This window comes from Quercus robur, chromosome 1, assembly GCF_932294415.1.
Source record: "Quercus robur chromosome 1, dhQueRobu3.1, whole genome shotgun sequence".
Classification (NCBI taxonomy): domain Eukaryota; kingdom Viridiplantae; phylum Streptophyta; class Magnoliopsida; order Fagales; family Fagaceae; genus Quercus; species Quercus robur.
Genome location: NC_065534.1, coordinates 31,323,740 through 31,395,828, shown reverse-complemented (window position 1 = coordinate 31,395,828; position 72,089 = coordinate 31,323,740). Strand labels below are relative to the sequence as shown.

The following is a 72,089-nucleotide window of genomic DNA, read 5'->3' as shown; positions in this document are numbered from 1 at the left end:
ATTTGATTGTTGGATTTAGCTACTCTCGAGTGGTTTTGACAACCGGAGGGGATACGATACTCATATGTGTTCTTAAAATGGATATGTATCGTTTCTTGTCTTGTGCTCTTGTCCACAATTGGGAAGTCTCACCCTAAATTATTTGATGCTAATTTAGTTATATGATTATTTTCTATAATCCAATGTTTATTTTTACAAAACTGTAACCCCATATGGGATGTAATTTAGTTCTTTAAAGGAAAGCATCTAATAAGTGTTTGAAAGGGGCATTGGGGGATCCTTTCACATGCTATGTCATGTCACATAATTAGTATGAGAGGGAGAGGGAGATAAAGCTGCGTTCAGATGTGGGGGGCGAAAGTGCATGTGGGGGAGAAGAAAGATAAACATAACCACAAGCAAGTGAGTGGGAGATAACTTGGCAAAGGGGATAACTATATGTGCTCCCCACCAAATATTTAGTTATGTCAGTTAACATCCATCCAAACCAATCCTTATCTATGATCCTTTCCTCCATGTGATCCTCATATATAAAATAAACTCTTGATACATATCATCTGTCTTTGCCAAAATTTGAGGGTATCTTTTATGAATGTGACTTCATGAATACTGTTGAGATAGTAATAAGTTTGTGAAAATGAGGCAAGAGTCTTGTCATTCAACTATTTGATATCTCTTGGTGTTTCAAATAAAAATATTCAAAGTTTGAATCTCCCAACCCCTAATTATTGAATTATTATAAATAAATATAAAGTTCATGAAAAATATTAGACATTAACTTCTTAAAAAGTTTCTTTGTAAGAGATTCATATAACTTGTTGTGATATTATTTAATCCAAAAGCTTAAAACTAATATTTTTGTGTCTAATTATATCACATTAACCACCAGTTGATATAGTTATTATTCAATATGCAACTTTACTACAAAACTAACGTTACCATACACACGGGAATGTTCCAACACTCATAAAATAATATAAAATAAACAAACAAACAAACGTGGCTTTGATCATCGTCAATTTCACCCACCAGCTGATTGGAAATCTTTGGGGGGTCAGTATTAATTAGAACAATTATTGTGGCACACATATTGTGCAGATAAGATGAATTATCGATGACACCAACATGGGAGGTTCTTTCACATTGATACACCCAAAACCACCATTTTGCTGCAAAAGCCTACCTGAGTCTGAGTGATGGATTTTCTGGAATTTAGTCCAACATTGGAAATAAATGGACAGGGAGAACATGGAACTTTAAGCCAGTTTTGTCTAAAGAAGGGGACAATGTCAGCAAAGTGGGTAACTCATTGCTGGCTATTGGAACCTAAGTCCATCATGGAAATTGTTGTTTTCTCCGACATACATCTTCTCAGATCTTGTTTATATGATGGAGCAAGCAATATTGATTTTAAGTTTATAATGAACTTTCTTAGCCTAAAAAATTAATAAATAAATATAAAGAGGATGGGAAACATCCACAGATGATTTGTCATGAAAATCTTAAAAAGTAATGTTACAGATTACTTTATTCTGAGCTGAGTATTGAAAATCTTACATACTGAGGTGAGTATTTTTCACTGGACCAATCATCTATGTCGGTACCTTGGTATCTATCATGATAAAAATATATATATATATATATACACACACATATATATATATATATATATATATCTATAAAAATCATGTCAATCAAGTGTATATTTTGTTAGCTTATTTGCTTAAAGTGAGGAAGAAAATCTAACGGCTTGTTTTGACTATACAGACCTCATAGCGATTATGTGTTATAAAAATTATAGGCACAAATAATGAGTGTTTGGATAATCAATGGTAAATAAATAACATCCAAAGATGGACAAAGTAGCAAGGGGAATAGAAAATTTTTCGTACGGTGTTAATTAAAAGACATTAGTGCTTACGGAGCAAGTTGGATATTTTTGAAAAATTTTGGTAGTACCTGGTATTAGCCAAAATCTCAAAAGTAGTTTTTGTATTTTACCCTTTTTCTGATTATTTATTATAAATTATTTTGCCATGATCAACTTTTTAGAATGGGTGCACTATGATTTTAAAGGAGGCATTTCTACTGCGTAAAATCATAGGAGTAATTGCTCAGCCCCCTGCAGCCCATGACTAGTTATAGAGTTCACACAATGGTTGCATTGCATGGAGGATGTCATATTCATTCTAGAAAAAGTTCATAACTGTATTCATAATTTCATATGCCTCCACGTTTTCATCCCAAAAAAGTAAATATCCTATCAATTGTCGAGTTGAAGGTTTTCAAAAAGAGTAATGCTAGAAATATAATGGTAATATTTTTTCGTAATCCTATAATTGATATCATTTTTATTATATATCAATCACAATATATCATATTACCAATGCTTGAAAGGTAAAAATTTCGTGTAAAAAAAAAAATTGTATTAGAAAATGGTAAGTTGCTAGAGAAAGACATGACCACTATAAAACCTAATTTATCTTTGCATAGTGCTACAGATACTACAATTTTTATTACAATAAAGACTTACAGACTGATGTGTCACTAGCTATAAAGAAACAACTCAAATATTCAATTATGATGTGATTAAAGTCCACCAATCACATTCATTGCCACATTAGTTTGCAAGTCTTATGTAGTAAAACTTGTAATACTTTTAGTATTTTTCTTTACTTATTTCTTAAATAAATAAGATTATAAGGTAAGTCCATTTAATAATCAAGAGAATAAAAGCAGATGTCAAACAACATTTTTTTTTTTTCTGTGTTAGGTCAATTCCCATTCATGCGACTGAAAAATTAGAAAATAAACTCTCAATAAGTCTGACCTAAAACAATAATGATCTTCTTTCTTCTATGATAATAAGTAGTGTGCAGAAGTTGGCATGCCTGCAATAATTAAAAAACCATGCCGGGTCTTTATCAAACCCATTGGTTGAACCGTAGGGACCATTTTACCAAAACATGAATAATCCTTATTACTTTGATTAATGAAACTCTTGCATGCCTGTTTCGACTTTTACGCAATCTCATCGTAAAAAGGTTTTCCAAGTTTCTCAAGCAAGCAAATTGGCATCATATAATACATATACATATCTAAGAAACTTTCTTTGTTTTAAAAGCACTCCCCCAACACCATCACTACACTACAATAAATCTGTACTGAATTTAATTGTGTTGTGCCTTTCCTTTCGTCTTCTTCTTCTTCACAAAGGCCAAGGCATAAGTACTACGTAATACGTACCTGAATTTCTTCTTCTTAGCTATATTCGGACTCAAAGCCTTGTTAGCTAGAGACCAACTACACCAACAACCGAATTAACTACCTTCCCAAGAACCCAAAAAAGGGCAAAAGATTATAGGTCCAAAAGCAAAGTGAGAGACTTCGTAAGTTTGAAAGGAAAGTACCCTAGCAAGGTACAATATGGGGGAGGGGTGTAGTTGTAAAATTAATTGATGGAGAGAGAGAGAGAGAGATATCAGTCATCAATGTGCAAGTGCAACCACATCACATGCATGCAAAAGACAATTCCTTTGCCTCGGGCCAACCCACCATCGATCCATCTGTACCTTCATTGATAGCTCCTATACATTTGGAAAATTGATGAACAATTATTAAAATTCGTGTCTTCACCAAACATACCAAGTGGCTGTCCATAAAATTATTTATACTGCTCCAATTTTTTTTTTTTGAAACGCTCCAAATTATTAATAAAGACACATACCTTAAAGAGAACGTATTTTTTAGTCATTTTATATTAAAGCATGTAACAACTCACAATCTATGTGAATTTACAGGGAAGGAACAAAAAATTTCACCTATAAAGGTAGTAGGAGTACAATTAATACTATGAATTTAGAGTTAGGGGGGGTCATTGAATACACATATAATTTTAGAGCTTACCTTAAGAATTTTTAAAAATCATTCTAACGTTCTTATTTGTAAAGACCAAAAACCAATTGCTCACTTTTGTTAGAGCTTTTTTGAGAGTTCATAACCTCCATAAGGCACAAGGTAGTTTAACCCTTTTTATGGAATTTAAACTTTGAACTAGGGTTCGTTTGTTGAAACCGTCTAGTCCTTCACCTATGTGGGTTAAAGAGAAATATATCATTCAGTCATGGATTTTTATAAGGTATATAGTGGAGAAAGAGAGGAGACTTGGAATAAAAAATATGGGTAACTACAAAAAATGTTATTATCACTAGACTATCACTTGATAGTCTAGTGATAATCCTTGCAACATATTCTTTGTCTTATAAGACCTCTTTTATAAATAATAAAAATAATAAATTAAAGGAAAGAAAGAAGACTACCTGGCACTTCTTGGTATTTATAATGAAAATAACCAGGATTTAAATCTCCTCTTCTCTAACTAGTTATTTAAAGAAAATTATATTTATTTTTAATTTGATAGTAAAAAGGATATTTAAACCTTAAATGTTTCTGTTAAAAATAATAAAAAGTACTAGATAAGTGATATAGCTCTTGACAACTATTAATATTTAGAACTTAGTAACATCTTATAAAAATTCACTCTCTTTGGAGATTATTCCCAATTTTCTTGACTAAAATGTTATACTATTGTATTGACAAGAGGAAATTGCCAGTTTGTCTCCATTTCTACATTTCCTTTGCTTTTTTTTTTTTTTTTTTTTTTTTCTTGGGTAGAAAGAGAGCTTCATTAAAAACTAAGGAACATGATTACAAAATGGGACATAGTGCTTATAAGACACACCTATTGAGTCCAACCTCAAAAGTAAGGACACCTCCATTAGAGGGTTTAAGAAAACTACAAAATCCTGTGGGAGTAAGGCTCCCTTTCTAGCAAGGGCATCAGCACACTTGTTGGCCTCACGATAGCAATGCTGAATTTGGACTATTGGGATCTCCTTCAGCCTTGCTTTACAATCACTAAGGCACCTATAGAGTTTGGCTGACCATCCTCCTTTTGAAGCAACTCTACAATGAGTTTCACATCAAGTTCAAATATCACAGTAGGGAGTTTTAATGCGATACACAATCTGATACCGTCCCTTAGTGGCCACAACTCTGCCACCACACTAGTTATGCTTCCGATGGCTCTAACATAGCCTCTAATCCATTCTTCCTTGTCATTACGAATCAGACCTACACCTCCTGCCCGCCCAGGATTACCAAGGGACAAGCTATCTGAATTAACTTTGCACCAATTTAGAGGCGGTTTACTCCAATTGACAGAAATTCTCTGTTGGGACTGGGCCATCTTCCCATTTACGCCAACGTATGCAAATTCAGTGGCTTTTGAAATAGTTTCCATTCTCACATTCAAATTGGGCCTCTCATCTCGAAACATTATACCGTTCCGGCACAACCAAAGGCTCCAAACCCCGAATGAAAAAACAACACCCCAGTTAAGGTTTATAGTGGAGTGTCTCTTCATGCTGCAATAGTTCAATCTAAGCCAGTCAATAAGATTTGTGCCATAGAATAAAGTAGCAGAGAAAGGAGGGGGAAACGAATTCCAGAAGCTTCGGGCAGCTCGGCAGTTTCTAAGGACATGTACCATAGTCTCAGGGCCACCTCCACAAATCTGGCACAAAGCTAGAACATCCATTCCTCGAGCAGAAAGGATAGATCAATCTAGGATGCTATTGTAATAGCATTGCCAGAGGAAACACTTAATTTTTTGGGATGGTTGGAGCCTTCCAAATCCAATCACCACCAAACTGACAAAGATTACTACCTGTCTCCTCTATGCTAGCTAGTTTATAAACTTCCTTAAGTTCAAAGATCCCACTTGGGGAGGAAGACCAGGTGATCCAATCTATGTTTAAAGCAAAAAAAGAAATGGGCATCGCCTTTATCTCCATTAGAAGTTGTTCAGGAAAGGAAAATGAACATATTTACCAGTTCCATCCCGAGAAGTTTATCACATCTCTCAATCGGATTTCCTCTTCTCCACGAGTTAGAGGGCCTTCTATCATGCTTCTGAGAAAGCCCTTATCCATCCATTTATCATACCATAGAGATAGTTGACTCTCTCTACCAACAATCCATTTGGACCCTTTCTTGAAAACAGACTCTCCCTTTTGAATGGCTGACCAAGTGGTTGAACAAGTCCTAAAAGAAGTGAGAGGGTTGGAAACTCTCCGGGGAGTGCGATATTTTTGAGTCAGCACTTTAGCCCATAAGGAGGTGGGCTCCGAAGCGAGGCGCCAATTTAATTTGGCAAGGAGTGCAATACTCTTGGCTTTGGCAGTTTGAATGCCCAAACCACCCTCCTTTTTGGGCTTTGTAATCTTGTTCCAACTGACCAAGTGAAGCTTTTTCTTGTTCTTTGATGATCCCCAAAGGAAGTCGCAACTAAGCCTGTCCATGTTGGTGAGTGTGAGAGTGCTTTTTTCTTTAGCACACAGGCCCAAGGATCCTGGGCCAAATAGTTGTATTTTGGTGGACTGGGCTTGGTTCACTGCAGCTAAATGGGGGCTGATTACGAACCAAGTTGTGCCCAAGTCACATAAATCTCCTCAAGGCAAAAATGCAATTCCTCCCCGAGCGTACTGTCGTGGGATCCCGGGACGTACTGTCGTGGGATCCCGGGGCGTATTAGGCCTGTAAGAACCCAGAATCTCTGGTTCTCTGCACTATACAATCTTTCTCCATGCTTGTTATGCAATGGAGTTTTGTCCTTTCTTTTTACCTCTATAGGTCCTACACAAGAACAACTATACAAGGCACATATCTTCAAATAATTGTTAGTTTCTTAGATTAGAATATATATATATATATATATTAATACATATACATATATGTAAATGAATTTTATGAGAATGATTCAGCCACGAGGATCCTGGCCCCAATTCTCACAGACTTAGTGCTTTTGCACAAGACTTGTGGGATTTGGAACTCAAGTCTGAGTGGCTTTACTTGGGCAAAAGACTCAGCTTTACAAGCAAGAATATATGTATTGAGCAGCAAGAAGCAGTAAAGGAAGATAATATAATAAAGAAATATGCAAAGTAAATGTTAGAAATTCTCAAATCAATATGAGATATTTCACTATTTTTCTTGATTGTGGATTACAAGTGTGCTCACTAAGACGTGATACAAGGTTCAAATAAGCTCAAAAATTACAGACTTTGATGGCTATTCAAGCCTCTAAGACTTGCAAAATTTGAATCCTTTTGAATCCAAGTATGTGCTATAGTGGCTGTTTCTGGGATACCGGGAGACATTCCTCTGTTTTTCTTAAATTTTACAGAGTTCTAATGACTCTGTTTTGATATTCTTCCTACTGAAAATCCTCCCCCTTTTCAACATGGGTTTTCTCTTCCTTTTATAGTGTGTTTTCTAGGGCTCCATGGTACTAGTGATTTCTCTCTTTTGCCCCTCAGAGCTCGTGCTGTGTCATTTTCTTAGGAGCTGGTCTCTTCCCTTTTTTCTCATGGTTTTCATCTTTTAATACTGTTTCTCTAAAAGTCACTTGCTGACTTTCCATTCCGGGGCGTCCTAGCCTTCAATCTCTCTTCCTTCAAGATTTCTCACTTTTCAAACTTAGCTGTCGGTGTTATTTACTTGTTGTCATTATTCCCAAATAATTGGAATCTTTTACTGCTGGGTTGAAAGTTCTCTTCCAGTTGCTTCTACGTATGATTTTCTCATTCTTGGTTCCTTGTGGTACAGCTCCTTTGTTCATGAATGTTTGCTTTATACTTTATGATTCTTTGCTGCACCAATGGGTACTTGAGAAGGACATCTCTGTTCTTCATTTCTTGTATTTGGTGGCACCTTTCTTGAGTTGTCTCAATCCTACAGTAGCTGTCCTGCATTACCTGAGGATCCCGGGCGTCTGGCAACCTCTGGGAATCCCGGCCCTCTGGCAGCCTCTGGGTATCCCGGCCCAGTTCTTTCACTGAATTTTGTTGGACTTTTTGATGACCTTTTTGCTGTAAATCTGAACATAAATTGGGCCTTAATGTTGATTCTTCTTGCTGCTTGAATTGGGCCTTCTTTATTTTTCATGGAATTGGCTTTTTGTGAAATTTTGGCCTTCAACAGTGAGCACCTTAGCAGGTAAAGCAATACACTGCATAGCATAATTTGGAATAGTGGATGTCACGTCCTGGGTGAGAACGAGCCTCCCAACAAAGGAGAGCAGGTTGGCTTTCCACCTAGCAAGTCTCCCTTACACCCGCTCCAAGATGAATCCAAAATCCTAAGGTCTACCCTAGAGTTTGATTAGGAAACCCAGATACTTCCCAAGAAAAGGAGTTGACCGAAAGCCTAGAATATCGCACAGGTCAAACCTATTATCAGCTGAAACATTGGGGGGAAAAGAAAATCTAGGATTTATCCTGACTGCCTTTTGTCCAAAGGAAGTCGCAACTAAGCCTGTCCACGTTGGTGAGCACCTTAACAGGTAAAGCAATACACTGCATAGCATAATTTGGAATAGTGGATGTCACGTCCTGGGTGAGAACGAGCCTCCCAACAAAGGAGAGCAGGTTGGCTTTCCACCCAGCAAGTCTCCTTTGCACCCGCTCCAAGATGAATCCAAAATCCTAAGGTCTACCCTAGAGTTTAATTAGGAAACCCAGATACTTCCCAAGCAAAGGAGTTGACCAAAAGCCTAGAATATCACACAGGTCAGACCTATTATTAGCTGAAACATTAGGGGGAAAAGAAAATCCAGGATTTATCCTGACTGCCTTTTGTCCAAAGGAAGTCGCAACTAAGCCTGTCCACGTTGGTGAGCACCTTAACAGGTAAAGCAATACACTGCATAGCATAATTTGGAATAGTGGATGTCACGTCCTGGGTGAGAACGAGCCTCCCAACAAAGGAGAGCAGGTTGGCTTTCCACCCAGCAAGTCTCCCTTGCACCCGCTCCAAGATGAATCCAAAATCCTAAGGTCTACCCTAGAGTTTAATTAGGAAACCCAGATACTTCCCAAGCAAAGGAGTTGACCAAAAGCCTAGAATATCACACAGGTCAGACCTATTATTAGCTGAAACATTAGGGGGAAAAGAAAATCCAGGATTTATCCTGACTGCCTTTTGTCCTAAGAGACTACGAAAGGAATCTAACACCTCCCTGACAGCCACACAATTTTTGCGATCCGCCCTCGCAAACAAAACAAGGTCATCTACGAAGAACAAATGGGAGAAAGCCAATCCTCCTTGTGATGCCTTAATTGGGTTCTAGAGTTTGGAATTACATTTTTCGGAAATAAAAGTGCCCAAAACTTCCATGCACAGTATGAAAAGATAAGGGGACAGAGAGTCCCCTTGTCTAATGCCTTTGGATGGGAGAAAAGGCTCAAGGGCACCTCCATTGAATAGAATGGAGATTAAGGATGAAGATACACAACTCATTATAAGAGAGATCAGCTGACTTGGAAACTTAAAAAGAGTAAGTGTAACTCTAATAAAACTCCATTCCATTTGATCATAAGCTTTCTCAAAGTCTATCTTGATTGTCATATACCCACTTCTTCCCCTCTTTTTAGACATGGAGTGGATAATTTCCTGGACTATTATCACATTGTCAATTCCTTTTCAGCCAGGGACAAAGGCTATTTGGAGTGGAGAAACCAGATTTGCAAGCAGAGGCCTTATCCGAGCAACTATGATCTTGGACACAATCTTGTAAACCGTATTACACAAATTGATGGGGTGGTAGTGGTTAAAAGATTCCGGATTACCACACTTAGGAATGAAGGTAATGATAGTCTAGTTAAGGTATTCAGGAATCCTACCATTAATAAAAATCTAGTTCACTTCATTCCTGACTAAGTCCCCCACTAATAACCAAAAGTGTTGGAAAAATCCGACGAAGAGGCCATTTGGACCCAGGGCCTTAAAAGCCTTTAGGGACCATAGGCCAACTGAGATGTCTTCATTTGAGACTAGGCATGTCAGGTTAACCATATCCTCTTCTTTAAAGCAAGCTTGCCAGAAAGGAGAATCCCAATTTGCTAGAATAGAATAGCTGTGACTGGAAGAGAACAACTCGACGTAACCATTTCTGATGAATTCGACTATCTCCTTATCTCCTTGAATCCAATTCCTAGCTCAGTTTTTCATACAGGTGATTCAGTTTCTTCTTCTACGAACCAACGTTGAGGTATGATGAAAACTAGGGATAATTACACATAACCCACCTATGGTTAGGGCGAAAATCACTTTGCCTACCCGTGGTTTGAAAAGTATCACTTAACCCACCTATGGTATGTTTCCGTCAATCTCCGTAACCCACCTCAAGCCCAATCGTTACAAAAACACCTCTTAACACCAAAACACAACATAACGTGAATCAAAACACCCAAAACTCAAAAACTTTTCAAGAGAGAGACTTGTGGTGAGATCAACGTGTTCTTCATGGTTTTTATATCTCTTTTTCAGCATCACTCACCCGCAAATCCCTACTCTCTTTCAGTTTCATGGGGTTTTCTCGCAGACCCATTTCGCATTCCACCCGAATTCCCACAAACCCAGTTTAGATTAGTGGGTTTCGTACTTGTTTTTCGTGCCACTCTTACTCTCACCCGTTGAGTTCTAGCCATGGAGCCAAGTTTAAGAATTTGGGCCGTTCTGAAATGTGATTTGGGCAACTGGGTTTTGATCATTTTCTAGTTTCTACAGTTTCGAATGGTGGGTCGGGTGGCTATGGAGGTTCTGGTGGCTATGGGCAACTGGGTTTTTTTTTTTTTTTTTTTTTTTTTTTTTTTTTTTTTTTTTTTTTTTTTAATTCGAGGAGTTAGCCAAAGGGTTAAGGGAGGCAATGGGGAAAACTTCTATCTTTCTTTTCTCTCTATTGTGAACCCATAACCACTGGCCACCGTGATTTCTGCAAAAAAATAATAATAATAATAAAGCACACCCAAATGCAAAAACCAACAAAACCCACAAATTGTGACACAAAACCACCAAATGGAAAGCCACAACTCATTAATGGCGAGAAAATTTGTAACCATTTATGGAGAGCCAAAACCATCGTGATGAGATGAAACCATCGAGCCAGGACAGGCTGAAAAAGAGATATAAAAACCACGAAGAACACGTTGATCTCATCACAAGTCTCTCTCTTGAAAAGTTTATGAGTTTTGGGTGTTTTGATTCGCGTTATGTTGTGTTTTGGTGTTAAGAGGTGTTTTTGTAACGGCTGGGCTTGAGGTGGGTTACGGAGATTGACGGAAACATACCACAGGTGGATTAAGTGATACTTTTCAAACCACGGGTAGGCAAAGTGATTTTCGCCCTAACCACAGGTGGGTTATGTGTAATTATCCCTAAAAACTATTATCCCTATCAACCTCAACCAGCCAGGTAATCCAGAATTTCATGGCCCAGAACTCCTCCTCGAGTTTTGATATTTCCATGAATTCAGCTTTCAATGTCCTATCAAGATCCACTAGGAAACTACTAGGATTGGTAGAGAGTTCAGTTTGGACACCCTTAAGTCTAGCAACAATTCTCTTTTTGCAGTGGAAAAGGTTCCCAAAAACCTCCTTATTCCAAACTTTAGCTTTGTCCACAAATTTTGCCACTACATTGGACATGACTGCAGGGCTGGTCCAGGCATCACGAATGACCTCCGGAAACTCAGGGTGAGACAACCACATAGGATGAAATCTAAAAGGCTGCTGAAGCCTGAACTGCTGATTCTGATCAAGGCATACCATGATGGGACAGTGGTTAGACTGAACCCTTTCAAGGTGCTTAACATGAGCTTCAGAGTAAATACTATTCCACTCAGCATTAACAAAGACTTTATCGATCCTTTCTTGGATTAAGTCTATCAACGGCCTGTGATTTAACTAGGTGTATCAAGGTCCAGAGAACCCAATACTTATCAGCGGCAAGTGTCAAGGCATTCTTGAAAGCGAAGAGCTTGGCTAATATTCACTGGCCGACCCCCGTACTCATCCTCCCTCATAAGAACTTCATTGAAGTCGCCTGCTACTACCCAAAGTAAGGAATGAAGTCCAAATACCAAGATCAAGTTTTCCCAGAGGAGACGCCTGTCTGCGAACCGCGAACTAGAGTAAACCCCAGAGAATAACCACAAACCGTCTTGATGGTTTGGAGTAACCACCGCATGGATTTCCTGCTCCATTAACGATAATTCAACTACTACTACCTGGGAGGAATCCCAAAGCAACCATAAGCTACCACTCAACCCAATTGTATTTGCAAAGATTGCCCCATCAAAGGGAGCCTATCAGCGATCCCTTTTGCTCTATCACCACAAGCCTTAGTCTTGATTAAGATCATGATCGCTGGGGAATGGGTGCGAACTAAATCAGAAACATTGTTACAAAAGGTAGGCTTGAGAGCCCCATGATAATTCTATATAAGCAAATCCATATTTACAATATATACAAAGGAAGTAACAACTAAGAAGGGAGGGGAACATCACCTCCCACATCATCCTTCATATCTGCATCTGGAGGGTCGGGTTCCCCCAACTGACCATTACCAGGTTCCTCTTCACAGTCTGGAATCTCTTCATCCACCTGGTTCGCATGCCTCAATCGGAGATTTAGGTTGATTCGTTTCAACGGGCAGTTGGCTATGTTAGCCGAATTAATCTCTAATCCTGATCCCCAGTCCCTATCCGAGGCTCGTTGGTTTGATATTTCCATGAGGGGGATACACGGCGGGTCTAGACTAGGAAGGGACGCCGTCCCTTCCTTACTCCCCCCCCCCCTTTCAATTATCAACTCTCTAACCAAATCCCCTTGGTTGGTTCCACCTATCCTTTTTGCCTCCTCCTTCTTTAGGCTAGGTCCAGCTTCAACCACCTTCGTGTTTATAGAACCACTTGCCTTGAACTCCCTAATCTCTAACATTGGGAAGTTTGGATAACCTTGATTGTTCAGACCATAAGGGTTCATGCCCACTTCCTTCCAAACTAAGGGAGACTTTTTATTATTACCTTTCCGAGTAGGAAGTTCTCGGCCCTTCTTTCTTGTCTTCAGACTCTGTGCTAGGGATTTGTCATTTAGCGTTGACAGAACAGGTTTGAGCTTCTCACTTGACATGGGCTCAGTAGTGAGATCTGCTCGAATCGCATTACTATTGGGGATAGTGATGAACTTTCGCTTTCCCTCCTTGCTACTTGTCCCAGCTTTTGTTGGGCCCGATATAGAAATAAAAGGATTGGTATCATAGGATTCCCTTAGGCCTATGTCAGGAGAGCCTAAACGAGTAGCCTGGGCTTTATCTTTCCCTTGTTTCAAATATGGTTGTCTTTTCCGTATAACTGGGACCCATGGTCCAAAGCATCTTCCTCCTTAGAAGCAGGTTGACTTTGAACTTCTACCTTCTTTCCCACGTCTTCGACCCCGCCATCTCTCACCGGAGCTCTAACCTTGTAAGGACATTTCTCCGCCCTGTGACCCACTTGACCACAAGCAAAACATAAGGAGTTGATACCTTCATATTGGACTGGTTGGTCTATCCCCCCCATCTTGAGTAGCTTCGTAATTGACTAGTCAAGGTTAACTTGAACGCATAACCTGGCAAACCTCCCTCAGGTTTCGGCTGTAGTATGAGTATCAATTCTCAGCACAAGGCCAATGGCTTCACCAATCTCCCTTAAAACCAATGGTTCATAGTATTCAACAGGCAACTCGAGTAGTTGTATCTAAACTACTACTTACAATAGGTTGGCTGTAGATGACTTGAAGTTAGGCTCCCAGGCCCTAATAGACAGGTAGTGACCTCCAACGAACCATGGTCCCTCCTTAAGGACCCAGGCATGATCCTCTCTATTTTGGAATCTTACAAGGAAGAAGTTGTTCCCAAGATCGACACAGTCCATTCTCCCTACTCCACTTCCATCTCCATGTTGAATCCAAAGTCGAATGCTTGCTCAAAGGCTCTAGGGATTTCTCCAAGTAGCTTCTCTTTGTATGACTTACTCCCTCCCTCAGAGGAAGGACCAAGAGTGTTATGACGTGTTCCCAAGCTATGGTTTTCTTTGACCTTTTTTGTGCTTCGTTGTAGCTCTTCATCTTCTTCTCTTGACCTTACTGCAGCCTCACTCATTCTCTCTCCCATCAGGGATCCTACATTTCCTTTGCTCTACATGGTACCTACGTCTTTTCAAAGATTATTCATGTTCTTAAATAGTAGTTGTTCTTTTGGAAAATACACAAATATCAAGAAAATAATATAATTTTTTTTTTTTACCTATCTTAACATTTTTTATTTTCTAACATTGAAAAAAGTGTGGATTTCCTTTTAAATCAATTGTACCTTGTATAATAAACAAAATTGATAAAGACTTTCATGAAAAGTGTAAAGATTGTTCTTACTTTTTTTTAAGGCAATAACCAAATATTTTGAACCAACAACAAAAGACAAAGAAAATATAAATTTTTTTAAGGATAAATGAGATATTCCAATTAAGAGCCTTATAATTTAATGAAATTTTTTAGTCTTCTTTATAGGAAAGTACCAAAAACCAAGGTTTGAGAATGGATTGTTCAGCGTTCTAACATCTACCTTGATTTTTAGGTTGTTTTATTAGATCGTAAAATAACGAAAGGACGTCTTCATGTACTATTCATGTACTCGATTATAAAAATTGAAAAAGAGTTTTTTTAAAAGTACTTTTTTTTATAGGTTAAAAAAAAAAAAAAAAAAGGTACTCTTCATTTACTCATGACATCTTCCTCACACTTTCCTAGTTCACCCCCCACCCCCAAAAAAAAAGACAAAAACAAAAAAGAAAGAAATCATAATATATAGTTTTTTTTTTTTTTTTTTTTTCACCCAAACAATCTTTTTCTCTCTTCTTCCCTTAATGCATTGCAAACTTTGATAACACATGGATTCTAACGGAATAATGCGAAAATATATGTTGAGATCATAAGCCCTTCATCAACTAACAGAAGATGATTGGTGGACGACCTGAATTCTACTCTCTTTTTTTCTTTTTAAAACAAATAGAGCAATTTCATTGACTAAGCAACCCAACAAAATAGGACTAAGGAAACAAAAGGATGCTGAAGTAGCCTCTCTCCTCACCACAGCCCAAAGAGAGGAGGGACTTGGAGAGGAAGCCAATCTACAATCAAATTTTGAAGGGCCCATTTTCCTAGCAGATGGGAAACTCTATCATATAATCTAGGGGCTTAAGAAAAATAAACAAGACACCAAGTCCTTTGCTAACAACAAACATTCATCAATAACATCCGTAATAATCAAACAATGTGAATTAGAGTTTTGCAAAGGAGCTTCAAAACAACTGAGACAGTCACCTTCAATCAACACCTTTGTAGTTACTATGGACTTAGCAACCTATAGTGTGCCTTTAAAGGCATTAGCCTCTGTTAGCATTGGGGTAGTGGATTCAATTCTTGACATTGCTGCAGTTGTAACCTCCACAGCATTATGTAGGCGACTAACAGCATTAGCATCAAAATGTGTAAAATTTCATGTTTATTTTAGTATAAGAACCTACTTTTTTCTATTTTACATTATCACTTTTACAAAACACCCACGTCAGACTATCTATTATACACTCATTTTTATTTAAATAATCATTTTCATTCATTTTTCATTATTTTATCTTTTTATTTTTTGTCCTTATCTCTCTATCTTCTTTTTTTTTTTTTTTTTCCCTATCTCTTTAATCTCTCAAACTCAAATTCTCAATCAAACATTTCTCTCTGTCTCTCACGCTCTCTCTATCTCATGAACAAATTTCCTTCCTTATCATAAGCACCGATCTCCTCCACAAGCACTAATCCACCGATCCAATCAACCCAACTTCTTCTTCTTCACTAATCCAATCGACACAACTTCTTCTTCTTCTTTTTCGCCGTCGTTGCTACTGGTGCTTCTTCTTTTGTGCAATATGGATTTGATGATTCATATATATATATATATATATTTTTTTTTTTGGTATATGGGTTTGATGATGATGATGATGATATATATATATATATAATGGATATAATGATTCATATATGTTTGATGAGTTTGGGATCTGAATTTCTGTATATGGGTTTAATGAGTTTAGATCTAAATTTAGGATGATTTTGATGAATTTGTAGAGATGCTAGGATTCATGAGGAGATAGAGAATAGTTAAGAGGAAGAGAGAGAATATGATGAAAGAGGGGAGAGAGAATATAATTAAAAAATTAAAATACAAGCTACAGTAACCGTGTATATTTACACAGTTGCTATATCTAGCTTGCATTTTTACCCAATACATGATTACTGTAGCTAGCTTACATTTTTACACAGCAATACATAGTCTGATGCGGGTGAGTTTTGAGCAATATTGTGTAAATTTCACCACTTTTTCTATTATGCACCCACTAATATGAGTACTCTAAGCACTGAGCAGTAAGAGCATCCACAGCAGATATGTCAAATGTGCCAAATGCCAAATATTTGGCATACCAAACGCCAAAAATGAAGTATTATCAAATGTGTTAAATGTGTCAAATTTTTGCAACATGCTATAGTACTGTCTCAAATTTGAAACGGTACGGACAACAATTGCAAAATATATATTGTTATTTTATTCCTGTTTTCTCTCTCCTCATCACAGATGCCTCTCTTTCAGTCTTCTCACCTCTATCTTCTCTATTCGTCTTCCACAGCATGCCAATCTCCAAAGGCCACCACTCGACGCCGCTGATCATCTGTCTTCTCTATTCCGCTTCGGGTTCTTCTTCTTCTTCTTTTTTCCTATTTTCTTTTTTCCGTTCACGTTTTTTGGCTGTGGGTTGGGTAATTGGTGGGTTCAAATGGGCAAATCAATAGTGGGTGGGTTCGAGTTGTGGGTTATGGCGGTGGGTGAGTTGAGATGGTGATGGGTGGATCAGTGGTGGTGGGTGGGTCAGCTGGTGATAGGCAAATTGGTGGTTGCGGTTTTTTTTTTTTTTTTTTTTTTTAATGATTATGGCTGCAACAATTTTTCTGGTTGTTGTTGTAGTTGTTGTGGTTGATGATGATGATGATGGGGGAGGAATTTAATATATTATTTTAATGTGTTGTAAATATTATTTTAATGTATAGAATTGAAGAATAAAAACATCTGATAAATAGAATATTGTAAAATGATGTGATAAAATAATAAAGTAAACTTTTGGTGTGTTAAAATAACATTTTTTATAAGACAGCTGCTACGAATGCTCTAATATGCATATCATGAAAACAAAAAACAAAAAACAAAAAAACAAAACAAAAACAAAAACAAAAAAAACAAAAAAACAAAAAACCAGTATTCACCCAATGACTAGTGACTACCACCCTGTTTAGAGTAGAAGACAACCCAAGTTCCCCAATTGGCTGGAGTGCCATCATGATTTTTGATTGTTGAATTTTGCAGCAAAACGATTCAAAGATCTGTAAACACAGCATTTCTGGGGCCTTTACGGTAATCATGCTAGAATGCATTTAAGCAATTAGATTATTTTGGTAGATGGACTGCAATTAGTAGCTAGTTTATGAGTACGTGAAGATGCCTCCAGAAGGAACTACAACCCAGGTTTGTAAATACCATCCTCTCTAGTTGCATGCATCTTCCAAATGAAGTCATTTTCCGTCCTCTGACAGAACAAAAACTTGAAGCAGGGACAATAACACGGGAATAAAAAAGGAAGAGAACAGCTAACATCAAAGACCAAACATATGAGGGGGGAACAAGATTAAGAACTCCAAAGCAAAATATTCTCGGCCTCACTAAGACCAGAGAACACAATAGTAATATGTCAGATTAAGCACGAGGCGCCAAACTGAAAATACCAGGTTAATTATTTGGAAATGATCGAGCAGACAACTCTCTAACAGTTTGGAGTCTTTTTAAAAGTTCATTTTGGAACTGCCAAAGCCACTTCAGAATAATTATTGCTTTGCAGAAATTCGTGCATTAGATAAACTATAAACAACTGAAATGTGAACTACAAGTCTTCCCAGTTCTTGAGACTGATCTAGTAGCGATGCAGGGGTGGAAGGGGATGGTATTCAGGTAAGAGGCCGGGGGGAGGATGGGGATGGTATTCACGGAGAGGGTCTGTGGGTGTACGGAACTCATGCAGTGGTTGAGGGCCTGTCAGAGGTCGATACTCAATATGTGGTTCTGCAAAACGGTACTCAGGTAGTGCACCTGTAGAATACAACAGATCACGGTACAAAGGACGCTCCCTGTACAAAAGGAAGGGATCCCGATTTAAAACATAGGGATCGCGATATTCAATCCCATCTCGGTGCCTCAGTTCCAGATCTGAAAGCCGTCGATCATGATGCTCACTGAGTGGTTCCTGTCTGTAAGTACCCAACTCTGAGGCCCTCTCATAAACATATGATGGCAAAGGATGCGCAGGTCCCAAAGGTTGAGGTAAAGGTGGGGGTAGAGTCGCATGCACTAGGGAAGATGCAAATGCCTCCCTTTCATAAACAGGCCTCTCACCATACAGGCGGCCTCCACCATAAGCATAGTGCCTCTCTTGCTCCCGATTGTGCCCCCTCTCTCGCTCCCGACTATGTTGCCTAGTTCTTTTTCGGTCTCCAGAAGTGTGAGTTTCTGCCTTGTGCCGCCTGGCTCTTTTTCGGTTTCCATAAGTGCGAGTTTCTGCCCTGGGACTTCTGCCAATCCCTTTGGACTCCGTAACTTTATGAGCAGATCGGAAAAGATTGCACAGGTTCTTCACCTATAACCAGTATATGATACAATCACTATCAACTAGCATAAAATGCAGAGAATGAGACCCAATCCATACTAGCATGATGCCACATAATTTTCTGTTCACACATCTTCCATAATTTGAAAACAAAATCAAACCTGTTCAGAAGTCAATTGACCATCGAATTTGTTCTTAGTGTAATAATTATCCTTGATGACCTTTTTAAACTTTTCCTCTGCCAGCGGCAAGCAATCCTCCAAAACAGTGAAGCGCACCTACCAGAAACAAATCTCAAACTTTCACACATTATTATTTCCTTAAAACTTTCTACTATTATTCAAAACTAGGTATACTCATACCTAATGAGAATCTTAATATCACTGCAATAAAAAAATATAAATAAAATAAAAGTCATAATTTCACTCCAATTTATATGAATGGATAATCAATATGCTATCCCATAAAACAAGACGATATGATGGAATACCTCCGATCATACAATATCATGACCACTATGGAAGGTATTGCAATACTATCCTAGGAGAAGTTCAATTAAATTGCAAGGCAAGAAAATAAAATCCCTCTCATTCAAACCCTCCAAGAAAAGCAATAGGCAATATTTTTGTTTTTTTTTTTTTTTTTTTTTTTTTATAAGTGAAAAAAAAAAAAAGGCAATTCACTTTATTTGTTTCGATGGAAAACCTTATGTAAAAATAGTTTTTCATCTTTTCTAGCATTTGGTAGCATAAGATAAATGAGTTAAAGGAAAACTATCTTTGGTCAACAAAAAAAGTATGGCTTATTTTTTTAGATTGTTTTCCATTAAAGTTTTTTGGAAAACAACTATATTTCACAGCAAGCTAAATAAAGGAAGTTAGGAGATTGTTTTTTAACTCATTAAAGGTTGCTACTAAACATAGGAAAATTAGATAGTTTTATAGAAAATACTTTTTGAAAAATGAAACAAACAGAGCATCTGAGGAAAACACATACAAAATATTAAGAAAAAGAACACCTTCACTAAGGCTGCTTCATAAATCCAACTTAGTTCAAAAGGTAAGTGTTTTTGCTACTACTTATTTCAATTCAGTTCAACCAAACCTTATTCCCAATTGATTAAGGTCGCTCCCTAAACCCCATACTACGTAGCATCTGACTAAGTTTGCATCAGCCGTATATGGATTTATGGCATGATACCCTAAAAATCAAGGTATGTTATATATATTTTGAGAAGTTGTATGCTACAATATATTAATATATCACCATAAATATGTAGACCACTACCGTAGTTTTTTTATAGCATTGACTATCATGGTTTTAGGGTTACCATACTAAACCTAATATATTATTACATCGCCCCCAAGTTTTCCTCCAAATGCACAGGAGGTGTTCAAGCATGATGCATATTCATCAAGTCCAACCAATGTTGAAACTTGACCTCATTCACTACCACAAGAAAAGTAATTAGAACCCTTCTTTTCAGTGTTTTTTTTTTTCCCCTTTTTTTTTCCTGGTATTTTTTTCCCCTTCAATGACTATCCCAGCCCAATGATTACTATAATACTAACTATGCTCTATGGTACCATAAAATAAAATAAAAAATGGTTAGGCTTAGGTCCAATGCATCCAGTGCACTAGACTCGCTGAGATGGTGACACGTATCCAAAAGTGGACATGTGTCATTATCTCAATGGGTCTAGTGCAATTGGGCACTAGACCCAAACCTCATCCCAAAAAACAAAACTATGCTCTATGGTACTAAATGTTGGGCTATTAAGAATCAACATAGTCATGAATATAACTAGAAATGAGAATATTAAAATGAATAAGTGGAAATACAGAAATATAGGATTCAAAATTAAGAAATCCGTTTAAAAATAGGGGTGGAACCTATTGATGAAAAGATAAGGTCGAGTGACTTGAGATGGTTTGGTCATGTTCAGAGAAGAGCAATTAATGCTCCAGTAAGAAAACATGAGTTGATGTAAGTTAAGGGAACGAATAAAAAAAGGGTAGAAGAAGACAAAATAACAATAATAAAAGTAGTTAAAAACGACATGTCAATTAAGTAATAGAAACCATGACTTTAGATAAAATAGAATGTAAGAAAAGAATACATGTGGCTGACCCTAACTAATTTGTTGACCATCTATAGCCACAGCCAACCCAAAACAATTTGGGATCAAGGTTTATTGTTGTTGTTGTAACAATGTCAATCAGCTTAGCTAGTAAAGTCTATTGATCAAATCAAATCTTGACTATCTTAATGCTCCATTTGTTTCAACAAAAAATGTTTTCCTCATTTTCCAATATTTAGTGCAATAAAAAATCTTGGTTAATAAAAGCATTTTCTAAAGTCAACGAAAACAAGTGAAATTTTTTTTTTGGATTTATTCCCTCAATTTCTTTGTGTTGCCATTGTCGCCACCACCACCCAACACTGTTGCCACTACTAATGCACCTACCAACACCACAGGCCCCTCTACACCACCACCCCACTTAAATAAAATATTAATGATATTCCGTGCAAGCCAAACTCTATAAATGTTTTCAAAAGCATTTTTAGGGTTACAATCAAACACAGAAAAACAAACAAAGCTTAAATAAAGAATGAGTGGCTCGAGGGATAAAAGAGAGGTATGTAGCCCCCAGAGTGGCCTTTCTTACATAACAAGAATTACTAAACCCTTCCAAGTGAACATACAAGAAGGAAAATTGTGAATTCCATTTACTTAGAAGCACTTTTTCTGTAAATTTAGAGTGAGGAACCAAAAGCAATAGCCTTCATATTCATGAAATATCAATCTTTTATCAATTAGACAAATTTTATATTAAGAAATTTACTTTGTTTGATTGCTAACCTGAGCCGGGAATGCAGACTTGAAAGCCCTAGGCTCAATGTTATAACCCCCGGGTCCTGCGGCTTTGTAGACCCCATACATCAATCTCAAATCAAAATCATACAAGAACAACCTCATGCCTTCATAAATCTTTAGTACGATATCTTTCTTGTTTTCGGGCAACCCTAAGACCTTGTAGCGATAGCAATCCTTCTTTGTCTTTGAACTACACATGAATATCATTCCCATACTCTTCACCTTTTCCGTCGTCGTCTTTTTTGACGATTTTTGCTTGCCAATATCCTTAGTGACCTCTTCATTAGAACCATTCAAAGCCATCTTCCCCTTCTTGGTCTTCTTGTCAGATGATTCCAACTCGTTTGCACCTTTAGTGGTCAATGCATTGGTAACTCTAGCCATCCTTTTCCTTTTGCGATTTGTGTTTAAAGATTTTGGTTGCTTAGAATCACCAACGGCCACTTTATTAGAACCACTCGGAACCATATTCTTCCTTTCACTAATTTTGTCCAAAGAGTCTTCTAGTTTCTTGTCATCCTTGGCCATCATTGCATTGATATTCCTCGAAGCCATTTTCTTCCTTCTGTTCCTTTTCTTCGGCTTTTTAATCTTTTCCTTAGAATCCCTTTCAATATCATCCTCATTCTTTACTTCCTTATCCATTTCTTCTTCATTCCTTACCTTTTCTTCATTATTTTCCTTTGTTACCATGTGTTCTTCCTTCTTTTCACCCTTCGCCTTCGTCAATTCCTTGTCATTCAATGTCACCTCCTCATTCCTTACTTCCTTATTCATTTCTTCTTTGTTTCTTACCTTTTCTCTTGTATTTTCATCATCATTTGTCTTTTCGACTATATGTTCTTCCTTATCTTCGTCCCCATGCCTAGTAACAATCATGGATTCTTCATCATTCATCTTCATTGGTTCACATCGAACCATCGTGCCCTCATTCCCAATTGCAATGACGGATTCTTCACCATTGATCTTAGCAAGCTCACGTACGACTACGTTAGTCTCAGCGCTTTTGGTCTTATCGAGCTTTTCAGTTTTTGATTCGGGGGTTAGAACACTCTGACCATTAGTGTCATCCATGACCGCCCTGTATGATCACAAAGAAGGTATAATCATTGTTTTGGATATTGGACTATTGAATGAACCGATTAAAGTGAGAGGATCAAGTTTTAGAGGTCCGATCAAGGGTACGACCAAAGGTTGGACAATAGCGTCATAAATATTTTTTTAAAAATTTATTCATAAGTAAAATTATAGTTATACAATTGAAGCAATAAGGACAAGAGAAGCTTTGGTCAAATGATTAGAGTTTTACTAAAATGATTATTAAGCTTAAGTTCAAATTGTATCATATATAAATTTGATTATAAAGCAATTGAAGGGGGTACACCGGACCAGAAGACATGCCAGCTATCAAACCAATCCTACTCATTTGCCAATTCCCAAAACAATTTATATAATCACGTAACACTTTAAAGTGCCAGAAATAAATTTTGTCCTCCACAATAGCCTAATTATTAAAGGCATTGAGTATTCTGAGTCCAACTAGCAACTTCAGAAGTGCCTAATGGGCCTCTAGTCGGAATCATGTTACTTGGAACAATGGTGGCCATATGATTGACCAAATCAATTGTATCGATACTTCCCTAGTTTTTTTTTTTTTTTTTTTTTTTGCTTGGAGGAGGAGAGGGGGGCATGGGTGAGAAAGGGGAGGTATAAGATAGGCTTATGTAGCTCATATAGAACTTCGACAATGATTATGGCATCCAAAGCCATTTTTAGTAGATTATTAAGGTTGATACATGAAACATATCATTCAATTGCACAAAATTTCACTTTCTACCTGTAATTTAACCAACTATAAGTGTGACACAAATTCTTTGTTTGCCTTGATCTCTTGGCTTGCCATCATTGTTTCCCTCAATAGCATAAAAGCTTCCAAGACGTTAAGTTTATGTTAAACATTGTATCAAAGGGATCCACAATCCCATAATAAAGCAACAACTAATTAAAAATAACACATCATCAAATTGAGGTGTCAAACTTCACAAATAGATTTGACTTCTCCCTTGTGGCCAAACAGCCCCAAATCAATATCATATACCACTACCCTCCATAGCTTCATAGCATTCAATGCCAAATCACCACAAACCCCATTGTGTAACTCACGATCATGTCCTTCACGATTGACGTCCTTCATGGCAAAACAAACCCTCAACAACAACCAAACACCAAACCAATCTGAAACTACCCCCACAAGTCATCAAATCCCCAGTAACCACCAACACACATTCAAGCACACACCACCACCATCAAAATACAAAATTACCCACCCACCCAAACCACTCCAAAACCAGCTTACACCTTCAAATCCAGCCTTGGCCACACCCAAACAATCACTCTTGCCAGCATAAAATGCTGGCAAGCCCATCCACCACTAAAACAAATCAATCCAAAGTCAAAGCCCCACCAAAAGCCCAAGGCACCACCTCCACCGTTGTTCAAACCATTGTGAAGGTCAGCCATGCCAACACCACCAATTAAACCCACAATTGGCCTAAACTCACGACCCACAAAACCCAAGCTCCCAAACCAAGTTTAGGCTCAACATCACCACCACAATTGATGGCATTGAGATTTGGGGGGATGAACTTGGTGGGGATTTTTGTTTTATCATTGGTGGTGGAGGTTGGTGAAGCCAATTTGTGGCTAGATGTCCACAATGGTAGAGGGATGGTGGAGGTTTGGGTTTGTTTGACCACAAGGAATGTGATATCTATTTAGGTTTGTGTTGTTTGACACCTTAGTTTGTGAGTTGGAGTTAATCTGTTATTTTTAATAAGCTGACACTTAATTATAGGACCAACCATTCATATTTCTTGAAGGTGATATGCTTTCTTGTCAAACATAATACTACAACAAGCGTGAAGAATACTAGAATTTCTGACAAGTCTTCTTTCTTATGAAATCAAACCTACGGTTTTAAGTTAAGAAAGAAGAATAAAATGGAAGCCCATTTAGTACAACTCGATCTTCAACAAAGCTAGATAAAGACTAAATTTCAAATCATCAAAAACATACCAAGGGTTTAAACTTACTCAACTCATCATCTTGCACTTATCATGCTCCTAAGCTTCTTGTGATTTACCACTCATAACCCATTTTAACAATATAACCAATATCTTTATATTTAGTCATATTGTGTTTGCTATATGATCTTGATCATCTTATTATCATCTTCTTTGTCATTCCTTAATGTTTTTAGGGATTGAAGTAAGGAGAAGAAAACACCACAAGATATAGGTATGTGAATGGAGGAAGGCATTGATTAAAAAGGTCATACCTTTTAAATACACCCGCCTCCTCCTCTCCTCCAAATCTTAATCTCCCTCGTCGTCTTCCTTGATATTTATGGGAATTGATGGAAGGGAGGGTAATAGAAAGATATGGACTACAAAGGCAGCCCAGGATTTATTCAAACACCCATGAATGTATCCATCACTAATAATTCGATGACACTTATTTCAATGTTCAGCCAACAAAACCAAATGGTATCAAATTACTCCATGATCACAATCCTTCCGCTAGGAGGATATAGATCAACAGACCATAATCCTTTTAACAATGTCAGCAAGTCTTGGAAGGCTACTGTGCCCCAAGCTCTTAACAATGTCAATTTTGCAAACTCATACCAAGGCTACTATAGATAGAAAACTCTATCCCAAGAAATTTTGAAAAACGCAGCTGGTATAACCATCACTATACACCATAATGCGTTTATCTAAAATCAACAGAAACATGGGAAGTGAAAATCCAAACACTAATATATATAGAAGAAAATCAAGCACAAGCCTGAAAATTGCTTAAACAAAGCAAGAGCAACAATAATATGAGCTAATTGGAAAGCAAAACAAAAGAAATCTGAGGATTCACATCTTCTGTTTGGTCGCCGAGAAAGTCAACGAAAAGCACATTTCGTTTGTTTTGACACTATTTTCCCAGCAACCAAACAGACCACAGTTTCATGACTTCATCAGCTAGCAAACTATGAATCAAGCGAAAAACACAGAACAAAAAATCAAAGAGGAACAAAATAGGCTGACCTGATTCCAAAATCGATTAGATGAGAAACCCTAAGCCAGAATCACCAAAAGATTATGCAATAATTTTGGGAGCATTAATCAGTGAGATAAAGAGAACGAGGACTCACTTTACTGGTATGGATGAAAATCGAAAGGCGAACGAGCAGAGAGATTAGGGAAACGATTCAACAAGCTTGAGGAATCAGGGTGGGAGTGTTCGTTGATATATAGTGAAAGACCTTGACTTGTTAAGGCGATTGTAGCCCCTAAATGGCTCAAGCTGAATTTTTCAGTGTGAAATAGTTGTTATGGCGACTGTTAGGTTTTTTAAGGCGATTGGTATAGACCGTATAGAATTCGTAAAGCTGAGATACACGACTTTACTTTTTAGACTCTACCAAAAGCAATGAGACAAATAATTTTGACTCATTACTATTACCGGTTATAATCTGGTATTAGTTAATATTTTTTATTAAAAAATATTATGAACCTTGCATTTCTCATAAAGGAATGAGTAATGCTATATTTATAACATTTTAACAACAAATTTCATGTGATAAGTTGTTATTAGTTATAATTTAGATCCACCACTAATATCACTTTTTTATCCACCAGTAATAATTCGCCATTTAACATAATTGACACACAACACAACTTTTTCACTTTTTTAAATTTTTTTCAAAGTACAAATATATTATAGCACACTTTATGTAAAAAGAATAAGCTAATGTCAAACGCATACTTGGAGCTGAAAAAATATGTAGTGTTAATTGTGAGTCCATATAAAAGTGATTACCAATCACAAATTACCTCCTCAAGCAGATTGTGAAAAAAATTTGTGTCTATAACAAATTTACATTTGGCTATTCATAAGTCAAAATAAGGAGTCCTTTAATACAAAATCTTTTGTATAGCATCTCTAACCATAACAGAGTCCATGAGTTGGATCAAGTTGGATTTGTGCTCAACTAGATCACATCAGGTGGAGGAGAACAAAGCTCAATGTCAACCGTTATGGGTTCTTGTTTTGGATGGTACCCTAGCCCAATGATGACAAAGGATCCTAGGCCTCCAAATATGGATGATTGATTGTTGGTTGGACTGGGTTTGATTCTCTGCGATCTATTGGAGTCCTTATATGAACCAATTTGTGCGCAAGTCACATAGAGCTCCACAAGGCAAAAAATGCGATTTTCTCCTAAGCAATAAAATATCAATGTAAGTGTTTTAATGTCGTAAAATGACATTTTACACTTACAAAATGAGTAAAATAATTATTCATGATGTTCACAATGATAAAGAGATGAGTAAAAGAATTATTCATAATTTTCATAATGAGAAAGAGATTAAAACAGGATATTTAAGGCTTATCTTTTATTATGTGAACATTTAAAAAGAGTTTCCTCATTTGGTTCCTCCATGATAATTCCTTGGGAAAGATGTTGCAGTGGTTCCTCCACCAGTGGTTCCCAAGACGTGGGTTCATGGTTCCTAGAACCATGGGGCCTTTAATTTGGGAATTCGAAATGCTGGTTCCTTGAACTATAGGATCTTTATCCATGCTTACTATGCAACAAATTTTTGTCCTTTCCCTTTACCTCTGTAGGTTCTGCATAAAAACAACTATACAATACAAATATCCTTAAATAATTGTTAGTTCCTCAGGTTAGGATATACATTCTAAAGCATATACATATATGTAAATGAATTTCATATAAATGAGTCAACCACAAGGTCCTTGACCCCAATTCTCACAGACTTAGTGCTTTTGCACAAGACTTGTGAGATTTGGAACTCAAGCCCAAGTAGCTTTGCTTGGACATTTCCTTCCAAGCCAATCAAGTGAGGAGAATTTTGTGGGAGAGAGTGACATTTGATGTGTGCATGTTTTTGTATAACTTTCTTTAGAGTCTAAGTGATATTTTTGAAGGATTTCAAGGATATGGGACAAAGTCCTCCTCCTTGGCTCTCTTGTTTTATTCTTTCTTTCTTCCCTCTCCCTTACTAAACTCTTATAATTCTTAGAAATCTCCCCTGAACCCCCCTCCCTTTCATTTTGCTTTGGTGTTTCTTTTATAGTGAACATGGTTTGGGACCCCTAGGCGAGGATGTCCTTGGTCTACTAGGTAAAACCATGTCCTTTGACAGGAATCTAAAAGAGTTCCTTGGGCAGAGTTTTAGCTTAGTTTGGAAATTATAACTCAAAAGAGTATTTGGATTTAGTTACAAATGGAAGATGCCTTCCTAGAAAGTCAAAGGAATAGGTGAGATATTTAATGTAATGGGTGACAGTTTTGATTGATAAGGACAACTAAGAAGAAGTTGTGGGGAGATGCCATGCACATGAAGGAATTGAGTTAGGCCTTCAGTTCATGCATTCCAAGAAAATATATTAACCAAAGGAAAACTTCAAGATCCTCCTTTCACTAGAAATCACTCCCCTATCGACCAAACCACTTCTCCCTTACTACAAATTCGAGATCCCATAGGCTACAAAGATGATACCTAGTTTGCTGGGTACTTAATGGCTTTTGCTAGGGATCTGAACATACTCCTTGGCCTTCCCATGTGTCAACGAAGGTCGTCTTCTCAAGACTTTAAAATGACACATCAAGGTCTTGGTGCCTTGATGTTGACTCTTCTTAGTTTGGCATTTTTACATAAATAGCATAGATTCCTCCTTGCAATGGGTGAGCTTGGAAAGCCTTTGACCATCCTCCCCATTGCTCCATGTCCACTGCCTTGACCAAGATCCCTCGATTCCTACGTTAGGTACTAAACCTGAAGACACCACTTATCCCTTTCACTTCTCTCTGCCTCTTGATTTCAACAGGACATCTAATGAATCTTTCCTTCTTTCAAGGATACATGTGAGTAGCTTGTTCCCATACTATCTTCTGGGTCACCCACATCCTTCTTAGGATCTTCTAGACTATCCACATACTTCTCAAGATCTTCTAGGCTTTCTCTCAAAGGATCCACTTCCTGGATGATGGAGATCCTGCTCGTGGCCTAAGTCTGGGTCCTCTTCTTCTTCTTTTTTTTACCTTTTTCTTTCTTTTTCCTTCTTTTTGGACCTTTGGGCCTTCATGGTGCTTCTTAACTTCATGAGTCAGGCCTTCTTTTGTTAAGGCCCATGGTCATTCCTTGCTTTTCATGGAACAAGTTTCCTTATCACATTTTGGTCCTCAACAACTGTTAAGGAATAACGGCTCTATCAGACTAGGTTCTCCACAAGTGGCGGTTAGATTTGGTTGACATTAGCTAATGATGAGGTGTAACACCCCAAATCCATACCAAGGATTTTAATGCACGACCTGTCTTATAAATAATCAACATTTGCTATAATGGAACAAAGTGTAATTAAATATCCACAAATAAGAATCAAACCATCAAGTCTTTCTTATAAAATCCATCAAACTAAAACTTTAACAATAAAGTGTCCAAATACAATCCCAAATAGTTTCAAGAATACTAAACTCATTATCCTAAGAAAACATAATAAAACAATCCATCAACTAACATAGATCCAAACGAAGTCTTCAATCTATGGCTCCAATGATCTACCATCAAAGGAGATTTCACTACTCTAATCTGAAAGGGTGGAGAAAATGGGTAAGCTAAGAAACTACATAACATAAGGATGTCTCTAAAAAAAACAATAGTATCATTGACAAATATAATCTTACAAAACATTTACAAATAGTTTTAACAGTAATATAATATGTTTTGTTAGGACATATGTGATTTACTTGTTAAGAACATATTTCACTATTTTATGTAATTGGCTAATCCTTTGACAAAATGCACTTTACTTGTATTTCGATAGATCTAAGATGTGTTTAATACTTCAAGAAACTTTGTTTCAAATTCAAGTGTTAAAGTCATGCAAGTCTATCCAAGATTCAAGCTAAGAAAATGTCTATCATTAAAGCTCGACAGCTAGCTCAACAGCTAGCCATCTATCGAGTTTGAAGAGCTATTCCAGCCCCGTAGCTTGATAGCAACTCGACAGATAGGGCATCTGTTGAGGTTTATGAAAAACAGAGTTTCAGTTCTGTTTTGACTATAATCCGTGATTGTATGTAGGGGTGTCCAGTGACCCGCATCAACCGACCCACCCGCCCGAACCCACCCTCCCGAACCGAAGGTCTACGAGCGGCTCCGAATCCACTCTACGGTCGGTCACAGATTGGCAAGTGAAAAATCCGAATAGTTCGGTTTGGATCCGGATTTCAAAATATTTCAACCGAAAAACCCAAACTGACCGAATTATTTATAATAAAAAAAAAAAAAAAAGAGGATTTGACATCAGTACATCACATGCCAGAACAGCCCATGCCCAGCAATGCCAGCCCGAGACTCAAAGCAAGATTTTCCTACACACCTTCCCAATATGAATATCAGCTGTTCATCTCAAATTAAAATTTAAAATTAATGGTGTTGATGAGAGTAAAACTAAGCACGATATGATCGGTTACAATGGCACAATAACCCATTCTAAATCAATGGTTATAATCCAAGATGAAGAGCCAATCTAACGGTGAGAATTAAATAGGAAATATCTGATATCTCTCACTTCCTCTCACGAGTCTCTTCACTCTTCAATTTTCACTTCAGAGACAGAGTTCAGGTCATGGACATGGCTTCCCATTCATGCCTCCTCCCCTTTTCACTCTTCCTCACCTCTTCAGTCTTCACTTCTTCAGTCTTAGACTCTTAGTTCTTTACTTGCTCTCTCAAACTCTCACAATCTCACACTCTATAAAGTCTAAACTGTTTCTCCAAATCCAAAGTACTGTTTCTCCAAATCCAAATTCTAAAGTACAAAACCTAGCTGCCTCCAATGCTGTTACCTAGTCCCCTCTCCGCCTCCAATGCCTAGCGTCGCCGCCGCTGTCCACTCCTCTCTCCATAGCTACCGCCGGAGTCCTCACCTCGTGTACTCTTCACTAAGTCAGTAAGGTAATTTTTCATTATTTCTCATCTTTCTTTTTTGTTAGTCTCGTTGGTTTCATTTGTTATGGAAATCAAATATTAAAATCAAATAAACCTAAAGATTCATACTATGAAACCCTAACTAAAAAAAACTTAGAAACCCTAACTATTTTACTTTTGTTCTTTGTTCTTTTCTTTAATCAATTTTGATCCTGTTTTAATTTTATACAAGATTGAAAGCTGACTCCAAGTATCATTATCTGCCCTCAAGTTTGAAACCCATACACCCACGGTTTTCTTCAAGGTATGGTTTTTGCTTTCCTTTGTGTTTAGTAAAAAAAAAAAATGTAGTGACGGTGGTGATTGTTTGATGTTTCTTTTTACAAAAGGGGCAGAGTAATTTAAATGATAAATAGAATGTTAAAAGGGAAACTATTGAATGTAATTTATGAGAGTTGCATTAATGTGGCTTGCAGATGCTTTTGATTTTGCTTTTCTATTAGTTTGTAGCTTTGTATGTTTTGTATTGCCCAAATTAGACAAGGTTTATTTAACATTTTGGTTATAGCATCTTATGGAGGTTTTAGTTTACCTTGCTTTGTTTTTAACACATTTAACACCTGAAAGTTGATTATATGAGAAGATTGTTATGATGTGAACAAGGTTTATTTAACATTTTGGTTATAGCATCTTATGGAAGTTTTAGTTTACTTTGCTTTGTTTTTAACATATTTAACACAAGTTTTAGAACATTTACCTTGCTTTGTATGAGAAGATTGTTATGATGTGATTAGTAGAATGTTGAAAGGGAAACTATTGAATTTAATTCATGAGAGTTGCATTAATGTGGCTTGCAGATGCTTTTGATTTTGCTTTTCTATTAGTTTGTAGCTTTGTATGTTCTGTATTGCCCAAATTAGACAAGGTTTATTTAACATTTTGGTCATAGCATCTTATGGAAGTTTTAGTTTACCTTGCTTTGTTTTTAACACATTTAACACCTGGAAGTTGATTATATGAGAAGATTGTTATGATGTGAACAAGGTTTATTTAACATTTTGGTTATAGCATCTTATGGAAGTTTTAGTTTACTTTGCTTTGTTTTTAACATATGTAACACAAGTTTTATAACATTTACCTTGCTTTGTATGAGAAGATTGTTGTGATGTGATTAGTATGATCATGCAATTTGTCACTGCTAAGAAGAGATCTGTGATCTTGCATGTCCCTAATTAATTTACTTCATTGAGTTATCTATGATCTTGCTAAAAAGAGATCTGTGATCTTTCTTTCTAATAATCTCTTTTGATTATATTTATTAAAATGTGTGGTTCCAAGATATTGGTTTTCCTTTTTGGTGTGTGTGGTTATTATTTATTATTATTATTATTAAAGCTATTAATTATACTTGTTACTCTAGTTTGCTAATATGTATCTTTGTTTTTTTAGGTCATGGAAACCCCCACTAATGAACCCTCTGTCCAAACATCAGCTGCTATAGAAGATGATGGTGCTATTCCCACCCAAGTTGAAGATTCTGCTGCTACCCAAGCTGAAGCAACTGCTACTTCTGAGTTGCCCCTAGTTCCACCATGCCAAGTGAGTATGACAGCTCCTGTTAGTGGTGCTTAGTGGTAGGAAAAAGTCTATTGTTTGGGGTCACTTTGAAAAAGTAAAGATAGGTGAGGGTGATACTAGTAAAACTAAGGCTATTTGTAATTATTGTCAAAAATCTTATAATGCTGATAGTAAGAGTTGTGGTACTAGTAATTTGTTAGCTCATGTGCCAATATGTCCCAAGAACCCTAATCGAGAAGATCTAATTAAAGGGCAGAAAACATTAGCCTTTATATCCAAAAAGGATGGAGAAGACGGATTCCACATTGTGTCAACATCTTTTTCTGTTGAGGCTTCTAGAAAGGCATTGGCTGAAATGGTTATAATTGATGAGTTGCATTTTAGGTATGTCGAGGGGTATGGGTTTAAGAAATATGTAAGTACCTTACAACCTAAGCTTCGATTAAAGGATATCTCATCTCGTCAAACTGTGGCTAGGGATGTGATTGGCATTTATAATAGTGAGAGAGAGAAGCTAAGGAAATCCTTGAAGGGTTGTAGGATATGTCTCACTACGGACACATGGACTTCTATTCAAAATTTAAATTATATGTGTCTGACATGTCATTTTATTGATGATGCTTGGAAATTGCATAAGAGAATTTTAAATTTTTGTCAAGTTGAAGACCACAAGGGGGAGACATTAAGTAGAAAGATTGAGATGTCATTGCGTGAGTGGATTATTGATGGGATATTCACCTTGACAGTGGATAATGCTAGCTCAAATTTAACAACAATTAAATTTTTGCAAAGGGTGACTAAAGATTGGAATGGGGCAGTTTTAAGAAATAAGTACATGCACATGAGATGTTGTGCCCATATCATAAATCTCATTGTGGGGGAGGGTTTGAAAGAGATAGATGCATCTGTTGCTAAGGTGCGTGAAGCTGTGAGGTATGTGAAGTCCTCACCCAATGAAGTCAAACTTTTAGGAGTTTTATGGAGAGGTTTGGTATGGAGTCCAAGAGTCTTCTTAGTCTAGATGTACCTACTAGGTGGAACTCGATCTATATCATGTTAGAAACTGCTGAAAATTTTGAGATAGTGTTCCTTCAAATGGATTTTGAAGATGATGGTTATTCATCGTACTTTAGGACCAAGGAAGATAGTGGTGGTTTGGGGTCTCCGTGTATGACTGATTTCCAAAATTGTAGGGCATTTGTGACTTTCTTAAGGCTGTTTTATAATGCAACAAAGAAATTTTCTAGTTCATTGTATGTTACTTCAAATGCCTTCTATGATGAAATCTTTGTTATTCAGGAAAGTATTTCCAATTTAGTTAAACCCCAAAACACTCTCTTGAAAAGCACAACCACAAACATGCAAACTAAGTTTGAGAAGTATTGGGGGGAAGGGGAGAAAATTAATCCTTTTTTGTATGTGGCTGTGGTCTTTAATCCACGAAAAAAATTGAGGTTTTTGAAGTTTTCTTTTTCTAAAATTTATGGGAATGCAGTTGCAAAAGTGATGGTTGATAAGGTGAAAGATCTTTTGTTTAAGTTGTATAATTTTTGCACTTTTATTCATTCACCAAATGTGCAAGATCAAAGTGGGAGTGAGAGTACAGAATTGGAAAGTGATGCTAGTGATCCATATGTGATGGTTCACTCGCGATATGAACGTTTTTTGCAAGTTGAGAAATCTGTAGGTTATAGTAATGAACTTGAGAGGTATTTGGCTGAAAACTGTGATAGTAGAAAGGATGCAAATTTTGAGATATTAGAATGGTGGAGGGACAATTGTAATAGGTACCAAGTGTTGTCTAAAGTTGTTAAGGATATGCTGGCTGTACCAGTTTCCACTGTTGCATCTGAGTCAGCATTTAGCACTGGAGGTCGAATTGTTGATCCATTTCGAAGTTCACTATCTCCTCTCATGGTTCAAAATCTTGTATGTTCACAAAATTGGCTTCAAGCCACAGTTCCAATTTCTCATCGCCAGTCAAGGGATGATGTAGAGGCATTGGAGGAGGAGTTACTTGACTTAGGTAATATGCTTAAATTCTGAAACTTAGTCTATTAATTTTATTGAATGTCTCATGTATTCAAGCAAAATTTAATCTATTGTGTTTATTTCCTATTCTTTTCTAGTTTTAAATCAACAACCAACAGCAAGCGCAACAGCAAATACCAGCTCAAGTAAAGGTTCCACTTCAGGCAAACGACCTTTGATTAGCATTGATGATTAATCGCTAACTTGGTATGATTCTACCTTTATAGCCCCCTACTATTATAAACTTGGTTTCCTTACTAGTTGGTCTTGTACTTGGTACTAATGTATTGTTTGTTGAATACTTTTTTGTCTATTGTAGGAGGATGGTAATTTATTTTGTAAAGAAGACAGCATTTTAGGAATATTTTGAAAGCTTTTTTGGACATATCGCTTTTCTAACTTATAACAATACTCAACTGTCAATGCTTATAGAAAAGAAATCTTAGTTCATAGGTTTTCTTTTCTATTAGTTATAGACTTATAAACTATAGAGTAGTCATTCAATGCTTTGGAAAAGTTATTTTTTGAAAATACCTATGGTATTTGATTGTTGTAATTAATTATATTGCTTGAAACATTGTATAACTAGCAAGCTTTCTGCCTTATGGGTTACTGCCTAAAAAACTTGCAGTGACTGCCTCTATGTTACTAAGTATATATATCTGTATATATTTGTTGGAATATTGCAGTATAGTATTATCTGTTGTGATTTATTTTATTGCTGGAAATATTATTTGTTATGGTTTGCAGGTTTTATAGGTGTTGACTAGTTTACTGCCTAGGTGCTTATTGTGTTGTTTAACAGATTACATATAATTTTTTGTGTTTATTTTTTGTTGTTAATGTGGGAAAGATTATGTATTTGGATTGATAGATGCTTCTTGTTTCAGATCACAAGCGATTAAAAAATAAGAAAGACATTTTGGTGTGTTGTGTTGATCACAGGTGATAAAAAGAATAGGCCTTATTTGGGCCTTTTTGATTTTTCCGGATTAAAGGCCCAATAGGCCTAGTGTAGTTAAGCTAGAAGCCCTATTTTAAAATAAATTAAGTAAAAAGGCCCAAAAAAATGAATTTTCCGTCATTTTAACTATAGCAAAGAGTACGGCCTAATCTGAGGCCCAGACTCGTCAAACCGATGACTCCGACCTGGACAACCTGATTACCTGAAATGTCAGATCTGACCCGATATTCGGTCGAATATGGATCCGAAATTCAAGAACCCAATGCAAACAGGTCGAGTTCGGTTTGGGCCTAAAACCGACCCGGCCCAACCTGTGGACAGCCCTAATTGTATGTTTGGGCTTTCTTTTCTCACAACCCTAGACATATAAAATGATTATTTTAAGGGCCATCAAAGGTGGAACAAGTTGCACAAGTGTTAAGAAAAGTTTGTTCAAGCAAATTGTGATCGGAGACAGAATTTGCCCTAATTTATTTTTCTTGTGAAAAAGTTGTTGTGTTTGTACACCGTAGGGTTTTATGACCAAGCATCTTCTCGATCTTCATCACGTGATGAACTAAAGAACTTTGCAGCATGCAACTTTCTCTAGTTGGTGATTGAAGTCGCGTACTGGGATCCGTGCAATTAGTTAGTCACGTATTAGGAGTCGTGCATTACAAGGATAGATTGTCACTATAAAACAAGTCTAATTGTGTATTAGGGTAAGGGTTCAACTGTAAGTTGGTATAAGGTACTGGGATTCCTTTACTTGTAACCGCTTATTGTGATAATAGTGAATTCTCGGGAGTGGTAACCTTAAAATCACCTGATGGAGTTTTTGCCGTATTGGTTTTTCCCATTCGTAAACAAATCACTATGTCAATTTAATTTCCGCTACACTTAGTTTAATTGATGATTTGTTTGTACTACCATGCGTTTGCATGTTAATTTGATTAATTAATAAACTTGGTTAATTAATTAATTAATTTATCACAAGGGGTCAATACGTTTTTGGTCTATCAAGTGGTATCAGAGCAGACACACTCTAATTAGGTTTTAATCTTTGTTATGTTGATCCATTGATCCTTGTTTGTCATGGATAGAGGACAGTCTTTAATTATATCTCCTTTATTTGATGGCACTAACTATGCATACTAGAAAGTACGTATGAGAGCTTTCTTGCAGTCTTTAGATGAAAAAGTGTGACGAGCTGTTGAGATAGGCTAGACTAAGCCGAAGGAAGCACCAGCCAATTGGGATAATGCCAAGATTAAGGCGGCAAACTTCAACAACAGGGCATTGAATGCCTTATTCAATGCGGTCACTAATGAGGAGTTTAAGAAGATATCCTTTACTGAAACTGCTAAGGAGGCATGGACCATTCTCCAGACAACCTATGAAGGAACCAAGGCTGTCAAAGATTCAAAGTTTCAGAGGCTCACTACAAGCTTTGAAGAAATCAAGATAGAGGAGGATGAGTCGTTTGATGAGTTCTATGCCAAGCTCAAGGACATAGTGAACTCAGCTTTCAATCTTGGGAAACCATTCCTAAACCCAAGATTATGAGAAAGGTGCTTAGATTTCTACCTGAGAGATTCCATGCCCAAATCACCGCGATCGAGGAATCAAAGGACATCAACAAGATTCCTCTGACAGAGCTAGTTGGTAATCTACAGACCTATAAGTTAGGTTTAACAAGAATTGGCAAGCCGGGTAAGAGCAAAAGCATGGCATTGAAGGCCAAGAGTAGTGATACTAATGAGTCTTCAGACGATGAAGATTCTAAGATGAAGTCCTACATCACCAGGCAATTCAAGAAGTTTATGAAGAATGCAAATGGAAAGGGTTTCGACAAAGACCGTAGGCAATCCAATTCTTCTCAGTTCAAGAGCCAAGATAAAGGGAAGGAGGATGCTAGGGATGGCGGTCAGTACACTGTTCCTTCAGGACCAAAGTGCTATAGGTGTTAAGGCTTTGGTCACATAAAACAGGAGTGCCCCACATATCTCAAGACCATTGGGAAGAGCAAGTCACTTGCTGCTACTTTGAGCGATACTAAGCTTGAGGATGATTCCGACAATGAGGATGATCGAATCCTAAATGCCTTCACTGCCACTGTCAATCCTACTGAGGGGATTGTTGAAGATATGGATGAAGAAGAGGAATTGATGAAGTTCAAGTTTGAGAAGATGGATGAATAAGATGACATCCACACAGCCTATGCAAAGTTGTATAAGGTCTCAGAAAAGCATGAGAAGATGTATAGGTTGGCCTCCAAGAAGCTGAGTGATGTGGAGCTTGAGCAAGAAGAGCTTTCCACAAAGTTTGATGAAAATAATCAGACTATTGGAGTACTGAGATTTGAGAATAATTTCTTGGCTGAGAAGACCAAGAAGCTTGAAGCGAAGCTGTTCCAAGTCAGAGTTCAATTGGAAAAGACTTCAAGTGCTAAGCTCGATGAAATGCTCAGTCTTCAGAAATTTGCTTTTGATCGAATTGGTTTAGGGTATGATCTCTCTTCTCCTAGTATTGCTTCTACTAGTTCCACTGTTTTTGTTCCTCCTGCTAATAATATTGAAATTGAGAACACTAATGTCAAAACTGATTTAGCTAGTAAGAACATAAATAAGGGCAAATCTATCTTAGGAGCACCCCCTAAGCAGGATAAGAAAGAGATTAAAAACCCTAGGGCTAAGAAGGCTAACTCTCAAAAGCCTAAATAGAAGAAGCAACATCTCTATCATCACTATGGAGCAACCGGTCATACTTGACCTAATTGCTATAAGTGGCTAGCCACTCAATAGAGCAACGGCATGATCGCATTGGGAAACCAGAATCAGTTTTCATCCTCTTTTGCTCTTCTTAGAGATCTTCTCAAAGCCCTCATGTTCCTTTCGAACTTGAACAGTTTTAATTCTTCCCCCTCACCGCCGGATCAAGGGTTTGCTAGACGAAAAGGTTTTTCTAAGGTGTGGAAGAAAAAGGGCTCCAAGTGATTCTCTCACTCCATTCTTATTTTTGTTTGCATTACTTGTGTGTTATGCTTTATTGTTTTGAGTCAGTCTAGTTTTTATGTTTTGCTTTGTTTAATATGTTTTTGTTTGTTTTCAATTTTGGTTATTTTGTTTTTCATATAAAAATAAAAAATAAAAATTGAAAAATCAAAAAAATACAAAAATAGTGTGTGTTTTGTGTATATTGGTACTTGTGTACTTTGGATGGCCATTGAAACAATGTTTTCTAAACTTTGCATCATTTGTAGCTTAGATGAGCATCTTTATGCACAACTAAGCAAGTGAACTTTATGGCTCATGTTTGTAATGAGTAAGATTAAGTAATCTCTTATACTTAACACTCTTATCACTCTTTTTGACGAGAATGACTAAAAAAATCCTAAGAAAAAGGCATAAATAACCATCTCACCACTGTTGCCCGCCAATCATAAAATGACATTTGTATGCTTCAGCATAGTAAAAGTGGAATGTCAAAATGCTTAACATCATTGGATATTTCTTTTCTATCTCTTATATGCCTATGCATGATATGCTTATCAAAAGAAAAAAAATATGCAAAGAAAATTAAAAAGCAAAAAGATCAAAGTGCTTTTAAATATGATTGCAAGCTTGTATTCTAGAAGATATAGGAGTTATAGGATGTACCTCGAAAGTGATAATCCCCATCAAACAGTTATGATTATGTGTGAGTTAAAGTGATTTTCTCATATCTCAAATCATCATAACATGTATACACTTATGCAACCTTGCGATGTTTTTCATACACAACACGCAATATTCTTTGCTACTTTGATATATGTGCAGGTATAATGTGATTTGGCCATCATAAGGTTTACATGTGCTAATGCATGCTCACTAAACTGTCTTGACTTGTTTTTGAAATATAAAATTGGTTAGACTTGTTGTGTGTGTGTGTGTGTGTGTTTTTGGGATCTATATGCTTAAAATTTTTTGTTGAAAAATGTTTTTAAGAGTTCCAAAATGTTGTTTAGATCATTGGTTGAGTTGCATGTTTAATTGCATTCATATCTATGTTTTTCGTTTCTTGAAAAACTGTTTTTAAGCAATCTCAACACCTCCTCGACACCTCTCAACACCTGGCTTATCTATCGAGCTCTTCAGTTGATTCTTATTACAATCTTGATACCTCCCGATAGCTAGGTGGATTGATCGAGAAATCTCCTGTCCCTTCGATTCATCGAGCCTGCTTTGCTGTGGACACCTAGACACCTCTCGATAGCTACATCTGTCGAAACTTTTAAAGCTCGACACCTGTCTCGATACCTCTCGACACCTTTATCTGTCAAGATTTACTAAGGTTCTATATATAGGTTCATACACGATTCGGACTTCGTTTTCTCAATCTCTCTCGATCTGTCTGTGGCTGTCCATCTCCCAACACTCACCTCTCTCTCTAAACCTCTTCCTCAAGGATTTTTTGAGCTTAATCAAGTTTTTCCTCACTTGGTAAGTCTCTAATCCCTCTTTTTCATGCATTTCATGTTTTGTAACCTAAGTTTTTGGGATTTTTGCAAAATTTTGGGTTTTTCAAAATCAAAGAGGTTTTTGTAAAATTTTTAGGATGGGTTATGAAGATTTGATTTTAAAAGCTTCATACATTGCATTCCATGTGCATTATAACTATATTTTCATGCATTTAGATGTGTGTTATATATGTTACACTGTTTGTGTGCTAGTAGGTTTGGATTGGGCTGAGCTTATGATGATATTACTGTTGCACGTCACATGCTCATGCATTTTCATGCATACGTACCTTACGTTCAACATATTTGTATATATTTGAACTGTTTGGGACTTTTCTGAGTGTTTTTCTTTCTTCCCCCTTACTCTTTAGTTTACGTTAGTGCGTCAATGACACCTAAACGTAAGTCTGCTCCATCCTGGAACCCTATTCGTTTCGGGGCATCATCGTCTTCTTCTGATCCTACCCTTTCCTCTATTCGATTCTATGATGAGGATGCCAAAAAGGACTTCTAGAAGAACTTTTCTCGACTAGGTGTTCATTCAAAACGTCGAGTCATTTTGTTAGACTTCTCCGACACTGACCTACCCACTGTCATTCACAACCAGGGTTGGGAGTCACTGTGTGATGTCCTGGTCACTTGTCCATCTGTGCTGATCCAGGAGTTTTACTCCAACATGCATGGACTTGATTCTTCAGTACCTCTCTTTCATACTCGCATTCGAGGTACGCGTATAGTTGTCACACCGAAGTTGGTATCTGATGTGCTCTGTGTCCCGAGGGTAGAGCATCCTGACTACCCAGGTTGTAAGGGTCTGAGGATTGTGTCCAAAGACGATATGATCTCTGCTTTCTACGAGTGTCCCTCTGATTGGGGCAATCGTCATTTTACACCATGTTCGACCTTTGCTAAAGGTCCTAGATTCATGAACATAGTGATGACTTTTGTTTTGCACCATCTTTCTCACTATAACCCTATCACAGAGCCTCATGCTTGATTTTTGGTTTCCTTTCTTGAGTATCTCACTATAGATTTTCCTTCACATTTTATTCTTTCTTTTATAGATGTGTATAAGGATACGACGACCCATGATAAGCTTATCTTCCCTTCAGCTATCACGCGGATTTTATGCCATTTTCTATTCCTATTCCCTCTTCCGACCACTTCTCCATTATGTGTGCCATTGACTATGCTACCGTTAAACGGAGCGAGGCACAATTTTGATCAAGGCGATTCAGTACAGCAGCTCCTCCCATTCCTTCTGCTCCATCCATATCCACTCCCTCTTCTACGAGCGAAGTGACACTCAAGGACATTATGGCGAAGTTTCAGTGCATGGATGCTCGCCTCGACACTCTCAATGATGAGTTGTGTCAGGTGAACACCCGTGTTGGCTGCATTGCTCGACGCCAGGCTGAGATGGGCAATTACACCATGCCTTCCACTCTTGTGGCCTCTATTGACAAGAGTGATGACTCCAACAGTGCTGATGATGCTTTTGAGGATGATGCTAATGGAGATGCTAACTCTTCTGATACAGATGAGATGTCTACTTGACACTCTTACTTTTTGTCACTCGTGACAAAAAGGGGACGTAGTTTTGGATATGGAGTAGTCATACTTAGGGGGAGAGTTAGTATAGGACCATTTTGTTAGAGGGAGCGTTGATATTTGAGGGATGTAGTGAGAATTTTATGTATCTTTTTTCTTTTCTTTCTATTTTAGATACATTTATTCTTGTACCTTAGGTCTTGTGACCATTATTGACATACATTGTACTTATTTTCTTTATATGTTGATGTATGTTTTTCTTTCACTTATCTCTCCATGTATTGTTTCTTTTCTTTCTTTATACACATGTTTCTTATACTTGTATGCAATCTATCATTTCTGTTTCACACAAAGATGCCTTAATGTGTTTTGTTTAAAGTGTTTTAGAAATATAGGTTGTCAAAGTCTTCTTGCCATAAACTCTCTTCTTGCAAAGTTTTTCAAGAGTTTGTATTAGGATAGATTTTATTGTACTCAACAAGTGAATATAAGTTGAATGATTTATCACTTCTCTCATATCTCATTTGTTTGTTGTGGTTTTGTCATGGATTGCCAAAGGGAGAGATTGTTAGGACATATGTGATTCACTTATTAGAAACATATGTCACTATTTTATGTAATTGGCTAATCATTTGACAAAACGCACTTTACTTGTATTTGAGTAGATCTAGGATGTATTTAATACTTCAAGAAACCTTGTTTCAAGTTCAAGTGTTAAAACCATGCAAGTCTGTCTAAGATTCAAGCTGAGAAAGTGTCTATCATTAAAGCTCAACAGCTAGCCATCTATCGAGCTTGAAGAGCTGTTCCAGCCCCATCGCTCGACAACAGCTCAACAGATAGGGCATCTGTCGAGATTTATGAAAAACAAAGTTTCAATTCTGTTTTGACTCCAATCCGTGATTGTATGTTTGAGCTTTCTTTTCTCACAACCCTAAACATATAAAATGATTATTTTAAGGGCCGTCAAAGGTGGAACAAGTTGCACAAGTGTTGAGAAAAGTTTGTTCAAGCAAATTGTGACCGAAGACAGAATTTTCCCTAGTTCATCTTTCTTATAAAGAAGTTGTTGTGTTTGTATACTGTAGGGTTTTGTGACCAAGCATCTTCTCGATCTTCATCGCGTGATAAACTAAAGAACTTTGCAGCCAACAACCTTCTCTTGTTAGTAATTGAAGTCGCATACTAGGATCCGCGCAATTGGTTAGTCACGTACTAGGAGCTATGCATTACAAGGAGAGTTTGTCACTATAGAACAAGTCCAATTGTGTATTGGGGTAAGGATTCAACTGTATGTTTGTGTAAGGTACTGGGATTTCTTTACTTGTAACCGCTTGTTATGATAATAGTGAATTCTTGGGAGTGATAACCTTAAAATCACCCGGTGGGCTTTTTGCCGTGTTGGTTTTCCCCATTCGTAAACAAATCACCGTGTCAATTTAATTTTCGCTGCACTTAGTTTAATTGGTGATTTGTTTGTGCTACCATGCGTTTACATGTTAATTTGATTAATTAATAAACTTGGCTAATTAATTTATCACAAAGGGTCAATACGTTTTTGGCCTATCACGTTCTATAAAATTGTCAGAAAGGAAACATTTAACCGTAACACTGAAATCAGTAAATAAAATAGTAACCACTTTAGTTGTCCAAAAATACACTAAATAGGTAGAAACAATAAAATATAGAAATAAATAATTTTTCCACTTATAAAGGCCAACAATAATAAAACAATAGTTAAATATGGAAAACATTAGTCAAACAAAGACATAAACTGTTAAACACTCGGTGGGTGATTCCCATGGGAAACAATAACAATAACCTCAAAGAGGCAACACTGGCCCCAAAGAGCAATGATAACGCTGCACCACACCATAGTAACACTACATCTACCGAAGACCAACACTTAACCCTGTGTTGGCAAAGGTTGCAAACAGTCTAGCTGACCAATTGAAAACATTCTCACTTTATTACCATATTGTGAATGCAAATCATATATCATATAATGAATACCTTTTCAAAAATATAGTTTATGAGTCATTCTTAACATATACAATTTCAAAGAAACTTACAAGAAATAATAAAATTCAGTTATGTATAAAACATTGACAATGATAAAAGATTTTGAAACTTCACTTTTGCAAATATGTATATGTATGTATATGTATGTGTGTGTGTGTGTGTGTGTGTGTGTGTGTGTGTGTGTGTATACATATCTTGAGAGACGTCATGTTCTGAAGTCCTCTTACCTATAGTTGCTAAACCAAACTTCACTTCAATTGTCTGGAATGATGTCAACTAGAACCTAATTAAGGATCAAATAACTCAATAAGGGCAAGTTTCGAACAACCCTAAAAATTCTCTTATAAAACTTTTCCTTAACCACTATGAAGGTTTCGCAATATTAAATCTAACATAGCTTTCTAATATACATCATATCTATTCTAGATTTTATATAATTGTATTATATTCCCTAAAACTAAAATCTATTATACCTATATATATGTGTGTGTACATAGACCATCTGATTACCACCCTAGGACATCTACAAGTGCTTTAACTTATATAGGATGTGATGCTACTCCATGTACATATATTAGGATCTATTTCAAAATCAAATAATGTAATGCATGTCTATAATAACACTTCCATGTATAGGATGTGATGCTACTCCATGTACATATATTAGGATCTGTTTCAAAATCAAATAAAATAATGCATGTCTATAATAACACTTCCATGATAACCTGTACTCCTATGCAACTGTCAGTATAAGTCTAAGACTTCGAAGCAGCCTAGAGACGAAGGTTCCTTAATCAAAGACGTGTTCAAAGATATCAATAAGGCATGCATAATCAGATGTTTACCTCAATACAAATGAATTTGTTGGCTACCTCTAGCAGTGCCACGGTCTTCTATCCTTTCAATTTTGAGAAACCCTAATTCTCTACTCTTAATTTTTTATATGCTAAGAATTAACTCTTTTTTTTTTATTCACTAGTATAAAAGAGGGACCCAACAACTTAAATATGCTTCCATGACTTTAATTCCCAATTAAACTCAAATTAAGGTTTATCTGTTTAGATAGGCTAGAACTCTAAAAGATTTCAATAACACTTAAACTCCTAATCTAAATAGGTTTTAATCTCTTATCATTTTTCCTAACTAATAAGAATGAAGGCTAAAGGTTTAATATGAATTACCCACAAAATAACTCTCCACATTACATCTTCTTTATTTATTTTCTTTGTAGTGATCATAATATAAAATAATATCACCTTCAAAATAAATCAAATAATTCACCAATTCCACTATAGAAGCAATTAAATTAAATTTAAGTGAGGTGAGTGTTACATGAGGAGAAGCAAAAAATTCAAATAAGCGAAGTTCTAGTGGAGATCTCATCCAAATCTCATCAAATTTGGTAGAGCTATGCCAAATTTGGTTTCTTTCATCAATCAAATCAAGATTCATTGGATTTTGAAGAAGGAAACCCACTGTCAATTGCTACAATCATCGACCCAATCAATTTTCAACTTAAGTTTAACTAGATCCTATCAAAATTCCAATTTGGATCCCTTAATGACCAAAAGGAAGGCCTCGAGCACACCATTGTCTCACCATGTTCGACTCCATGTTAATGGAAGGGGGTGACAAGAGAAACAAAAGAATTTATTAAAAAAAATTTAATAGGATGTCTAAGAAAACAAAGGGTGTGATTTTGGGTGTTTTTGAAAAGTAGGTAGCTAAAATATTTTCAGGTGCTTTGATCTGACAAGTAAAATTTTTCAAGCAAACCACCAAAACTGATGACTCAACACCAAAATTGTTACTATCGGAGGTCCAGTGACTGGACCATTAGAAACCAATAGTCAGAGCGGTGGCTTCAACAATCGGACTGTCGACGATCACCATCAAAACGATATATTTGGTGATCAAACTACCAATACCAGTCAACAAAATGGCGTCTTCGATTACTAGTGGTTGCCTAGTCTTTGGCCATTGGATTGCTGACATCAGCATCGATGCAGTGTCTTTGGCCATCGAAATGGCCGCACCGATTACCGGTGAGGTATCTCCTGCTACCAGACCAATGACTAAGCGACCAGGTGGGGAAAGGGAAACCACTATGTGTTTATGGAACATGTTTTACCAAAATTTTAAAGGTAAAACACTTTACAACATTTTATAAAGGATTTTATGGTCAACGGAAAATATTTTACAAGTTTGACTATATTTTACCTGCAAACAAACACATGAAAATGAAAAAACATTTTCCAAAAAATATTTTACATAAAAAAAAGAGCATAAAAGTAGAAAAAAAATTGTTTTTTTCTTCAAAATTTGAAGGAATTTTGCAAAACCAAATGTGAATGTTTTGCTCACAACTATCTGTAACAACTTTAAGACTATTTTAATGTTTGTGTATGCGTGTTCTTTAAAAAAAAATTTATAATAGAAATTATTTATTTGCAAGAAAAATATCAATAAAGAATGACTAAATATGCTCAACTTTTAAAGTAAACATTTTATGTGTCGACTTTAAGTTTATTTCCCCCTCTTTGTTGCTCTCCTTTAAAACAATTGGTTTTTGCTTCTTTTTAAATTAAATTCCTGATTCACAAAGATGAGCTGGAAAAATATTCTAGCAACTACTTGTTTTGGGTTGTATGATGCAAGAGAGCCTCCAAATTTAAGTATTTTAAGTCGTGATTCATTTCACTTATATATATTTTTTGTCTTGCTTGAAAAGAAGAATTTATTAAAGAAAGTCAAACAAAACTCCCCTTGAAATGATTCTCAAAAGAAAAAAGAAAAAAAAAACTCCCCTTGAAATTACAATAAAAATTTTTTGAGAGTCAGACAAAATATCATAAAGGCCATAAAAGGAATTCTTGAGGGACCAGGCAATCAAGCATCCAACACAAGAGGATAATTTTCTTAAGAAATTGGTTGCGTGCTCCTCTTGATGCAAAAAGCCCGTACTTAGTCCAAACTTATATTTTCACTAGACCAAGCACAGTGAGTATCAAGGCATTCTGTGAGTTGCTTACATCTGACATTCAAGGTCCATGAAAAAGGATAACGTTGTTTGCATAGAACATCTTTGGAGCATTGTAGGCAACTTTAACACCTTTTATCACCCCCTAAGCTAATCTTCCTGTTAAAATGCCTCGCTAAAACTTCACTTGCCAAAGGGCTACCTCACACCTTAATTAGAAGGAGAGAAGCTGGAGTAGATACTATTACTACCACTTAATAACAGAGAAAATTAGACAATTGAGATACATTGATGCATCATTTTAACAAATTTCTCACAGAAGCCAAAAGCACTTAGGACTATTAGGATAAAATCTCACTCCAAACTGTCATAAGCATTTTGAAAGTCAAGTTTGATTCCCTAGTAACCTCTCTTCTTCTTTGTGATTTTTGAAGGTATGAACCATTTCTTGTGCAAATACCACATTTTCTGTGATCCACTAGTTTGGCACAAAAGTAAGTTGGGTCGGATCTATCAATTTCCCAAGTAGAGGTTTCAATCTTTGCAACTTTATTTTTGCAATGATCTTATAACACACGTTATATAATCTTATAAATCGGAAGTGATTAAAGAATTTAAAGTTGCAGGTACCTTGCTTCTTAAGGGTGGGAGTGATAAAAGTTTGGGTTTATTTTCTGTAGTAGCCATTCATCCCTAAATACAATAAAATAATAATAATAATAATAATAATAGTAATAATAATAATAATAATATTTTTAAACTTTTTTTTTTATATGAGATTAAAATTCTTTTTTGATACTTACAAAATAAAAATTCTACTCTAACTTAATCTAAGTGTATATGTGTGTGAAGCTCCCTCTTAAAAACTTAAACCCTTTTGGCCTTTCACACCCACAAACACTTATATTTATGAAATGATCACCGCACCAAAAGCACACATTGCTAAAAAAACCTTAATAATGCTGCAATAACTTGGAGGTTTTGAGCAGACTAATCTTCTTCAGCCTTTCTATTTTGTAAGTTAGATAATGTTTGAAACAATTTTAGAAAATAGCATCTCGAGTTTCAAAAAATCGAGATCCACTTAAAAAACTCGACCTTCAAAGACTCGCGTTCTGAGTGGGAAAATGCCACATAGATCTCGAGTCTTTAAGACTCGAGTTTTATGCAAAAAATTTCACCTATAGTGGCGTTTTTAAGCCTTACAGTGACGTTTTAAATCCCTATAGCGGCGTTTTCCTGCAAAAATTTTTGTAAGTACCAGGTTTAGGGTGCCCTATAGTGGCGTTTTTAATCCCTATAGTGACGTTTTAAAACCATATAGCGGCGTTTTTTGCAATTTATGGAAATCGAGTCTCTAAAACTCGATTTTCAGCGCAATTTTTTTTCTCCAAATCGAGACTTAAAAACTCGAGTTCCATCTGGAACTCGAGTTTTAGATACTCGAGATGTTATTTTTAAAAATTGTTTTGAAATATGATAATTAACTAAATTTTTTAATATTTATTGTTATTTTTAAAAAAAATTCCAATAACTTGGTTTTCACAGTTGATCAATAGTGTTTGTAAGATAAGCTTGACATCCCATCACCTTGCATAGCTCCTCATTTTGTCTCTCAGATACATGAGCCAATTAGATTCTCCAGGTTTTAAGGAAATTGGGGCTGATCTGATTGGAATAGTCATCAAATTGATCTATGAAATAATCTCCTATATCCTTCTTATTCTCTAACCAAGCTCCATCTTCTTGTTTGATCTCAGTGATGAAGTTTTCCCTCTTAATTATCATTGCTTCTCTTTCAAGATTAGCTTTTGTGGGCTTTGCAAGCTGTAAATTTCTTTACTTTTCCTTTCTAATTCTTTGATCCTGGATTGCGTCTAGCTAAAACACATTCTATTCCATCTCCTCAATTCATGTTTGGTTTGCCTTAGTTTCCTTAATTGAAGTCATTTAGGCCCTCAACCTGCAGTTTTTGCCATGCATTCTCTACCACTCCTATACTTGCTTCTTCTTTTGCCCACATAGCTTCAAATAGGATCGACCGAGATAAGAAGCAAAATCCATACGTGTATTCAAAAGGATAGGATTTTGACGGCTGAAGCGAAAACTCGCCCCTAGCCACCAAAGAAGCCACTGATGGTGCACATAAAGGCTAAGATAGGCAAAGAAATGTAGACCCACAAAGGGCTAGATGACCTACAAATGAAAAAGGGTGCCCACATGAAATGAGTGGCACATGGCCCACAAAGGGATGTAGATAACCCACGGACGGGCAGAGACAAGCACCTCTCAGAGCAAAGCTTGCGAGATTGGCGGAGAAAAGCTTGAGCGCACGATAGCAAATGGCGCTTATTGTGCACCTAAAGGAAAAGGGTCTTTGTGCAGCCCTAGTAAATAACTTGAAATGGACAAAAGGGAGTTCTAATAAATCTAAATTGATCTCTAACCGATAAGGTTCGTTGTATGAGTCCTTTTTCCAAACCAGTCAAGGATTTTTAGGTCAATTACATGGATTTTGATCCATTCACTCTCTAGTCTAGTCTTGTAAGTTATACCATATTTGCAATCTCTTGTTTTTGAATCATCATGGTAAAGATCTAGATTATTTGAAGGATATCATCACGCACCCTTGGTGTAATGGTCATTTCACAATTTTAAGTGTTTATAGGAGTGTGGAGGATAGAGGTCGGAGTTCAAGTTTTCAAAAGGGAGCTTTACACATATTCACTTATATTAGGTTAGAGTAGAATTTCTATTTATCTCATATATATATATATATATATATTTTTTTTTTTTTAAAGGATATCATATAATTGTTACAAACCCCTCACATTCCATGCTGCATAATTTTTGAAGAATTTAAACATAGAACAAAGTTTGGTCCAAACATGGTTGGAAACTTAGGCTTCAATTCATAATGGTTGGAAACTTGGGTTTCAATTCATAATAGCACGTGACTAACTTAAAATGGTTGTATAGAATCACCTGAGTGTGATTAAGTAAGTCATATGCATTGTACACGAGAGGAACACATGTCATCTTCTTACTATGGGTTGAAGCCTAAGAATATGTGTAAGGACTCAATTTGTAACAACCCCAAAATGGTATTGGGTTCGTACGTTAAGGGCCCAAACAATATAATTTGTAGAGCGTGGGCTAAAAGGCTAGGCCTTAGTCACCGAACAGTGGATGGTCATGGTACTCATACAGAGGTGAACTATCTTTGCTCAAGAAGTCTTTCTCCTCGGCATGGCCTGAGAGGCTCTGGTTCTTGGCCTTTTTTCCCAGCCCCTTTTCTGGATTGCTTACTTCTCTTTTTATATTAGCATTTACCCTTCCTCCAACGTCCACGTGTAGGTTTAGCTTTCCAAGGCTGATACTTGTCCCATCAGCCCATACCCAAAGTGGTTGGGGGTGGTTGTAAAAGCTGAAAAGCATTGCTCTGTTTGGCGCAGAGTATTTAATTTGCAGTAATGGCAACCTTTCCTTTGTCCTTTGTCGCCATATTGTCCAGGGGTCCTTTCTCCATCAATGTGGAGGTGTTCAGTTTCTCCTTAAACTGTTCCTATACCATACTTGCCCTTTCTTTCAGGAGCGCGTTGGAATGCCGAAGACAGAATCATCCTCAGCTATATCTCTAGGCCATTTGGACTTTCACTATATGTCCTCGACAACATCCCTCCTCGGCTCAGTCCTTGGGCCCTAAAGCAAAGTGGGCTGGGGTCACAAGTTCTCTGGCCCCACAATAGCCCCTCAAAATCTTACTGTCCAGCCCCTCGGACGGAGAGGAAGGTTTTGGTTACGTCGGGCCTATGTCACGGCTTGCCAAGCTTTGTCCTTCATTAATGTCGGTGTCTCTTCATTTGCCTGGGAAATGCTCTTGGTTATGAGACATTCCTTGAGTTTTACTTACGTCGGGCTTTTGCCGTTTCAGTACACGAGGCGTGTCTTTAATAAGTTCCCTTTACGAGGCAACACCAATCCAACGGTTGTAGACGGCATTGGGAGTTGAGTGGGAATTATCTCGTTTATAGCTTTTCTTGAAAACCTGTACAGATTAAATGCCACCAGACTTGCCTTCCATATAAGAAGCAAGGTAGGAGGTCATTTCCTTTACGTACAAACCCCTCAATCTTTTCAAATTCCTAAACCACCTGCTGTGCTCAAAGTCCTCACTGCCATTAGGATTAAGCCTTAGGGAGTGATATGGTTGGGGCGAAAATGGGGGTGAAGGAACCACACCCTCTCCAGAAGTACTAGGTCTCTCCGAGACTCAAGATGGCCCGATCAGGGCAAGGGAGACAGAGACTCAAAACATTTCTCCCCCTTGACGAGGCGGGAAAGAAGCCTCTTCTTCCTTTAGCCAAAATCTGAATCAGGTGCTGGTCGCATCAGATTTTTGGTGCAATAGTACTGGGGTTGCTCATCGTCGGTACCATCCGCTCTCTCTCAAGCGCTGCTAACATGGCACTGGCCTGATGAGAGTCAGAGCTGGCACGGGGACTAGGCATCCCCGCTTCCTCCTTCTCTGGTGCCTCCTTTTGCCTCCGCTTCTTCTTCTCTTCCATCACTAGGGGCATCCTGGTGCTTCTGTTTCTTCTTCTGCTTCTTCTTCTGCTTCTTCTTCCCTTCCATCAATGGGGCCATCCTGACATGCTTGGTCGCTACTAGAGCAGAATTTTGAAGGATGTATCACTCCCTTGTATCTTTTTCCTTTTTGCCTTTCTTTTTGCTTCTGTAGTTAGCTTCTGATATAGGCTTGCTTAGACCCCTCATTGTACGCTGTACTATTTCTTTATCTTAATAAAAGATGATTTTATTTTATTCTACGTATTCTTTCTTTTCTGCAATAGTTATATTGTAAATGGATGTGTTTTTTTTTTTTTGGTTTTTTTTTTTTTTTTGAATGACACTTAGGGTCGAAACCCTTGTTAACAAAAAACTATTATTTTGAATTATTGAGACTAACAAGCACAATAATGTCGACCTGAAAAAGGTTATACATACAAGACTAACCGAGATAACAGTTGAACGCTCTGTATTGCGTATGAGGTGATTATCCGAGGATGGGTAACCCAAAATGAACTATCCGAGAAGGTCGCCGAGCGCTAGGGTGCTTTGCCACGTTCCTGACAACATTCATAGCCTTAACCATTTTTGGCATCCAGTTCGAGGATCGAGGTATGATTGTACCGGGCCTAAATACTCGTTTACATTAGTTTCCTTAGAGCTGGGGATCCGAGGACAGGACGGGATTTCCATTTTGTCTAAGATTTAATCCATTTTCTAATGACTAATCTCCCCATAGGTTTAAGTCCGAGGACCATGCAATACCTTGATTCTGTCCAAAACTTAGAATTTTCTTTAAGTAGTTGGTTTCCCCATAGGTTTGAGTCCGAGAACCATGCAATACCTTGGTTCTGTCCAAAATTTAGAATTTTCTTTAAGTAGTTGGTTTCCCCATAGGTTTGAGTCCGAGGACTAAGCAATACCTTGGTTCTGTCCAAAAATTGGATTTTTCTTTAAGTAGTTGGTTTCTCCATAGGTTTGAGTCCAAGGACCATGCAATACCTTGGTTCTATCCAAAACTTAGAATTTTCTTTAAGTAGTTGGTTTCTCCATAGGTTTGAGTCCGAGGACCATGCAATACCTTGGTTCTGTCCAAAACTTGGATTTTTCTTTAAGTAGTTGGTTTCCCCATAGGTTTGAGTCTGAGGACCATGCAATACCTTGATTCTGTCCAAAACTTAGAATTTTCTTTAAGTTTGGGGGATTAGCCCCTCGGTCAAGGTGTGGGGCGTTGACATGACGTTGGAAGCTCCTAGAACTGTCCACGCCACTAGCGCTTCGAAGCGTAGCCCCTAGTGGAACTTTATATTAGGGCAAAAACAACAGGCTGCTGGAAGTGATGGAGAAGCTTTCGTAGGCCCTTGTTTGACAGGAGCTCAATCCACTGCCTGTGCCAACACACAAGCCTTCCCATAGACGGTGCCAATTGTAAGGACTCAATTTGTAACAACCCCAAAATGGTATTGGGTTCGTACGTTAAGGGTCCAAACAATATAATTTGTAGAGTGTGGGCTGAAAGGTTAGGCCTTAGTCACCGGACAGTGAATGGTCATGGTACTCATACAGAGGTGAACCATGTTTACTCAAGAAGTCTTTCTCCTCGGCATGGCTTGGGAGGCTCTGGTTCTTGGCCTTTTTTCCCAACCCCTTTTCTAGATTGCTTACTTCTCTTTTTATATTAGCTTTTACCCTTCCTCCAACGTTCACGTGTAGGTTCGGCTTTCCAGGGCTGATACTTGTCCCATCAGCCCATACCCAAAGTGGTTGGGGGTGGTTGTAAAAACTGAAAAGCATTACTCTATCTAGCGCAGAGTATTTAATTTGCAGTAATGACAGCCTTTCCTTTGTCCTTTGTCACCATATTTTCTAGAGGTCCTTTCTCCATCAATGTGGAGGTGTTCAGCTTTTCCTTAAACTATTCCTATACCATACTTGCCCTTTCTTTCAGGAGCGCGTTGGAATGTCGAAGACAGAATCATCCTCGGCTATATCTCTAGGCCGTTTGGACTTTCACTGTATGTCCTCGGCAACATCCCTCCTCGGCTCGGTCCTTGGGCCCTAAAGCAAAGTAGGCTGGGGTCACAAATTCTCTGGCCCCGCAGTATGTTTGTTTGGAGGGATTTTAGGGAATAAGATGATAGAAAATTGAGGAGATAAAATATTTTTAGTGGATGTTTGGTTAGGAGGGAAAGAATTCCCTCAGACTCACCAAAATATTTTCTACCCAAAATGAGAAGAAAATTAAATAACCCGTGTGACGAAAAATGTCACATGGGTTATTTCATTTCTTTGCCAATTGCTTTTTCTTTTTCTTTTTCCTTTTGATTTTTTTGCTTTTGTGACGGTCTCTCCATGTTACCACAAGTTTCCCTTTTTTTATTATTATTATTATTATTATTATTATTTTTTGCTTTTCTTGTGCTTCTCATTAGTGCTTTTTTTTTTTCTTTTTTTTGCTCATCTTCCTATGGCTTGTGCTTTTTTTTTTTTAAATGAAGTGTACATAAACACTTTTTTTTTTATTTAATGTGGAAATAATTATAAATTTATACCAACTTCATTTTTCATTCTCTCATTTTTCTTCTCAACCAAACAAATAAAATTAAATTTCTTCTATCCTCCTATTTTTCTATTCCTCCCCATTTTTTTACTCCAATCAAACGGACCCAAGACTCTAAATATTTTTGGAGCTAAACTTTGTCCACTGCCACAAAAGTTGTGATATAAAGATACATTAAGATGATTTAGGATTGGAATATGTGAAAGAAGACTAGCAAAAAATATAAAATACATTCGATCTTATCTTGCTTGTTATCAATACACTTGGATCTGTATCCAAACAACTCCATTTGAGCTGCAAAAAAAAGAAGCATAGATATTTCACTTTTCTTTTTTTTTCTTTTTTTTGATGAACTGCTGATATTTCACAAACTAAGGAGCAGTAAAATAACGAATAAATGATAATAGTAAACAATTTCTGATTAATATTTTGTTATCTGCATATTCAAGGCATCATATACGCCGAGCTGTTAAAAGAATGGACTCAAGCAACCTTCAATCACCTTGTACATCAATTACAGAGCCGAGTACATAGCCGCTCAACCTGGGAAGCATTATTATCTGACAACAAATAAACGCCACTTCTTCCGTTGCCTATGCATGTCAAGTTCAGTTGGTTTCCAATTTGGGTTGACTGCAATAACATTATACATTATATCAATATCAATAACATATGCGTACCTCCCCCTTCTCCCAGGAAAAAGAATAGTAGCAGCATCTCTTACCTCACAGTACATTTTATCTGCTTTGCATTTCCACCTTGAGGTAGGGAGACAGCTCATATATTGGCACCAGGAGCAGTAATCATTCAGATTAGTCCCTCGTAGGAGTGTAATTAGACCAGCAGTATACCTGTCAAAATTACAAAATTTCAATTTAGAGAACACCACGATCTTTTTTTAAATAATAATAATAAGTAAATTCCATGGCCTAATAATACCAGGCACTTATGAGAAATACAAATCCTCTGTACCATTTTTTGTGAACTATTTTATGTTCCACTAATCACAACTTGTCATGTATTGATTTTTTTTACATTTTAAACTTCAGTTATTTTATAAGGAAAGTAAAATCAATACCTGGCAAGTTGTGATTAGTAAAACATATAATGGTACACAATGTGGTACAGGGGATATGCATTCACTTATGAGATAAACTTCATAATATCACCATAATCGCAAAATACATATAGTGTGTGTTAATTTGCAATGCCTTCATCCAACCAATCCAATTAGGCAACATGATTCATGAATCTAACAATTAGCTTAAAGCAGTTAGGTAGGCTATCTGCCGATGATTGAAAATATTTCTATATGACATAGTTAGAATCTCAACCAATGGAGAATTTTAACTTTCCAGAGGGCAGCCTATTTACCTCTTACAAATCTTATATTACACACGTACAGAAAATAAGTAATGCACCCTTTTACCATCTCCAACCACAAATAGCACAACCCAAAAATCCTACCCAAGACCACGCAAGGAAAACAAGTAGTGTGCAAGGGTTAAAGTAATGCATATACATCAGAAAACAAGTAATACACCCCTTCTACCAACTCCAAACACAAAGAAAGATGTAATCCAAAAAAACTCCCAAGCTACCCTTAAACTACGCCAAGAAAACAAGCAATGTGCAGGGAGTACAATCAGATACATAAAATCGACATATAAACAAAGGATTCTAGGAACATACCCAACAACCAATATTATCAGAGAGAGAACCCACAGTATATACTGATATGTCTTGTGTTTAGATTTAACAGTTGTTGAAATAGATCCAGGAGGAGAATTCTTTTGGCTAACCCATCCAAACTGAGGGCGAATCAAGAACACAAATCCAAGAAGAAAGCCAGAAAGAAATCCTCCAATATGAGCAAAATTATCAACATGTGGTAGGATTCCAACTGCTAAATTTATTATGATGATGACAATAAGAGTCAACAAGGCAGCTAACTGCACATAAAAATTTGAAGGTCTGAGATGATTGGGCCACAAAAGGCTAATCCAAAAGAAGTCAATATTCATTAGGAGGCTTTGCCAAAATCAGAGAACTCTATTTACCTTATTTGCATATATTGTCCAATTTGTAATTAGCTCCGAAAGCATGCCTCCTAGTAAGCCAAAAAGTGCACCAGAGGCACCAACAGAGATCCGCGATTGAATAAAAAGAGCCGACATCAAACTCCCTCCGAAACCAGATATGACATAAAGTAACCCAATTCTAACTATATGACAAAAGATAGAAAGATATTAGAATTTCAAACTATGAAGGCAAAATAATTCTTCATTGAATGACTAAAGCAGTTACACAAAAGAATTGAGATATTATATTTCATATTTTCTATTATTATCTTCCCAGCATGATGTTTCTTACAAGGGGAAAAAATCTGTCTTGGAATATTTCCATTTTTCAGGTAGTACATTTGCAAGATCTACATATGTGTGCTTGTTTTAAAAAAATTTCAACTAAATGGAATTAGTCCAACAAAATGTTTATAGAGCCTGATAACACACTCCACCATAGACTAACTTCCTGAATCCTGCCTAAGTTTACATAATTCTTACTATCTCTCTCATTGTTGTCTGCAACCCTTATATTCCTTGAAATCTATCAAACATCCATGGTCATAGTTTTATACAAGTTATAAATCAACACTAGGATCAATTGTCCACCTATCTAGGATTAAAATTAAGTGAATACAATGCAAACAAATCTGAATCTGATTGTAATTTGTCTCAAGCCATCAATGTACAAAATTGCAACTAGTTTTATATAATCATAAGGGTTTCTATTGGTTTGATAATAACTCTCAAGTCACATTTATTAATAAAGGATAATTTTGATTATTGTCAAATATCACCCCTTCCATTTCTCCATGTATGGAACATTTTTCTATAACCTGCCCCTGAAATTCTGCAACTTTGATTTTAAGAACAAATTGACACACAATTACGATTCCAAATCTATCAGATTGAGGTTGATGTTATAATTTGAGAGTTCAATTCCAATGCCATGTACCAAAGAGACTAGAAGAAACAAATTAATCAGGGATATAGTAGTGAACATCTTTAACAGATACAGATTCATGCTAATATAATTGATGATATACAATTGAAATACACATGAGAACAAATTTGAAGATGAGAAGGGATGTATACCAAACCCAAATTCTTGCTCAAGTCGAATTCCAATGAATATAAGACTCAACATATTGGCAAGTATATGGAAAACTCCAGCATGTAGCCATATACAAGTGAACAAGCGCCATGCCTGGTGCTCATGGACCACTTTATCCACCTCAAGAGCACCCATCTTCATTAACCTGAAAAAGTAAAAACAAATCAGCGCATGATCGATATAAAACACTAAAACCCTTCTGCAACCCCTATAATTGTGACCTACACAGATTTATCCACAACTAATAGATCAATACCAAGTCAAATCAAAGATAACTACACCATTAGCAATTATCACTTAAAGGGCGCATGTGTGCATCCGCTAACACAAGTTAACAGTGTGATTTAAAAAAAAAAAAAGATTGAATCATATTAACCACAAAGAAGAGAATTAGCTACTTCCAGTCTAGATTACTTGAATTACATCAACATAAAACCAACCAACCAGGTTTCAAAGCAGTTAAAACTATTTTTGTCCACTGGGGGCCATTTTGCCTTCTCCTTACCCTTAAGTAATCAAGAATCCATCCCAGGTTTCTTGATCGCTCACAAGAGATGTTACCAACTGAGCAAAGTAACACCCACTTAAACTCCCTTATTCCTTGGTATAGGCAAGATCCCATCTCATGTACTTAATCAATTGAGCAAACTAACACCACTTAAACCATGATAAGAAACTTTATCATTTGAGCAAACTAATACCCCTTCCCTTCCTTGGTGTAGGTGAGATTCAATCCCAAGTCTCTCATCAAATTACAAGAGACTTTACCATCTAAAACACCCTTCCCTTCCTTGACATAGTAAGCGAGATTCAAACATGGGTCTCTCTTGATCTCTTGTCCAATCACAAGAAAACTTAACAATTGAGCAAACTGACTAAATACCCAGCTAGCTTTTTACTGTCTAAGCACAAATCCCAAATTCCCAAGTTCAGTAGTTACATTACATACATTAATAATATTATGACACCCTATTACCAAACCATTAACCAGCATTATTACACTACAACTCAAAGCAACCAAAATGTAATATTGAGAGAGAGAGAGGAAGTTTACGTGTTAGAAGAGGGACCAAGAAGAGGATTGTCTTTTAAGGTCTGGAAAGCGAATCTGCCGAAGAAGGTAGCAATGCAAGGAGGTGAATTCTCCGGGCAATTGTTCAAATACATTGTGATCACGAACACCACAAAGTTTATCCCCACAAATGTCGGCACCAGCCACGGCACCCACCGCCTGAACGGCCTGAACTCCTCCCTACTCGCCTCCGCCGCCGCCGCCGCCGCCGTCCCCCGATTCTGTCTCTGCCTCTGCCCATGCCCATGCCTGTGCCCGTGCCCATGCCTGTGCCCATGCCGATGCCGATGCGGCTGAGGCTGAGGCTGAGACGACGCCGTAGTAGAAGGAGTGGGACCCACGCTATCTGGGTGGACCGAGTTGTCGCCACGGCGTGATGAATGGACCTTAATCTCGATCTGGTCCGTCGTTGGGGAGGACGAGGACTCTCTCCTCCCCATCACAGCCTTTGGGTCTATCCGACGATGAAAATAGATGTATTATACTTTGATTTGGTTTCACTTTTTCAAAAGAATGTGTTTTCTTAAATTAACTGAGGCTTGGGAAAAGTTTTTCCCATTTGGTGTGAGTTAAAAAGGTAAATAGTTGGGAATGTGATTTGAGAATCTAGCTGTGGGAGTTGTTTCACAACGAATGATTCATTGGGAAATCATGAGAAGGTGAGAGAGTGAGTGAGTGAGAAAGAGAGAGAGGTTTGTAGTTTGTTTGTGAAACAGATGCAAAGGGATGGATGATGAACATTAAACGCGGGGTTTTTTTTCATTCTTATTCTTGGTTTGGAATTGGAGGGGGAACAGCTTTCACCAATACCAACTCAAATTTCTGTATTTCTGTTTGGTTTGGTAAACTTTCGTTGTGCCAAATCAATGTTCTCTTTCTTTTTTTTTTTTCTTTTCTTTTCTTTATGCGTATATATTCTTGATTTGCAATGGGAAGGGGAATTACTTTTGGGTTTAGTTTGTTCTGTTTCTGATGTTCCACGAATTCTATGCTACAAACGTAGGACTAGTATTTTATATCAGGGACATCACCACATGACATCAGATTTGTGCAATTGTAGTTTGTACCTAGTTCCTAGTTTCCTACTACGTACACACCTTCGGAGGACCAATAATTGTATTTGACTGATAGATCCACCGGTATAGTGCATAGATGGTATGAGATATCGACACGACATAATATGTTTTTTAATTTCCATAATCATAAAGAAAATTATCTTATCTTTTCAATTGTATTCTTTTTAGATCTTGATAATTGTTAAGAGTTTTATAATTTAATCTGGATATTTTCAAAAATATCCAAATTCAAATCTCCTACTCTTGTTTCGAGAGGAAGGGATCCTTTCAGGGGCGGCCCAACATAATTTGGGATCTAAGGTGAAAAATTTATGCGGGGCCTTTAATATGTAAATATTAATTAAATAAAATTATTTAATACTAATCAAATTAAGGTTAATTTAATGCATTAAATACATAAATAATACCAACTAGACTAATGTTAATTTTATATAGAGAATTGAATATCATAGTTGAATTATAAATATTAATAAAAATGAATAAAAATATATTGCGATTGAAAAATATATTTTATTTTGGATATAAGAGGATGCATAGTTAAATAAAGTTGTAATCTAATTTTTAATTTTATATTTTGATTTTAAGAGAGAGAGAGATAGATATTATTTGGTGTATGGTTTTGTAGGATATTAGTTTACAAAAATCAAAGTCTCAAACTATTAGGGGAGATTAATCTATAATTGATGATTAAACACATTTGCAATATCTTTTTGAAATATTTTAGGGTTTCAATTGAGTTAAGATTCTATTGGTCTTTTACTTTGAGAGTCTTAATAGAAATGAAAAAGAAAAATGCACTAATTAAAAGCACTATAAAATGTTCAAAATATAATGTGATATTGTCTCTCATTGATGAACTTCATCAATTTAACTAATGAGTGTTTATATCACGTTTTTTGTGATTAATAACATGACAATTTGTAAGTCAATAGTAAAATTTGTACATCACTTATAAAAAAAATGTACAACCTTTAGAAAATATATATAATTTTATAAAAATTTAGGCCTTTAACTATGAAAAGTGGGGCCTTTTTTCTCAAGAAAAATTTTGTATTTTTGTGGGGCCTTAGGCCTAGGCCTAACTTGCCTAGGCCTTGAGCCGGCCCTGGATCCTTTATCCCCTTTATCCATATGGTGTATGCTAATAACACTAGAAATGACTTGATGAGGGAGTGAAACAAGTTCTACAAACGAAGAGAATTGATCCAAGATTTTTTGGCTTGGAAATCTTGGAACATGTTATGTGCACCTAGAAACAAGGGACAACTAGGTTTTAGGAAAATTAAAGAATTCAACCCAGCTCCACTTGCAAAGTTAGCTTGCATGTTACAAAGTACGGTTTATGCATAAATTTGCTAAGAAGTAATTACAAAGTGAGAGATAACTGGCTTAAGAAAATCCCACCAAAAGTAGTTTCTCCACTCTGGAAGGGAATTGCCAAGCAACTGATATGCAACAGGGCATGTTTTATCATTGGAGATAGGAGATATATGATTTCAGGGAGGACCCATGGATCCTATGGACAAATGGTTTTACCGTTTTAAACTAATTCTTAAGAATGAGCCATTGACAAAAATCCTATACAAGTGGCAAAAAAGGCATTGGTTTAAGAAATATTTTTAGAAACTTTTTATGGGAAAAGAATAAAAGCAACTAATTTTTTTACAACTTTTTATATTTCCCATGAAAATGATATCAAAACTATTATAAAATTGTTCATTAACAAATGCCCTAAGGATATTCATTAACCAAACCCTAATTTTATTTACTACTAACAGTAATCGAAATTATTTTCATTTTTTGCATTTAATTCCCTTAATTTCTTCCAATCCCCCCCCCCCCCCCAGCCAATCCTAATCAGATATTATGGAGGTCAAATTCTTATCAAATTAATTAATTTTGACAAAAATCAAGGGTGCATTAATGTGTGATGGTAGGATTAATCATGTGTGTGCATGCTTACCATTAGTTTTTGGGGGCCTTTAAATGTTTTGGCACAAGAATGGACTAATTCTACCTATATCACTTGGTTTATGTTAAAAAGTGTGTGGATTTCCATAGCCTAAGAAGTTAGTCCATTCAAGGCATCATGTGAGTGAAATTGAGATTTTTTTTTTTTTTTTTTAATAGATAGGCATCATGTAAGAAGGCCATAAGTTATTCCTTAACCTGGTTTTGCTATATCAATTCAGATGCTAAGAACCTGGCGAAAGGAGTTGCAGCCACTTTCTTTCAACAAAGTACATTTAACCCTGTGACCCTCTCCTCAAATCTGTGTGTGTTGAGAGGAGGTTTGGGGATTTAATACTTTAATCAAGATTTTTGCAAGCATTCAAAAGGAAGAGCACGTAGACAGAATTGTACCCTCTAATGTCAAAAGACACGCAGACATATCAAGGGAAATATCAAAGCACAATAAGTTAGAAACTAGTACACCATGAAATCTATGTTATCTTCGCTTTCTAGTGCTTCTGTTTCTTGGGTGCCTAGACATGCTAAGATGGCTGCTCACACTCTAGCTAAGTGGTCTTTATCTTGTAATTTTTTTGGTTCCTTTGATTTAGGCAACTGCCCTCCCTGTTTTGGTTTGGTTATTAGGGAGGAAGCTTGCTCTTGATTGTAGTTTTCTGTGTGTTGATAATGTTTGTCTTGTCAACAAAAAAAGTACACCATGAACCCCAACAAAAAAGCACTTATGCACTATGCATACAGTTAGCTAAGGAAACTGTTGAAAGTGGGTGTCAAGAAAAAAAAAAGGGTGTTGTTTAATAAATACTTCACAACAAATGCAATCCATCCAAAGCAACCCTTTAAGAAAATTTTTGAGTGAATCTCAATTAGCGGAGTTATGAAGATAAGGTTGCTAGCATTTATAAGCTACATGATTACATCTGAACCATTCATTGCTTCATATGATGCCAATTAACTTGCGTGTCTCTATAAATTCTAACAATTCCACTTCCTTCTTAACGGTTATCTTTAGCTATTCATCCTCCAAAAACTAGATAAGGTTGGTGGCTTCATGTAGGGTCATATGCACCATTCTATCACCAACGGCAATCCAAATTTCCCTGTCAATCAAATAAAGCTATAAAAGGTACCATATTTCATACAACGTTATATCATGTAGTTCATTGCCAAAATTTATATTCAATTCTGCATCTGAGAATTAGAATTCAGGTATACAGATCGAAATTTTATAGGCAATGACACTTTCTATCAAGATTTGTATGAGTTCCAAATTTCATAATAATGCTGGCCATTTTATCTTCAGTACTTCACACTTTTATCAAAGGTGATAGTTTTACACTTACTTTACTTAATTTTTTAAAAAACAAAAAAGGAGAAGAAGGATGAGAACCATGTGATGAGTGCTATAAGAACCTTTCAATATCATAGTGCAGAGACCGTGTCCTGATGAGCTCACTTCTTCGGCCGTTATATACAATTTCTTTCCCCTCAATCGTAGCAGCTTTTCCTTTGGTTTTTGTTGTAGGGAAATCAACTGTTCTAATTTTGCCATAGAAGTCTTGCTCATCAGCAGAGGAATTATGTGCAGGCTTAAGTTCTGATATGCAGACCCTTTGGCATTTGAAGCATAATGAATTTCATTACCAAGCTTCAACCTAGAACTACTGCAGCCATATTAGAGTTTATAATCATACAGCATACCGGGTCTTCTTCTTTTTTTAATTGGATAGTTGGAAAATGTAAGATTTGAATCCTAGACGTGTCAGTTAAAAACACCAAGAAATACCAATTATACCACGTGCTCTGGTGGGTCAGTTTTTACGTAAACTAGATGTAAAACTAAAACAAAAGGATAAAGAAATGATCAACGCGCTAACAAGCTTTATTAAATATTCGGTGAAGTACAGAGAAGAACAGCCGCTTTGTAAGGATGAAACTCAGCAAATTTTTGCCAACTTCAGCCAGTTTCATTTCTGCAAACTGCTTCTGTGGTAGAAGTTCAAGGCATAGATTTGTGCAAAGAAATAAATGATTGGTCAATATTGACCATTTCAATTTTATTCTTCTTCCCTATTCATATTAATAGTCCGTTGAAATTAAATGAATCTTTTTTTGGTTGAAAACTTTCTTCATCATTAGGAAAGTTCTGATTATCAAAGATTCAAAATGTTGGCTTTAAGAGTGTGCAAAAAACCCACCGACCTGCCAAACCCGATCCAACCCGACCTATCGAGTTTGGTCAGTTTTTAAGGCTTGGTGGGTTGGGTTAGGTTACAAAATTTTTTTTTATAGCAGGTCAGGTTGGGTTTGGGTCATAAAATTACAAACCCATCAACCCCGATCCGACCCACTCATATTTAATATATATTTTATATTTAATAATTTTTTTAAAAATCAATTGTAGGGCACTTTTATATATATATATATATATATATTATATTTAATAATTTAAAAAAAAAAAAATCAACTGTAGAGCAGTATTTCCTCAGTTCCTCCTACTAATACTAATTTAATATATTTATATATATAATATTATATAATTAATAATTTTTTTTAAATAACCAGTTCTTCCTATCTATATAGAAGCTAATTAGTTCACACAAATCCTAATAAATTACTATTGTTGTTTAGTCATTAGTGTTGTTTGCCTTTAAGGAGTTGCATTGATACTAATCTTTAGGTTTTTTTAATATATTAATATTAATATTTTTTTCTACTCAATTTAATAATAATGATTAAAAAAATTTGTCAAACCCATGAGTTCAACCCGACCCATGTGGGTTGGGTTGGGTTGGGTTGAATTTTTTTTGACCCACCATGGTGGGTTGGGTCAAAAAATCCTCTTAACTCGACCCATGCACACCCCTAGTTGGCTTCCTTTCATCTAAAAAATAAAAAATGTGAGCTTCCTTTTCTAATACGGAACTTTTTTTGTTGTTGTTTTTAATCCAGCCAATGATATGCACAAATCACAATCCCAAGAAAATAAAATCAAGAAGTCATTATTATCACTATACTTTTTTTTTTTAACTAGCATTAAGCTAATGCAATGCACTTCTTAATTAAAATTCATATGTAAATAGTTTTTTTTTATTAATTTACTTAAAATTAGATAATAGAATAGATAATAAAAATAAATGAATATTTTACTTTTAAGTTATATAATAAATACATATTGTGTGAAACTAATGTATTATAAAATGTATGTGTGTGTGTGTATGTATGTATATATTGAGTTTTAAGGCTCAATTTATCAATGGATTCCAATTAGCTCAACTGGTAAAGTCTCGGCTATGGATTTGGATCCAAATGACTTCCCTAGAATTTTTTTTTGCAAAAAAAAAAAAAAATTAAATAAAATAGCTATCATAAACTTTATAATAAAAAAATGCAATAACATCAATGCCTTACAAAGAATAAGAAAATAAAATACAAAAAAATGTTAATTGAAGAAAATGGTTTCAAATTATTGGAAAGACATCCTCTAGCAATATGTGTAAATCATTTTCATCTTTAGCAAAACTAGTTGGTTCGTTTGCTATCTCAAGTACATCGGTTCAAATCCTATTACCAAAAAAAAAAAAAATATATATATATATATATATATATATTAAAGTTATGCAATTTTTCACATAAAGAAAAAGGAGATTGAAAGATTAAACTTGCTTAATTACCCAAGAAGATCTAACCAACCAGATATAATAAAGACCAAATAAAAAGTAACTTAAATGAAGTATTGAAAAGAAAGAAATATAAATCAACACATAAACTTAAAGTTACAGTGGAGTTCCTATTACAATTTTTTTTTTTGAGAGAATGAAGTCTAATATATGTGCAAATGCAATGTTAGCACAAAGAGTAAAAGAAAAAACAAAAGATAACAACAACTAAGTTCTTGTATTTATCTAAAAAATTGGTAGAGATGCTGTGGTGAGCCTTTTTGCAATTGTGAGCTGGGCTACCTCCTGCCATACTAAGGCCCAAAGGTTCTGGGTAGGAGAGTCAAGATTGGCTTGGCTGCAACATACCCCAAACCAGCTTGTGCGCAAAATAAGGTCCTTTTGCTAAAACTTTGGTGACATGCCCATGACAGAGGAAATTGTTACAAAAAAGTTATGGCAGGAAAATATAATATAGCAACAATAAAAGGGAGTATGCTTACTATCAACCGGAAAGCAAAAAATATTGAATGAAATAAAAGGTAAAGCAATGCAGCAGTATAAATGCAATATAAATAAGATGATAATAACAAGAGAGAAATAACACCAATGCTTAATCAATAAAAAGAAAGAAGAAGTGGTTAGTCTGCCATGCTTGGTTGTCTTACGGGGTTAAGTCCAAGAAGGGAACCACTTCTTCAATGTGGGTAACCTCACAAAGAGATTCTGCCATGGAAATTACCCACTTTGAGAGAATGGGCATAAATGGCTTATGCTTAAATTCCTTAATCTTTAATAGAGGGTAGACTTTTAGAGAGAGAAAAGGGATTAGCTTATTGGTGCATGCCTATTATCACACTCTTGCCTACTCTCTGTTGTTTCTTTCTAACTCCTCCTTTTTCTTTCTAAGCTTTCTACTCCATTTTTCTCTATTTTCTTGTTCCCTTTTGGGGTTGTTATGTTCACTCTTGCTTTTCTCTCCTGTTGCTCTGTTCTTCTTGTTGTTATGTACACGGTGAAAGTCCCCTTTATATTGCATGTCGTGAAGAGTTTTTACTATTTTACCCCATTAACTACTTTTGTCTGGGTGTGAGTGTCCTTCCAGACCACTCATTAGTCTGTCAGCTGCTCAGCCGCCACCACTTACTTGTACTGGCAATGCCACATCTCATTGCTAGACAAAGAGTCTTATTTTGTTTGCTTGCTCACCGTTGCATTCCCATCTGGATAAAGGTGGGCATTCTCTCTCACTATCCCTCATGGCATGCACCTAGCAATTCCAACTAATCTTTCTCTCTTTTGGGCAATATGTCATCTCAACAAGACATTTCCCCAAAAGAGTTTGAGCAGGAACTCCAGAATAGGCTCTCCCTTTCTCCCAACCGTCAGACCATACCCTCTCTTACCTTTGACTCATAACCCACCACTCCTATATTGGCTGGGTATAGGTTGGAGGTGCTTAAACCTTGTGCGTGCTCCACTTTCATGTGTGTCAATGGCTTGTCTGCTGCTCATGCGCTTGCCATGACTTAAAGGCTTGAATGTACATTCTGCCGCTTGTTCTTAACCTCTTGTGGCATGAATGTTTCCCTGAGCCTTCGTTCTTTATGTCTTACTTCCTTCCTGGATTAGGCCTTGCTTGATTGTAACTTATTCCTTCTCTAATCCATCCTTTGCCCCTTTCGCAGGTCTGCTAGCACTTCTACCATGCCATCTTGTCATTCCTGCTGTGCTATTATATAACCCGTGCTTGCTGGGCTTCTTTTGGGCCTGCTGTATACTTTCCATTTGCTTAATTCTCGTGGCCCAGTATTACCATTGGGCTAGCATTCATACTATTTTGGGCTTTCTTGGCCCATCTCATCCTTTTGGGCATCGTCGACTCGTTTCCTTTCCTTGGGCATCCTCGTTTCTCATGAGCCTTGTCTTTTGGGCTTCCCCAGCCCAAATTACCATATCCTTTACTCTTGGGGTTCATGAGCTTTCCATCAACCCCTTATTCACTTAATTCATTACTTCGGGCCTCTTTGACCTATTCTTGCTTGCTTTTTATTTCATATAATGCCCATGGGTTTACTACCTCTTTTCTCTGGGCTCCTTTAGGCCCACTTGTTTTCTCTAAGACCCATTTATTATTTTCTAGGCCTATGATCCATTATTCCTGTCATTTAGGCTTAATGGTTTTCTTCTCAATTTACTAACTATTTTCCTTCCACATTGTTGGGCTTTTTTCTGCTATTGGGTCTCTCTGCCAAAGTGGGCATCAACAGATGTATGGAGAAAAGTCAATAAGAATAATTATAATTTTTTGTCTATCTATGAGGTGTTTTAAAAAAATAAAAAATAAAATTAAACAACATGAAATTAAACGGGTATGCAATATGCATAATGCTAACTTAGATGAGGAAGCTTTAAGGCTTTTACCTTTTAAACTTTACAACTCCTTCAACAACCTTATTAATTTCAATTTGTTTCAAGAGAGTCTATGGTTTCTCCAATGTATTGAAGGAAGGAAAAAAAAAAAAAAAAAAACTTACGTTTAATTTCTTATAAACTTAATCAAGATATTATCAAAATTAATTTTTAAAGGATTAGATGAAGAATTTGGATGGTAATTAAATTAAAAATTTTATCAATTTCGAAATTATAGGAGAAGAAGATAAGGACAATTTTTTTTTTTTTTTTTAAATCTAATAAAATTTCTGCAATTTGGTAAAGCCACTTGGCGCAATCACGGCTTGTAAGCCCAACTTGACGCATTATGCTCGTGCGATACACAGCTCAATCAAAATTCATATGTAAGTAATTATTTTATTAATTTACTTAAAATAAATAATTAATGAATATTTTACTTTTAAGTTACATAATGAATGCGTGTTGTGTGAGACTAAGGTATTATAAAATGCATATATATATATATATATAATTGAATGGATGATGGTAGAGGTACCTAAAAATATATATATAAAATGATTGGGCCAAACTTAGATACAGTACCTTACATACTTTTCCTTAGGTACCCATTTTAAATTACTGCCATCTGTCTAAAGAAAAAAAAAAATCAACAAACGGTGTTAATTTCCTTTTTTCTCTTTTTCCCCTTCCCTTAGTCTAGGTCTTTTTCCTTTCAACTAGTCAAAAGCTTCAATTCAAAAGGAAACTTAGAAGTCATAGGCGTAGGTGGTTTGATACTTTGGGTGATGTTAGAGCCAATGAAGCTTTGGTCTGTGAGGCTTTTAACAAGCCACCCAACCAAAAAAGGAAGCCTCCCATGAGAGAGACCCACCACCTAGTCTTGATGCCAGTCACTGCCGAGAGTCCCATGGCCAGCCATTGTCAAACTCAACCCAACCGATAGGAATCGCTGCCAAGATCCACCACCTTGACTCGACACAGAGAGCGTCGTTACCCAACCTAGATAACTTTTTTGCCCATCGCTCGCCACTCAAACCATCAATGTCGCTCTAAAAAATATCTATGGGTTTCTTGTTTCAAATAAAATCAAGGAAGATGAAACAAATTAAAAGAAAAGAGAAGAACAAAAAAACAAAATCCTTCATCTACTAGGCAATAAGCCATCAGCTATTGTCATGTGTGTGGAGGAGAAAAGAAAAAAAAAAAAAAAAAGATGTTTCAAACGCCGTTTAGTGAGATTATTAATTAGACAGATGGCAGTAATTTAAAAGGGGTACCTAAGGAATAATATGTAAGATACTGTATCTAAGTTTTGCCCAAAATGATTTTCAATAATACATTGAACTTTAAGGCTCAATTAATCACATATATTTAAATAGAAAACTCTTGAATTTAATAGTTAAAAACTATCTAAAACAATAATTGAAATCATGTTTAAGTAGAAAGCTCAATTCAATAATTAAGAACAATCTAAATTATTAACCATTTAAAAATTTGAAGTAGAGAGAAACTCACATGAGAGTTTAATTTTTGTCCTTGAAAGCATGGAAGAAGACATTGAAACTTGAGTGAGATTCATCCTACCAAGTTTAAGTCTTGTGCGTTGCAAGCTAAATGTGTGTGTATATGCATAAAAAATTATCTGAATTTAATATTTATTGTAGAAAAGAGGTGGTGTAGTCTTACCCCTGTTTAGCTAATTCTTATTATAATCCCTTTGTGTAGCATGTGTATATGCATGAAAAATGATCTAAATTTGACATTTATTGTAGAAAAGAAGTGGTGTAGTCTTACCCCTATCTAGCTAATTCTTCTTATAATTCCTTTGTTTTGTGGGGAGAGAGAAAAATGCTTCTTTTGAAAAAAAAAAAAAATGTCAGTGTATAATATATAATAGCTAATATATTTAATCTTTGGAAGTGGTATCTCATACAGATTAGTATTTCAATTGTGGGTTTTGGTAGTTAGAAGTTAGCGCATAGTAGTTAATAATTAGAAAATTACGAAATTTTTTTAAACCAATCCCTTAAAAAAGTTTTAGTAGAGTTTAAATCATGTTAATAAATTATCTCTCTATTCAATTTTTTTAAAATCACATTAATAAAAATTTATTGATAAAACTATTATTAGGCTTATCTATTTAGCTTTGTTGCCAAATTTATATAAACTCTCTTTTTTTTCTTTTTCTTTTTTTCTGAAGAATATAACACAACCAAAAACCTATAAACAACAATTTACATTCAATATAAAAAATATAATCAAACTTATTCATAATTTAAAATTAAGAAATTAACACAAATTATAAATTTAGAAAAAGAACAAAGAATAAACATGTTTGTTTCCTCTATCATTTTGAGAGATGAAAGTGTGAGTATGTAACTAAAACCTGAACCATTATTGTGGAAGAGAATAAATGAGTACAAAAGTTTAATATTATGAATTAGGTTAAAACGTATTCGTGAAGCTTTTATTAATTTTTTTGAAGTTAAAGAAAAATAGCTTAAACAAAATGAAAAAATAATAAGGGGAAATTGCACTTTACCCACCTGTGGTTTGACCTATTTTAACAGTGCCCACCCGTGGTTTAAAAGTTATCACTTAACCCACCTGTGGTGGCTTCCGTTAGACCCCCATTTCCCACCTCTGCCCTTTCCGTTAGAAAATCTCATTTACTATATAAGCCAAAATTAGAACTCAAATAGAACCCTAAAAAAAGAACAAGTTCTCTCCCTCTCTCTACCTTAGAATCCCCAAAAATCCCCAAACCCATAATCCCTTTCTCTCTTTACTTTGATTGCCAAAGTGAAATCCCCGAACACTTGCAAGCAAGGAAGGGGTGTGCTGAAGCTTGGGTTTTCCTCTATATCATGTATGAAATGACTTTCTAGGGTTTACCATTGTTGTGTTTGTTCTTTTTCAATGTGTAACGATTGATGAAGGTGATTCGAATTAAAGTTTTTTTGTCATAAAATTAGTGGTTTATCATTGTTGGGTTTACCATTGGTGTGTTTGTTCTTTTATAGTTGACATTGATGACTATGGTCCCTAGGAATATTTTGGTTAGATGCATCTTTAGGTTGTCTGTGGTCCCATGGAGACAAATTGTTTAGTTGGTTGTGTTTCTTGTCTCTAACCCCACGTTAAATGGTATTTTATGTGCAACTAAAATTATTTTGCTTTTGTCAATGATTAGTGCTCTCTATGCATGTGTTGGATATGTATTTAATTACTGTTGTTTGTGCATGTATTTTAACTCCTGCAAATGGCTACTGATATTCATTTTGATTTTACTATTCACCATAGTGGGAATTTTGAGTGAAACCCCGGTTTAAAGTACGTAGGTGGTAAGGTATCTACAACGGGTAAGGTTGATCCAGATGTACTAAGTCATTTTGAGATACAAGACATATGTGCTGAGGTTGGGGGAACCATTAACAGTAGGATTTATTATTTAATACCTAGTGGTGACTTAGAGTAAGGGTTAAGATTAATTACTTCAGATGATGATGTGACCTCTCTCTCTTGTAATAATATTATTATTATTATTATTCTGATTCCAATTCATTGGAGTTCCTTGCCTCTGTTCGCTTGTGAAGAAAAAAAAATAGTTTTATATATTCACCTGCAATATGTATGAAGACACACACGTGTATATATAAAGCCAAAGCTAAGAAAATATCAAATTAGATTCTAAATTGAATTTCAATTAAGGACCAAATTTTACAAGAAGAGAAATTGATCAATTCACATTAAATTAATGGTCATCGTAAAAGAATAACATAAATTTCCGTTGTGTGTGTCTAGTGTTCGTTGGAGTTCGTTGCCTCTGTTTGCTTGTTCAGAAAACAAAAAAAAAAAAAAAAAAAAAAAATTAATGTTATATTTTCACCTGCAATATGTTTGAAGACACACACACGTGTGTGTATATGTGTGTTTATATATATAAAGCCAAAACTGAGAAAAAAATCAAATTAGATTCTAAATTGAATTTCAATTGAGATCCAAATTTTTCAAGAAGAGGAACTGATTAGTTCACATTAAATTAATGGTCATTGTATAAGAATAACATAAATTTTCGTTGTGTGTGTCTAGCGTCCGCTGTTTATAACTCCAGTCTACAACTACAAAGGTTAGGTCATTTTGTAGTTTTTTTTTTTTTTTTAGTAAAGCCTTTTAGTAGTTGTACTTTGTTTGCTTGTCCAGGAAAAAAAAAATAGTGCTATATATTCACCTGCAATATGTTTGAAGACACACACGTGTGTGTGTCTATATATATATATATAAAGCCAAAGCTAAGAAAAAAGCAAATTAGATTCTAAATTGAATTTCAATTGAGGTCCAAATTTTACAAGAAGAGGAATTGATTAATTCACATTAAATTAATGGTCATCGTATAAGAATAACAAAAATTTTCGTTGTGTGTGTCTAGTATCCGTTATTTATAACTCTAGTCTATAACTACAAAGGTTAGACCCTTTTTTTTTTTTTAGTAAAGCCCTTTTGTAGTTATACTTTTGTTATGTAATGTATTATAAACCCGATTTAAAACACTAGTATTACTATTTTCGTATGTGTTCTAATAAGTATTACTGTTTACTAAAAAAAATAATAAATTTAAGTTATAGTAAAAATGATTAAGTTTGCATCATAATAAATTAATAATAATAATAATAATAATAATAATAATAATAATTTGATGTTCTCAAAATAACAGTTTTTTAAGGACAAAACTTATGTACAGTACTTTAAGTGTTATTTCTTAAGTTTTCCTCTTAAAATTCTATTATGTGGTGACTTAACTAAAACAAATCTTCTCAAATATATTATTTAAAGTTTACACCACAAAATTGAAACAAATCGCATACAATGCACATGCAATTATTATTTACACTTTCATTCACATACACCATAGAATAAAGATTACCTATCAAATATAACACACACAAAAAATTCAATTCGACCTCCCAAGAATTAAAAATCTAAACTTTCAATATTAGATTTAAGTCTCAATCAATGAAAAACTTAGAAATTTAAATCAATGAAGAAAGAATAGTTGTAGGCTTGTAGCTCCACACCTTCTTTCTTTTCTTCTTGTGCTTCATCTTATCATCTAGAAGCTCTCGCACTCTTCTCATAAAATTCCAAGTCCTAAATCCATTGTGCTTTTGGATGTAAATTATGTAATATTTCCTCTTTCTAATATAATTTTAAACGCAGATATGGAAAGAAAGAAAATTAGTGAATATTGTGCCGAGAGATGATTGGAATTGTTGGGATCGTTGGAGTTATTTTTAATTATTGGGTATGTTAAATACAGAGAAGAAAGTAAAGGAGTTTTTATTTTTTTATTTTTTGAGAAATGAAAGTTAAGGAGTTAATACTTAATAGATTGAATTTGGAGAGTTTATGTAGAAAGCTGAAATTTTCCTTCTAGTTTAATTGACCTTTCAAGTCCATCGT

The 72,089-nt window shown here is 36.1% G+C and overlaps 3 protein-coding genes across 6 annotated transcripts; 1 reads left to right on the top strand and 2 right to left on the bottom strand.

Moving 5' to 3' along the window:
* Positions 1-17,750: 17,750 nt before the first annotated feature.
* On the bottom strand, positions 17,751-25,929 carry LOC126729908 (uncharacterized). Of its 3 annotated transcripts, XM_050434938.1 has the most exons (5): positions 25,718-25,929; positions 25,611-25,640; positions 21,499-22,594; positions 18,796-18,912; positions 17,751-18,664 (listed from the first exon to the last, which is right to left on the bottom strand). In XM_050434938.1, the coding sequence occupies exons 3-5, from the start codon at positions 22,585-22,587 to the stop codon at positions 17,945-17,947; spliced, it is 1,926 nt and encodes a 641-aa protein (XP_050290895.1). In that variant the 5' UTR covers positions 22,588-22,594; positions 25,611-25,640; positions 25,718-25,929; the 3' UTR covers positions 17,751-17,944. The 3 variants fall into 3 exon arrangements, with proteins under 3 accessions (XP_050290895.1, XP_050290894.1, XP_050290896.1); XM_050434937.1 differs by having other exon boundaries at positions 25,611-25,929; XM_050434939.1 differs by lacking the exon at positions 25,611-25,640.
* A 6,876-nt stretch (positions 25,930-32,805) lies between these two features.
* Positions 32,806-34,332, top strand: LOC126700074 (zinc finger BED domain-containing protein RICESLEEPER 2-like). The gene is made up of 4 exons (XM_050398087.1): positions 32,806-33,038; positions 33,140-33,408; positions 33,601-34,131; positions 34,235-34,332. Exons 1-4 carry the CDS (start codon positions 32,806-32,808, stop codon positions 34,330-34,332), a joined length of 1,131 nt encoding a protein of 376 aa, XP_050254044.1.
* A 19,048-nt stretch (positions 34,333-53,380) lies between these two features.
* On the bottom strand, positions 53,381-58,472 carry LOC126729881 (RHOMBOID-like protein 1). Of its 2 annotated transcripts, XM_050434936.1 has the most exons (7): positions 57,491-58,472; positions 56,418-56,581; positions 55,320-55,483; positions 54,952-55,211; positions 53,984-54,110; positions 53,762-53,892; positions 53,381-53,553 (listed from the first exon to the last, which is right to left on the bottom strand). In XM_050434936.1, the coding sequence occupies exons 1-6, from the start codon at positions 57,946-57,948 to the stop codon at positions 53,770-53,772; spliced, it is 1,296 nt and encodes a 431-aa protein (XP_050290893.1). In that variant the 5' UTR covers positions 57,949-58,472; the 3' UTR covers positions 53,381-53,553; positions 53,762-53,769. The 2 variants fall into 2 exon arrangements, with proteins under 2 accessions (XP_050290893.1, XP_050290892.1); XM_050434935.1 differs by lacking the exon at positions 53,381-53,553 and having other exon boundaries at positions 53,584-53,892; positions 57,491-58,471.
* Positions 58,473-72,089: the final 13,617 nt, after the last annotated feature.

Bases quoted from the DNA above. Each gene is read 5' to 3' on its own strand.
- LOC126700074 (XM_050398087.1), top strand. From the start codon at position 32,806: ATGTCATTGCGTGAGTGGATTATTGATGGGATATTCACCTTGACAGTG. The intron at 33,409-33,600 runs GTATTTCCAATT...ATGGGAATGCAG, and splicing joins AATCTTTGTTATTCAGGAAA to TTGCAAAAGTGATGGTTGAT. The intron at 34,132-34,234 runs GTAATATGCTTA...ATTCTTTTCTAG, and splicing joins GGAGGAGTTACTTGACTTAG to TTTTAAATCAACAACCAACA.
- LOC126729908 (XM_050434937.1), bottom strand. From the start codon at position 22,587: ATGGATGACACTAATGGTCAGAGTGTTCTAACCCCCGAATCAAAAACT. The intron at 18,913-21,498 runs GTTAGCAATCAA...TGTTTCTGGTAG, and splicing joins AGTCTGCATTCCCGGCTCAG to GTGCGCTTCACTGTTTTGGA. The intron at 18,665-18,795 runs GTTTGATTTTGT...TACTGGTTATAG, and splicing joins GTCAATTGACTTCTGAACAG to GTGAAGAACCTGTGCAATCT.
- LOC126729881 (XM_050434936.1), bottom strand. From the start codon at position 57,948: ATGGGGAGGAGAGAGTCCTCGTCCTCCCCAACGACGGACCAGATCGAG. The intron at 54,111-54,951 runs GTATGTTCCTAG...TAATTTTGACAG, and splicing joins CTGATAATATTGGTTGTTGG to GTATACTGCTGGTCTAATTA. The intron at 53,893-53,983 runs GTAAGAGATGCT...ATGTTATTGCAG, and splicing joins CAGATAAAATGTACTGTGAG to TCAACCCAAATTGGAAACCA.